We start from the raw sequence: 72,089 nt of genomic DNA, 5'->3' as shown, positions 1-72,089 counted from the left end.
CAGCATCCTTCTAAAGAATGAATGGGTCAACCAGGAAATTAAAGAAGAATTGAAAAAAATCATGGAAACAAATGATAATGAAAATACAACAGTTCAAAATCTGTGGAACACAACAAAGCCAGTCCTGAGAGGAAAATATATAGTGGTACAAGCCTTTCTCAAGAAACAATAAAGGTCTCAGGTACACAACCTAACCCTACACCTAAAGGAGCTGGAGAAAGAACAAGAAAGAAACCCTAAACCCAGCAGGAGAAGAGAAATCATAAAGATCAGAGCAGAAATCAATGAAATAGAAACCAAAAAAACAATAGAACAAATCAACGAAACTAGGAGCTGGTTCTTTGAAAGAATTAATAAGATTGAGAAGCCCCTGACCAGACTTATCAAAAAGAAAAGAGAAAGGACCCAAATCAATAAAATCAGGAATGAAAGAGGAGAGATCACAACTAACACCCAAGAAATACAGACAATTATAAGAACATATTATGAGCAACTCTATGCCAACAAATTTGACAATCTGGAAGAAATGGATGCATTCCTAGAGACATATAAACAACCACAACTGAACCAGGAAGAAATAGAAAGCCTGAACAGACCCATATCCAGTAAGGAGATTGAAACAGTCATCAAAAATCTCCAAACAAACAAAAGCCCAGGGCCAGATGGCTTCCCAGGTGAATTCTACCAAACATTTAAAGAAGAACTAATTCCTATTCTCCTGAAACTGTTCCAAAAAATGGAAATGGAAGGAAAACTTCCAAACTCATTTTATGAGGCCAGCATCACCTTGATCCCAAAACCAGACAAGGATCCCATCAAAAAAGAGAACTACAGACCAATATCCTTGATGAACACAGATGCAAAAATTCTCACCAAAATACTAGCCAATAGGATTCAACAGTACATTAAAAGGATTATTCACCACGACCAAGTGGGATTTATTCCAGGGCTGCAAGGTTGGTTCAACATCCGCAAATCAATGTGATACAACACATTAATAAAAGAAAGAACAGGAACCATATGATACTCTCAATAGATGCTGAAAAAGCATTTGACAAAGGACAGCATCCCTTCCTGATCAAAACTCTTCAAAGTGTAGGGATAGAGGGCACATACCTCAATATTATCAAAGCCATCTATGAAAAACCCATCGCAAATATCATTCTCAATGGAGAAAAACTGAAAGCTTTTCCGCTAAGGTCAGGAACACGGCAGGGATGTCCGTTATCACCACTGCTATTCAACATAGTACTAGAAGTCCTAGCCTCAGCAATCAGACAACAAAAAGAAATTAAAGGCATCCAAATCGGCAAAGAAGAAGTCAAACTATCACTCTTCGCAGATGATATGATACTATATGTGGAAAACCCAAAGGACTCCACTCCAAAACTGCTAGAACTTGTACAGGAATTCAGTAAAGTGTCAGGATATAAAATCAATGCACAGAAATCAGTCGCATTTCTCTACACCAACAACAAGACAGAAGAAAGAGAAATTAAGGAGTCCATCCCATTTACAATTGCACCCACAACTATAAGATACCTAGGAATAAACCTAACCAAAGAGACTAAGAATCTATACACAGAAAACTATAAAGTACTCATGAAAGAAATTGAGGAAGACACAAAGAAATGGAAAAATGTTCCATGCTCCTGGATTGGAAGAATAAATATTGTGAAAATGTCTGTGCTACCTAAAGCAATCTACACATTTAATGCAATTCCTATCAAAGTACCATCCATCTTTTTCAAAGAAATGGAACAAATAATCCTAAAATTTATATGGAACCAGAAAAGACCGCGAATAGCCAAAGGAATATTGAAAAAGAAAGCCAAAGTTGGTGGCATCACAATTCCGGACTTCAAGCTCTATTACAAAGCAGTCATCATCAGGACAGCATGGTACTGGCACAAAAACAGACACATAGATCAATGGAACAGAATAGAGAGCCCAGAAATAGACCCTCAACTCTATGGTCAACTAATCTTTGACAAAGCAGGAAAGAATGTCCAATGGAAAAAAGACAGACTCTTCAATAAATGGTGTTGGGAAAATAGGACAGCCACATGCAGAAAAATGAAATTGGATCATTTCCTTACACCACACACGAAAATAGACTCAAAATGGATGAAGGACCTCAATGTGAGAAAGGAATCCATCAACATCCTTGAGGAGAACACAGGCAGCAACCTCTTCGACCTCAGCCGCAGCAACATCTTCCTAGGAACATCGCCAAAGGCAAGGGAAGCAAGGGCAAAAATGAACTATTGGGATTTTATCAAGATCAAAAGCTTTTGCACAGCAAAGGAAACAGTTAACAAAACCAAAAGACAACTGACAGAATGGGAGAAGATATTTGCAAACGACATATCAGATAAAGGGCTAGTGTCCAAAATCTATAAAGAACTTAGCAAACTCAACACCCAAAGAACAAATAATCCAATCAAGAAATGGGCAGAAGACATGAACAGACATTTCTGCAAAGAAGACATCCAGATGGCCAACAGACACATGAAAAAGTGCTCCATATCACTCGGCATCAGGGAAATACAAATCAAAACCACAATGAGATACCACCTCACACCAGTCAGAATGGCTAAAATTAACAAGTCCGGAAATGCCAGATGCTGGCGAGGATGCGGAGAAAGGGGAACCCTCCTACACTGTTGGTGGGAATGCAAGCTGGTGCAACCACTCTGGAAAACAGCATGGAGGTTCCTCAAAATGTTGAAAATAGAACTACCCTATGACCCAGCAATTGCACTGCTGGCTATTTACCCTAAAGATACAACCGTAGTGATCCGAAGGGGCACGTGCACCCGAATGTTTATAGCAGCAATGTCTACAATAGCCAAACTATGGAAAGAACCTAGATGTCCATCAACAGACGAATGGATAAAGAAGATGTGGTATATATATACAATGGAATACTATGCAGCCATCAAAAGAAATGAAATCTTGCCATTTGCGACAACGTGGATGGAACTAGAGGCTATCATGCTTAGCGAAATAAGTCAAGCGGAGAAAGACAACTATCATATGATCTCCCTGATATGAGGGAGAGGAGATGCAACATGGGGGGTTAATGGGGTAGGAGAAGAGTAAATGAAACAAGTTGGGATTGGGAGGGAGACAAACCATAAGTGACTCTTAATCTCACAAAACAAACTGAGGGTTGCTGGGGGGAGGGGGGTTGGGAGAGGGAGGGTGGGGTTATGGACATTGGGTAGGGTATGTGCTATGGTGAGTGCTGTGAAGTGTGTAAACCTGGAGATTCACAGACTTGTACCCCTGGGGGGAAAAAATATATATATGTTTATAAAAAATAAAATTAAAAAAAAAAAGACAGTCTTCTTTAATAGAAATAAAGTTACTGTTACTTTTATAATTATGCCCCTTGGTCTTTAGGTAGACAAGTAAAATGATTTCTAGATTACATTAATGGGCAAAACTAGGTGTAATTGAAAAAAATTAGGTTTGTTTTTTTTTTTTTTTAAATCTGAGAACTTATATAAGCTTCATGAATTTTAGCCATCTAAATGGACGAAAGGATTCTTGAACCGTTTATGATTTTTCAATTTGGGATCTTTACAGGTTTCTTAACTTTTTTGTTAAGTACTAAAAACCTGTGCTTTTTAAGCATTATGAGTAAGACCAATTTTCAAGCTAATAGTTCCAGGTATTTCAGGCTGAATATATGAAAGATAATTTCAGTTTAAGGTTAATAATATGCTAATACCTTGGGAGCTTGTGCTCAGAAAATTTAGAACCTATATTAATTATAATACTATATTTAAAATAGATATATTGATTATAATAATTGGGTAGATTTTATCTATCCAAAAAAAAGCAGTATTGGTTATTTACTGCTGCTCTTGCACTTTTCTCTATTTTTGTATGCATGACCAAAAGCCACAAAGTAGAAATTAGTCACAGAAAACAGAAACCACTAACCAAAAACATTAAAAATAAGCGGAATTATTTATTTTGCCTAATGAATTGCCTATCTGTGATGTAGATACCCAGGCAATCAACAATAGGATAAAAATACAATATCAAAATTTTTTATGTCTGTACTCGACTATAGCTTTATTTTGAACAGGATTTTAAAAAAAACAGCTCTTAATCTTATTGAAAAAAGAAAATATTATATAAATTTTATATTCACTTTCTAAATAATCAAATGTTAAAACATACTTGAAAATAGCCATTGATTTCCTTTAACAATTATCTTAACCTGTAGATACGAAAATAATGGCTTCTCAGTCCAAATTCATGTGATTTTTAGTGAGCTTTGTACATTAATCTTTGTTGATGATTTCAAAGCTCATAGTTTCATATACATCAGAAATTAGTAAAGTATATGTTTATAGACTATTTTGTGATCTCATCTGGTAAAAAAACGGAGTCTTTTTTTCTAATAGTCAAGTATTCAGCAGCAAGAACATAGTTTATGAATCCATTAATAAACATTTCAAGATACTTCCAAATATCTGAGATTGCCGTGGGCCTTTTATAAATCATCCCATAAAATACAGTCTAAAAGCATCTTTAGGATATTATGACCATTTAAAGAAGTCATTTAAAAAAAAAGGAAACAATAAAATTTAAATACATTTCTGTGATAAATATGAATAAATATACATATATAAAAATAAGAAAGGAAGGAATTCCAACTGCTTTTCCTAATCCTATCCATTGGATATACTAGTTATCCTTTAAAGTAAGGTAATACATATAATGTTCCATTTATATAATCGAACATTTTTAAAATAAGCTTTGGGTTTCCTTTGATAAGTGTGAATCCATGTTTCACTGGCACGGCTATTCTTTTCAACTACACTTTACTAACATCCATAGCTTTTTTTGACTTTTATTTTATATCAGAAAAATTCAGTTCTGACTGGTATTGACAAACATTCCATTAAAATCGGTAAGCCAGGTAAAGGTTTTTTTTTTTTTTAATGAAAATTACACAATATAAATCTCCTTAAAATCCTCCAATAGCTTTCTATTGTCTAATGGACAAAACGCCAAATTACTTAGGTTAGCCCTTAAGTATATCTGAACCTTGCCTGCCTTTCAACCTTCTCCTTTTCCTCTACCCACCTTGGCCCTCTTTCGGTGGCTTTTCAGAACCTTCCGCATACATATTTTCCCCTTTCTGCCATACTTCCTCAGGAATGTTAAGGTTAGACTGTCACGATGCCTTCCAATACTGTCTCCCTCCTCCCATTTAGCCATTGCCATCAACTAAAAGGGTCAGGATCATGAAGACAAATATTGTACCTCCTTTGTTCACCATAATATAGCCAGCGCTTAGCACAATACTAGGAGGTAAGCATACACTTATTAAATGAATGAATGTACTAATTAGTAATGCTGACAGTACACTTAACCTGGTAGTGGCAACAGCGAATTGTATTAGCACCTTCACTGCTCTCTATGAGAGCAAAAGAGATCTATGTCTCTTTTGTGGCCATTTGGTAAAGTTCACAAAACTCTTTTGCCTGTGTTACCCTGTTCTGACCCTGGCAATAGCCTTTATGAGTCAGCAGCGTTTTCCTTAGTTTTTCAGCATTGGAGTTGAGATCTGAGGGTAGAAGGGAGGTAAAATGAAACCCAACAAGAAAAGCTAACATCCATATATTCTGAGTTGAAATACAGCCATTGTTTCTGCAAACCAACAGAAAATGTGTTTCTTATTAATTTCCTGTATTTGTTCCACATCTGAGACAGAGGTCAATAGACAGTGACAACTATTTTTAGATTTTGGATTAAATAAGTATTTCATACACTCAAAGTAGTCAGTTTTCTCTATACATTACTACATCTATCCTTTATTATCTTTTTCTATAACTTGCCTGAGCTTCCTCTCCTCTTACTTGTGTTACTCCTTTCCTCTAATCAGTGCTAATGGCTTGTTAAATTTAATACTGATAAAAATTATTTTCAAATGATAAGGAGATACTAAAATGAAATTTTGCTTTATCATTTAAAAACTAGGTCTTGTTCATTGGTTGACTGAATTGACTGCTACTATTTAGATGTACATATAACTTTCTTAACTTCACATTTCTGTAAATAAAATGGAAGACAGATATTGAGAAATTAGCTAAACTGCTCCAAATTATTGCTGCCTTGACATCCGTTTCTGTGGCCAAGTTGCTTACTGGGGAGACTAAACTAATACTATCCCCTCATGCAAGTACAGGCCCTATATAATATCTTGCGGTCACAAGTAAATGTACGTTCCAGATAGAACTCCCCAAGTGCCCTTGTGATAAGCACTTTCCCTCACAAGCAGAGGTTTTCCCCTCAATGTATCCCTTAGATAAGACCTTCACCCAAGCTTAAAAAAAGCCCACACTCTTTTTGGTTTGAATTGAACCACCAACCTTAGCTTGGAAACCCAAACTTCTCCACCCTCAGACCCTGATAAAGGAATATGCTCCTGGGTCCTGAACCTCTTTTTGCCTGCACCCTGCCTTGACTTCCCTGTGGGTGGCCCCTTGAGAGGACTGTGTGGTTCCTCCAGGGTCTGTGAGTAATAACCTCCTCTATTTCAATTTCCTTGTGGTCTTTTGTTGAACATGACCTACAGTCTGACAGCCTGGCTTCTGGTTAACAAATGCCAATTGTTAAAAGTCAAAACAACAGGTTATATTAAATTTCTATTATACATACCCTAATTTATTTTATGTCTGTATACATGGTTAAAATTCTTTTCTTTTACAGAGTATGATTAGATATGGTATTTCATTTTAAAAATAATGATTTGGGGTACAGACAAAGTTAAATAGAATCTAAAGAGAGAACACTGAATCAATGTTGGGTGGACAAACTTATTATGCCAAAAGTATTCATAAGATGAAAACAAAAAAATGAAAGCACCTATGGAGAGCCTGGGTGGTTCAATTGGTTAAGTGATTGCCTTTGGCTCAGGTCATGATTCCAGGGTCCTGGGATTGAGCCCTGCATTGGGCTCGCTGCTCAGCGGCAAGCCTGCTTCTCTCTCTCCCTCTGCCTGCTGCTCTGCTTACTTGGGCTGTCTCTCTCTCTCTCTGTGTCAAATAAATAAATAAATAAATATTTAAAAAAAAAATGGAACCACTTAGGAATGCAATATATAATGACACACTTGTTCAGATCTAAGATACCCTCAATTTAAAAATGCATCATTCTCACATGTAGGACTACAAAAATAATAATAATAGTAATAGTAATAATAATAATAATAATAACGGTACTGTCAATTAAGCAATGACAAATGCCTTAATGATGTACTCTCGAGGTGTTTCACACTAGCCTAATACTGAGTTGAAATTTTGTTCAAGCGTTTTCAAGAAGTTTGTCAATATTTTCACTTTTGGTTTTATGGTCTAGCAGGTTCTATTCAATTTCCTTGGAAGGATGTCAGTAACAAAACATACTATGATTTCAACTACTCTTTCCTATTTTCCTTTGTAAGTCCTGTAAACCACATTGCTGTCTTGCAAATAAATATGCAATTGTAATAGTTATCCATTAATATGCATTTTTCTTTAGTGACACATCAAATTACATTCTACTGTTTTCTCATACCTTTATGTATACCTAATAATCATTATCTTGAATACCCCATGCCACTTTTTGTAAGACAGTTGAAGAGCAATTAAATCTAAAATCATTTTATAAAAGTTGCATATAAATTGAAGTGAAAAGTGTATGAAAATATTATGGCTAATATCATATATGTAAAGAAAATTTCAACAACTACAAAATGGCTGTCAGCAAAAAGCAATTATTAGGTATCTTCAATTGTACATGTCCCAAATTCAGAAAATTCAGAATTATGATGTGTATGTATTGGGAGATGGGTGCAGGGATGGGGAGAGAGAAGTGGAACTTGAAAAAAATAAACATTATATGAAGCAGGTGAGTGGACATAAAACCCAGGGAAATATCATTATATTCATATCCTATGTTGTTTTTTTTCCCCTCTATGCACTAATGCTTTTAATTGAAATGTGAATAAAAAAATGATAAAAGTAAATATTTCAAATATTTTGTTTGTTTTTCACAAATACATAGAATGAAAATTATTTGAATTGTTGAATACTTATATATAACCACAGATGTATAAAAATACATGTAAATTTTACAATAAACAGTTGCATCAAATTTAGCTTTCTAAATGAACTGTCTGCATTACAGGTGCAAACACTTGCATAAAATTCAAATTTTCATTAGGAAAGATTAGGCAAAAATGTACAATACAACATACTAACATACATTTTTTTTTTCCTGAGGGGCAAATATGGTCTTCAAATATGCAAATGCGCATTGCTCTGATTACTCTGTTACATGTTCATTGAAAGAATTTATGAAGCAATTAGGGTAACTTGTTTTCATTATTCAAAACTCAACACATATGACTAAACTTGATCATCTCTTTGATTCTAAACAGATTATTGCCTATTGATGGTGAATGATTGTAGAGTTCTATTTCATGAAGAAGAGTGAATGTTGCATACTATACTTGCTGATTACTTGTGTAAATATGTATTTTTTTAACTTACAAAATCAAGACTTTCAAAAGAGATCACTTCTTTCATCCTTAACTCTGTCTCATTAAGTCACACCTATGCTTGTCTTTCTGAGAACTACTGACCTAAGCTTTCTCTTCCACTAAGTCTTAAGTGACATAGAGTGACTCAAACTTAACATTTAATATCTCTGTCAAATAAGTTCATATCTTATTGCTTATTCTGAACATGTTAAGTATATTCCATTGCCAAGAAAGTGAACAAAGTCCTGTCTATTAATACACCAGGCAAAATTGCTTTTCTAAGTACTTCATAAAAAATATAACAAAACTTAACAAATGCTTTATTTTTTTTTTAACTTATTTTTTTTAAAGATTTTATTTTTATTTATTTATTTGACAGAGATCACAAGTAGGCAGAGAAAGAGAGAGAGAGAGAGGAGGAAGCAGGCTCTCCACTGAGCAGAGAGCCCGATGTGGGACTTGATCCCAGGACCCTGAGATCATGACCTGAGCCGAAGGCAGAGGCTTAACCACTGAGCCAACCAGGCACCCCTTAACAAATACTTTAAAAAATAAACCCTTTAATTCCAAATGTTTTTTATTATTTTCTTTTACAATATTACATTTACACTCTTGCAAAAAAAAATTTACTCAGATTTGTATTCACCTTCTACAACTATTATTTTGGGGGAAAATTATTCAAACTGTTCTACCCAGTAAAAGAGAAATATTAGCAATCATTGAAAAATGATCCAATAGCAAATAATTTTTTAAAAATATTTATTAATGACAACAAATGGATTTTTTAAAAAGATTTTGCTTATTTACCTGAGAGAGAGAGAGAGAGAGAGAGCACAGGCAATGGCGGGGGAGGAGCAGAGGGAGAGGAAAAAACAGATTCTCTGCTGAACAGAAGGCAGGACATAGGGCTCCATCCCAGGACCCCAAGATCATGAACTTAGCCGAAGGCAGACACCTAACCAACTGAGCCATCCATAAACTCCACAACAAATGGCTCTTTACTGAAATTCTTTTCACATTTAGTACTATAATATCAATTGTGAATATCTATAATGGGGATATAATGGTGTAACATTTCTGAAAAACTTTTGCCCATAAGATCACTTTTTCATTGATAAATCTCATACACAATTTTCTCTGTGATGTGCCAGGAAAATGTTAACATACAAATTGTTTCTGAAATATTGAACACATTTAAACATAGATTATACCATTGATCATCTGTGAAATCTAACCTAAAGTTTGCAAAGACCTTTATAAGTGCACTCAGAAGGAAGTGGTTTTTTGTATTGTTTTCAATAAGGTATTTCAAGAGTTCAGTTTAAATTTTATTCATCAGTTGATTAATAAATCATAGTAAGTTTCATAAGTATTTAACAATTTAAAAGTGTATATATATAATAATAAAAATAGCAGGAGAAAGCCCAAGAAATTAAGTATACTTCCAAGAATGTTGAGCAAATAGAAAAGTAAATGGCACCATAGAAAAAATCTAAAAGGATTAGAGAACATAGCTATAATATCTAACAGGCAATAAAGAATACTTTCCAAGTTATAGAAAAACTTGCATCATTAGAACAAAAGACAGGCTGATAACAAACAGGATGAATTGAACAAAATCACGATTTTCCACACATTACTGAATTTTCAGAAAATCCTTACATCTATCAAAGATGGGAAAATATAAATATACAAAAGGAATAAGAATTGGAGTGGCATGAGACCTGTTATCAGACAAACCAAACATTAGGAAAACAATGAACTAAAGATCTTAAAAAAAATTTTGAACTTAAAAGTCAATATCCACCCACAAAAACCCAAATATGTGAGAACGAATCAAGATACCCTAACATGTAAGTCTCATGTAATTAACTTCTAAAGATGTTCAGAGATATTGAATTATTATGTTGTACACCTGAAAGTAATGTAACAGTATTTGTCTAACTATACTCAAATAAGAAAGAAATTCAATATTTTGCCAACTTTAAATCATATAAAAAGTAAACAAAAGATACTTTTCAAAAGGAGAGAAAACTAGAAAGCAGAATACGTTGGCTACAAAAAAACAGAAAATATAAAAGAGAAATGAAAAGAAATCCCACAATGATGGCTTTGAAATAAACCCTATAGTAATCATTCTATGTTAGAACAAGAAGATAACTCGTGCACAGTTAACCTCAGAGGGTGATGACTGTATCAGGGATGTCACTATAATGTTTTGACACTAGTGGTGGGGAAGGAAACACCACCAGGAATTCAGATGTGAATAAAGACAAATATACAGCTTTCTTTTCAGTAATACCTTCTTGTTTTATTTCATGAGAAAATATGTGTTTTTATGTGAAATGAAGTCATTTTTTATGCACTTATTGAAACAGAGCTGATGTAATCACTAATTAAAATATGAAGGATCTAATAACTCATTAGGGATCAAATATATAATATTGACACTTTTAACAAATTAAATGTGAATAGTTAAATCGTATTAAAAAAAGAGGTTTAGGAAATGAGAATGAATGTGTAAGGGAGGAATAATTTTACCCTGTCCTTCAAGATGTTTCTACTAGACTAAGAATTAAATTGACATGAGACAGAGTAACATGAAAAAATAATATTTAATTTTGTACATACTAGGAATCCACCTATACAGGAAATTCCAAAGACAATCACTCAAAATGAGGAATATATGTCATCATGAACTAAGGAAAAGGGGTAGGGGTAGGTAATTCAAAGGGAAGGAATGCAACTCACAGAAAAATATAAAAGAGGACATGTTTAGTAAACAAATGATTGCTGAGCCATTCAAAAACAATGAGACAGAGAGGACTTTGATCAAATAGGCTCTGCTAGTTTCTTCCCTATCATATCTAGTTCATATTATAACAAGTTATTTATGGTGATGGCTTTCTTCAGTGAGCAATTCCTTTGTTTAAATTTTTATTTCATAAGAACACCTGGGTGACTCATTCAAAGTTTCAGAATCTTGATTTTAGCTGAGGTCATGATCTCAGGGTTGTGAGATCAAGTCCCACATAGGGCTGCACACTGAGCATGGATACTTCTTAAGATTTTCTTTCTCTCTCTCTCCCTCTGCCCCTCCCCCCAAGCAATCATTCTCTCTCTCAAAAATAAATAAATAAATTCTCTCTTTTTTTTTTTTTGTAAAAGTGTCTTCAGGAACAAATATTTCACAATAGGGTCTTATATATTATACCAAAGCATGAGTAGAAAAAGAAAAAAAAAAGTAGAATTCTATCAGAATTAAAAATGTCTATGAACCAAAGGACATTAACCAGAGATAGAGAAGACAACTGTAAAAGAGTTTTTAAATTTTTTTAAGTTTTTATTTAAATTCCAGTTAACATACTGTATAATATTAGTTTCAGGTAATGACTCAATACTTCCACAGATCACCCAATACTTACCACTAACACATGCACTCCTTAATTCCCATCACCTTTTAAACCATCCCTTCACCACCTTCCCTCTGGTAAACACCAGTTTATTCTCTATAGTTAAGAGTCTGTTTCTTGGTTTGCCTCTTTCTCTCTGTCTTTTTTTTTTTTTTTTAACCTCCTTTGCTCTTTTGTTTTGTTTCTTAAATTCTTTAAGGTAGTTGTTGGGGGAGGAGGAGCTGTCAAAATTTCTTTCTGTGTCTTTCTTTTTCTAGCCTTGACTATTTTTAGCTAAACATAATCTGCATGTCATTGTGGCCCATCTTGGGCTGCCAACCCTTGGCCCCTACAAATGGATTCAAGATTTCCTGATTTCTATGCCACACAAGCACAAATGCACACAAAACACTGATTTTTCTTTCCTTTTCTGATGGAGAAAATAATTTTTACAAAGAATAAATAGTTATTGTTAAAAACATTATCTGAAATACCACTCCAAAATACTTACTAATTATATACAAAAAAAAAAAAAAAAAAAAGTCAAACTACATCAAGACAAACTATCCCCTGAAAGTGTACCTAATGTCAGAATCTGGAAAGAATTTGCACTAATATGAGACTGGTATGCCAAAAATGATAGTTAAATTAAAGGATTTACATATACTTCTGCATAAAACAAAATATGACTTGAAGTCTAGAAAAAGATAAGCAAAGGTTTTGTCATTTTAGCTGGTAAAATACAATAGGAGAGGCCAAAGGGACATGATTTTAAGAAATGGTGGATGGGCAAATTCAAAGCTGTATTGAGACAACAATAATTTGAATGGACAGAGTGCTAAAAAGTATAAATCTTAGAATCTCAGAATACGACGAAATATTATAAAGACTACTTTTAAGATATTTCTTGGGAAGTTGATGTCATCCAAAATTTTGCACCTAAATTTCTCTTATTGTTTGAAGGCCACCAAATTACACATTCAGATATTTCAGGCCAAGAGAAAAGTACAATATATATAACATCTAAAAAAAAAAAAAAAAAGTTAAAATCCTAGAGATTGAGAGAAAATTGCAAGTTTATAGTCAGCAGTCTCTAAGAAGGTCCCCAATATTACTTTCTTCCTGGTATTCATGTCTTGGTGTAATCCCTTCTCATTGAGTGTACACAGGTCTTACTGACATACTTCTAATGAAAAGAATATGACAGATGTAACATTATGTCATTTACCAAGATTAAGTTAAAAAAGACTGTGACTTCCATACTGGCAATGATGTGGGAAACAAAGGCAGAAGAAAAATAGTTAAATTTCCTTACCCACTGACAAGCCCTTAAAACAGGCAGAGTGACCTTCCTCTAGGGACTCAATTGCCTCCACCTTAACACTTAGCTAAGGGCAAAGCGCAATCCTAGCCTGACCCACCACTACCCCCAACAAACAATTTCTTTGGAAACTTTATCTCTACACCCTCCAAGCTAGGGCTGACTTCCCAAGCAGAAGGCCCACTGATATACAGCTAAAGGGTCTCAAGACAAAGGTTTTATTACCATTAATGAATAACCTTTTTCCCAACAATAGCTAGCTCCTCAAGGTCCTGGAAACCTTGCTTCCAAAATCCTCAGAGACTTATGCCATCCTTAACCCCTTCCCCAACTTGCAAGTATGTAATGGACCACTCCTCACAGCCCCAAGGCAGCAGCTCTTTCTGCCCACAGGTCCTTTCTCTGTGCTTTAAAAAACCACCATTTTGCACCAAAGATGTCTCAAGAATTCTTTCTTGGTCATAGGCTCCAGACCTCACCCCACAAAACTTCACTTATAGTCTAAGACTTCATCAGCAATGCTCTAAATCTCCCTTGGATTGTTGATGCTGGAGAAATAAGTTGTCCTTTGCAAGGAGATCTCTACCTATAGAGACCCAGGTAGCATAGTAAATAAGTGAGGTCCTGAGTCTACAACCCTCAAAGGAACAAGTACATGCCAACAGCCATGTGAGTGACTTTGGAAGCCAGTTCTTTGGTTACTGCCAAACTTCCAAAGGCTGCAGCATTGGCCAATAGCTTGATTGCAAAATTATAAGAACTCTTGAGCTAAAAGTACCCAGCTAAACTACACCCAGATTCCTTGTCCACACACAGTAGGGAAAATAAATACTTGCTTTAAGCTGTCAAATTTTGGAATAATTTGCCACTCAGCAATAAATAACTGATACAGGATCTGTAAATGACTCATAATTGTGATTGTTTTTTACTAAATTATCTGTTATTAAATATTATAACAGTTATATAACAGTAAATCTGATTTGCAGGTACAATTGTAATTAAAGAGTTAAATTTAAATATTTCTCTTAATGCACATACTATAATCTTGCCTTGTACTCTATGCTTACAGATTATATGTGGAGATACAAGTTTTAATTACTTAAAACTGGTCCTCTTTATCTTATGATTATATAATAATTGAATTATTTCTACTTAAATGAGCAGTTTTCATCTTTATACATGTATTTTGTTCTTGAGAGATTTACTACTTTACTACTGTTTTTGGACATTATATAGATACATGGGCATATTTATATAACAAACATATTTATAATGGGACAATAGTTCCTGAATTTGATTAAATAATCTGAAATTCAAATTTGAGGTTAGCAATAATGACCATTTGGAAAAGTGGTCCCCATATCTTTTTTAAATTAAGTTATGTTGTAATCATTTAGTATTTTACATGGAAGATATTAAGTATATTGAATTGCTGCTGTCCTATTAATATTTTTAAATAACTCAGTATAATAGCAAGTTTATTCAAAATTCTAAAATATACACTATAAAACCCCAGTGGATTTAAGAATTTGTGTGCCAGTTTTCTCCCATAAAAATAATAAACCAAATTCAAGAAAATATAGGACTGCCACAAAACATGTATGATACTAATTCAGCATTACATGGAGTTTCATGTAATAGCTCTATTCTAGCTTTTTAGTAATGTGAATTAAGAACTATCACACAGCACATAGTTATAAGCCTGCATTGCATCAAATTGTTTGCTATTTTATAGCAGATAATCACTTGTTTAACTTGAATTTTTATTATTATCTTCTATGTTTACTATTCTGTTTAACATTAAAGGAATTAGGAAAATATTTACTCTTATATGCCTTCTTTGTTGTTAAATAATCATATCTTATTTAAATATCCTTAAGATATTTTAATATTTAATGATTAAATAGTTTTATGACCAAACTTCCATTTCATTTAAACACTAATTTAAAAAAGCACAAAGAAAAAGTTACATAATGGAAGATCAGGTTGACTTTTTTGTTAGAAAATTATTTAAACTCATCCATAATTACTTCAAACTCTCTGTCCTAATGTATTTCTGATATCATACTTGACAATGGATATTAAAAATCTACAATAAAGCAAAGTTCACATAGTGAATTTTCTCCTATGACCAGTTAAAGCATTTGAATCAATCTGCAATACTCCATTACATATCTTGTAAATAAAGCCAAGTCCATTGTAATAAAATTTTGTAAAAAACATGTTTACTATTCATATTTTAACCATAGTTAAATGTTGACATATACATTATTTTAATATATTTTCTAACAAGATCCTTTACAAATAAATTGCATATCGGATACTAAATAATTTTCTAATGAAAGAAACAGGTAGCCAGTTAATAGATTTTGATTTAAACTTTAGATGCAATAAATAATCTGTAGTTAGTAATGGGGAACATTACCAACAACTTTTCAAATTTGTTTTATATTGCAACCTTAAAATAATCCAGAGCCACCCAGTTGATCCCAAGTAAGCCAATTCAAATACTGAGACAAATGGCAACTACTTTAAGAAACCCATGCTTTAAAATCTTAATAACTTTCCTTATTATATATATATATTACTTTTAACCTAAAGGAAAATAAAGTGTTTGGTATAAGTTGAAGATATTTCACTTATTCAAATGTATAATCAAATTTGAATTTCAAGTAACTATGTAGAATAAAATTTAATTATAGTAATCAGTTAATTAAATATTTTTCATTTATTTAAAAAGAACTGCTTTAATTTAGAGCACCTAGACCAAAATACATGTTCTAAAAAATTATTAAGAACACTAAATCCTGAAATAGCTCAGTAGACATGAAGTTTTAAGAACTAAAGTGATAACAATTTAATAGAGTATATAATTTATTAATTTAATGTGTCCTTAATTCTTATAGTCAGAACCATGGGAATAGAGTTGAAATTTAAAATCTAAAGGAGTCAACCAGGAATTCTGGGTTTAACATTATTTGCTTATCAACCTGTGTATTAGACTTTTTGATGCAACTAAGTAGCAAAAGTTGAGAACTTTGTTTCTATGTATTTCAATAATGACACTTAAAGATATATTAGTAAGAAAAAATATAGCTTTAAAAGTGTTGCAGTCTCTATCTTTTCCATTTTCATCTGTTGAACATAAGTTTTCAAGGTTATAATAATTGCAGCAGAAACAATGGAAGTCACATCTCTTATTAGAGTCACATCTCTTATTAGATGTGGCTTTGAAAAAAGGCAAACAAGAATGTCTCTTTTCTCTGGTATCAGATGAGCCCAAAATGCATTGATGATAATTATTTTATAACCAGTGAATATCCAGTACCACTGAGAACTTACTCTGGGCATTCAATTATGCTTTCCACTATTTCTTTTTAGAGATAAATCTAGTTAACAATTGTCTTTATATTAAGTACTCTCAGCCCTTTAATTCACAAGCAATTATTTGGTTCTATTGAATATCTACCCCAGTTCCTTTTATTTATTTATTTTTTCTTTTTAAAATTTTATTTACTTATTTGAGAGAAAGAGAGAGAGAGGAGGGAAAATTGACTCCTCACTGAGCAGGGATCCCAACATGGGGTTTGATTTATCCCAGGACCCTGAGATCACAACTGGAGCAGAAGGCAGATGCTTAACAGACTGAGCCACCCCGGTGCCTCCCTCAGTCCCTTTTCAATATACAAGTTATAAATTAAAAGTTTCATAAAAGATTAGATATATTTTAAAAATCAAAAGCCTAAAATAAATTCAAAGCACAAAAAAGTATATTCTTCCTTCATCTTTATTTGCACTCAATTCCTCAGAAATAGACTTAACATTTTTATTATGCCTCTTTTTAGTAATTACTACTATATTTATTCACATTTATATGTGCAAATACAAAACTCTCTTTTATTCAAAATAGATTTTTTATATATTTGTATGTCATTATCAGCAAAATTTCTTGGTGACTTTCATAAAATGTGCCTTATTTCATCTTAAAGTTTGCATGGTGTTCCATGGCCACTTTTAATGAACTTTCTTAGTTGAGTACAATATATATATAGAAAATGAAACAATGTTAAATATACAGCTCAATGAACATATACTAAGTGAATATATTTATGTAATCACCGAATAGGGATAAAACAGAGAAAAATGCCAGCTTTCCAGAATCCACCCTCCTTTCCCCTCATACTTATTATACTACCACCTACCCCACCCAATCACAGTCCTCCATAGAAAAATTATTTTTGACAACCGTTATGTTTGTAAGATTTATTATTATTGAATTTATCAGAATTTAATTCATTTTAATTGCTGAAATATATTCTATTAATTAAACATACACCTATTTATTTTTTTCCATTTTATCATTGATGGGCATTTCAGGTTTTCCTAGTTTTAAATATTATGAATAATGCTGCTTTGAAAAATCTTGTACATAAATTTTGGTACCCCTTTATAAGCATTGTGTTGTTTGTAAGACTAGGAGTAAAACTGCTAAGTTATAAGATCAGCTTAAGTAGATATTGCCAAAAAGATTTCCAAAGCCATTGTATTAATTTATTCTCCCACTAGCATTATATGACATCATTTGTTTCTAACCTTGTCTACATTTGGTGTTGTCAGTCTTATTAAATTGTAGTCATTCTTGTGAGTATATAGTGATATCTCATTTTGGTTTTAATTTATATTTATTTCATTATTAATGAGGTTGAAACACTTTTGCATAATTTGTGACTTATTGGGCATTTAACCAAGCATATAATTTATTGGGCACTAGGCATTGTGTATTTATAAATCTATGGTGGGGAGAAGGAGATAGTGTTATCTTTCTCTTCCCAATTTATTTATAGAATTCTTTATGTAATCTTGTTATATCTTCTTTCTTTTATATGTATTATTAATGCTTTCTTTGATTTTGTAGCTAACATAATCACTCAATGGGTTTTTTTGAGGAACAGATTTTTAAATTCAATGTACTACAGTTTAACAATCTTTCTCATTAACGTTTTTTACCCAAATAAAATGTTCCCTACTATAAAGTACATTAATATAGGAAATTACTATTAAGAGTAATTTCCCTGAGCGCCTCGGTGGCTCAGTGGGTTAAAGCCTCTGCCTTTGGCTCCGGTCATGATCCCAGGATCCTGAGATTGAGCCCCGCATCGGGCTGTCTGCTCTGCAGGGAGCCTGCTTCCTCTTCTCTCTTTCTGCCTACTTGTGATCTCTGTCTGTCAAATAAATAAAATCTTTTAAAAAATAAAATAAAATCTATTAATGTAATTAATTGCACTATTGTATATAATTAAACAGTATTTCTGGACAAAATTAAACTTTCACATGGTATATTATCTTTTTATATATAACAGATTTCTTTGTTCCTTTTAAAAGTGTTTGTGAATCTGTGTACAGAAATATCTTTTTTTTTTTTTTAAAAGATTTTATTTATTTATTTGACAGAGCTCACAAGCAGCCAGAGAGACAGGCAGAGAGAGAGGGGGAAGCAGGCTCTCCACTGAGCAGAGAGCCCGATGCAGGGCTCGATCCCAGGATGCTGGGATCATGACCCGAGCGGAAAGCAGAGGCTTTAACCCACTGAGCCACCCAGGTGCCTCAGAAATATATTTTCTGTTAATGTCACATTTGCTACTAGAGATTATGCTAGTATGACAGAATGAATTAGAAAATATTTCCTTTTGTCTTTTTGTTGTTGTTGTTTTCTTTTCTTTTTTATGGTAGGGTTTATGTATAACTGATCTTATTGTTTCTTAATATTTGTTTGAAATCGTAAGTGAAATTATTTGATCCTTGAGCTGTCTTTATGAGAAGATTTTTTAACAGTTTCACTTTCTTTAATAGGTATTGTATTAACCGTACTATTTTTTTTCTTCGTTAGTCTTGTTTTTCTAATAATTAACAGTTTTATCTAAATTTTCAGATTTATTACTATAAAAATGTTCAAAATATCCACTATCATTTTTAATGACTATAGTATCTGTAATGATTATCCTCTTTAATATTAATCACTTTTGTCAGGAGTTTATCATTTTTTATCTATCTTTAAAAAAAAAACTTTAGTAGAAATTACCCTCTATTGTATATTTATCTTTATTATTTTCTTTCTTCTTTTTTTTTATTTTATGCATCTTTTGTATTTTAACTTATTTGGAGAGATGCTTAAATTGGGTTTTTATACTTTCTTCTTATACATATTTAAGGATATAAATTTCTTCTTAAGTACAGTTTAGCCACATTTACTAATTGTGATTGTTATTTTTTTTTTCTTTCTTTTTTTCTAAATTCTATTTACTTGTTTATTTGAGAAAGAGAGAGAGGAAGCAGGGGGAGAGGCAGAGAGAGAGAGAATCTCAGGCAGACTCCATGCGGAGCACAGAGCCTGACATAAGGCTTGAAACCCCCATTAAGTTGGATGCTTAATTGACTTAACCACCCAGGCACCCCTTGTTATTTCTTTGATTCAAGATTTTAGAAACATATAGCTTAATTTACAAACTTAAAAAATTATCACTTTGCACTTTGTTTTCTAGCTCGATTCCACCATGATCAATGGGCATATTCTCAAACAATTTTTTTTTTTTAAGATTTATTTATTTGACAGAGAAAGACACAGAAAGAGAGGGGACACAAGCAGGGGGAGTGGGAAAGGAAGAAGCAGGCTTTCCACTGAGCAAGGAGCCCGATGTGGGACCCGATCCCAGGACCCTGGGATCATGACTTGTGCTGAAGGCAGACACTTAACAATTAAGCCACCCAGGTGCCCCAATCAATGGGCATATTCCATAAGATTTCAATATAAAATTTTTTGAAGTTTCCTTTATACATTTGGGGAAAACAGAATATGCATTTAATGTCAGGCTTTGAAAGCCAAGAAGAAAAATCTAATTATAACTCTGTCATTAAAATTGATAATACTCCACACCAACATTTGAAGTGATGAGTACCATGCATGGTTTCTGTCATAACTAACCAATTCTGTGATTGTAGTGTGAAAGCTGGCATAGATGGTATGTAAATAAATGACCATGACTATGTTCCATAAAACTTTATAGAAGGTGCTGTTTGATATTCATATAATTTTCATTTTTATAAAATATTATTCTTTTGATTTATTCCAACCTTTAAAAATATTAATACCATTCTTAACTTGTGGGTCATACAAAAATAGCTACTGGCCAGATATGACCAATAGTTGTAGTTTGCTAATCCCCAATCTATATCCTTACCTACTTATGTCTGTCTGTAAGATTTAAAGAATGCTTATTTAAAACTTCTATTATGATTTTTAACTTACCTATTTCTCCTCTAATTTTATCAGATTTTGCTTCATAAATTTAAAGGATATATTTTGGTTACATAAAAATTTAGACTAATTATATCTTCTTCCTTGGTTAATCATTTTACCATTAGTTTATCTTTATTAATGCTTTTTGTCTGCTCTGATTTTAAACTGCTCTGATAGCTAAACCACTTTCCTTTTGGTTCATATTTGCATGCAATGTTTTTTCTACCCTTTTTAGTCTTTCTGTATTCATATTTTTATATATTATTTTGTAAACAACATATAGTTGGACTTTGTTTAGTGAAATACATTTTGATAGTTACTTGTTTATTCCTACTATATTGTAGCTGAGCACTTGTTTTACATTTAATGTAAATAATGATATGTTTAAGTCTGAATTTGAATTTACTACCTTACTAATGTTTTGCTATTTGCACCAGTCCTTTTCTCTTCTCTTTTCATTGGATTATTTTATTCTTCCTTTAGAATCCTAGAAATTATAACAAAAATCTTTGCATTAGAGCAGTCAAATATAAAGCAGTATAGCTATTATTTCCCAGACAATGCAAATTCATTAGAAGCTTTAGCTCTTATTTTTTAAAGATATTTATTTCTTCGAATGTTTCTGTTGAACTAATACCTCTCAGTCTTACTGTTGTTCTGTTAAATATGTCTTTTTCTTTTTTTCTTTTAAGCCAGCTGCTTAGTTTCCCTTTTTTTGTATTTTTCTATGATATGTTTACACATGTTTTCTTTGTATTCATTTCACTTAGGGTTTATAAAGCTTTTGAATCTGTGACTTAATGTCTTTCATCACTTTCAGAAAATTTGGTCTAATTTCTTTTCTCATATTGCCACTGCCCATATACTTGCTTCTATCCTTCTGGGTTTCCAAACAAATGTTAATACTATGTTTCTTATAGTCAACTTCTTCTTTTCTGTATTTTACATCCATGTCTCCATCTAAAAATTGTCTATCATCATATATACTGATACTATAATCCTCTTTTTTTGCTGTTTCTAATTTGTTGTTAAGCTTTTCCTTTAGCTTTTAATTTTATATAATTTTTTTTCCAGTTTTAGAATTATCACTTGACTTTTTTTTTTTAAGCTCAGTCATGAACATTATACCTTGATCCCATTTTCTTCACATATTAAGTATTTTAATAATTCCAATAATGGGTTACCTGCAAGTCTATTTTTTCTTTTATATTTTATAAATTTGGCCCCATCCCCTACCATTCCTGAAAATCATTTTGTTTTATGCTGAGCACTGTGTATATTAAATTGTATAGTTAATTTGAAGCTTAACTGAATTGTCATCTTTCAGAGAATATTTGTTTTTACTTATGGCAAGCAATTAGAGTAGGGATATATCTCTTTTCAGACTGAAGTAAAATTGTTTTGAAAGTTGGTTTATTTCTTATTTGTATTTGCTCCTACTGTGTTCCTCTAGGGCTTAACTTGGGATTTTTAATAAGATTTTGTCTCCTTGGTTTAACCTCTAATTTTTATCTAACTAGACCCATGTGCTATCTTAGTTGTTGTTTCTTGATTGCTTCTTACTTCCTTGTATGTGTATGAATTGGATAATGCCTTGAGGAAAAGGTAGTAAAGAAATTTGGAACCATGTCAATGTACATTCTTACTGTCAAAAATCAAGTGCAACCAACACTTGAATGTAATCATGAACACTAAGTTTGTCTTTGTCCTAAGAGGTTGTTGAAAGCTCAACTAAGTTCCTCAATCGCTGTGTATTACTTCCTGATCAACTTTTTATCCACTTAGCACCATGCCACATTTAATTGACAAATACCTTGAGGGAAATTGTCATAGGATTCTGGGCTCACCTCAGTCTGTTTCCTTACTATTTGGGACTCCCGTTCCTCAAGTCTTGACTTGTCTTCTTTCTTCATGCCTAAAATACATCTACTTTAGAAAAGTATATTTTTCTATGTTTTTATATTTGTACTTGGGGAGAAGAAATGATAATTGCTCCTGGAAGCTAATTCAGTGGTTTTGCCATGTAAGACTACTACATATAAGTCTACTATACTATTCAACCAACAGATCGAACAGATTTTACAAATCTCAATTTCTTTTCCTGGCATAAAAGGAAAATGCCCATAAGAGAACTAAAGACAACTTATGGGCAAGGTTTTGAAACCCATTCTCTAAATGTATCTTTTTACCTCCCAGAAAAATTCTATAAATAGGAAAACTAAACTTCTATCAATCCTGAGACCAAAGAAATAAAAACTGACCATAAAGACAATTTGAGATAATTTAATAATAAGCCAATACTGATAGCACTAGCTAAGGAAACTGTCAATAGCCAAAATCTGTTCTGTTGGGTTTATAGGCAGGTTTTCTGGAAAGCAAGCTACTGATCTATGAATACATACTAGAATTCTTTTGGCACTAATACTGACTATAATTGAGCTGGAGAATCTCGATATCATGATTGTTCTCTATTACCAGATAAACATCTTTTTATTCAAGTATGAAAAAACAAAAATATGTCTTATGGATCATGTGTTAAAGTTTGATATGCATGTATTATGGGATGTAAAAATAACCCAACAAATATTTACACTTTATTTCACCATCACAGAATATAACTGTGATGAGAAATATCAGCTAATAATATAATCAATGTTGTCAGAGACCATAAAAAACAGATGTGAGTCTTTGTAATATTGCTTCAGTATGTAAAAATATAAAACTTAAAAAGCTTTAGAAATAGCAACACATAGAAAAAATTGTAAAGTGACAGAATGATAAAAAAATATTAAAATATAATGAAAGCAATTGATAAATATCAAACAAACGAAAAAACCTGGTGTTCCCAAAATAAAAAAGAGCAAACACAGTAGTAACAAGCCACAAGTTAGCTGTGAAGAATTTTTTGTCAATATTCAGATTTTAAAAAGTAAATTAATTTTTACTTTAAAAAACTTATGTTAAAAGATTCATATATGTTATATTTACATATAACTTTATAAGCACCAATTCAAAAGTAGAAGCATTTTTAAAAAAACAGAAAAAGTAGAAGTACCTTTGTGGTTAAATTTCTCATCTGTACAATTAATAATTATAATAATATACATGGTATGGTATTATGATATATTATTTTGTTTTGGCTTGCCTGCCATGATTTCTATTTCTTCCTTAAAGCAGACTCTATTTACCTAGTCATAATGTCATATAATTAAGATATTTACAATGATCACTCACATTTCTGTCCTCAGTGATAGGTTTGAGAGTATTCCTGACCCGAGCTAAACCACTGCTTTTCACTTTCAACAACTTCAATCATGAGTGGACACTCTGAATTATAAAGTTCTGAATTCATAGTATACCACAAAGAGGAATTTTGGAGACTCTGGCTGCAGAGTCTCTTTGGAGATTCCAAAACTGCCTGATCTTTGTCTTTCGCAGTATTTGTCTTAGATAATCAGTTCTTTAAATCTTTGAGCTGCTCCAGGACATTGTTCAATAAACTCTATACAATCATTTACATATATATAGTTTTAAATATATATGTATAAATTATAAATATATATATTAAAATATAGGTATATAAAGCTATATATAAAAATATATATGTAGGTTATTTGTTTTGTTTTTTCATTAAAAGTTTTATGTATTTATTTGAGAGAGAGAGAGACAGTGAGAGAGAGCATGAGAGGGGAGAAGGTCAGAGGGAGAAGCAGACTCCCTGTGGAGCTGGAAGCCCAATATGGGATTCGATTCTGGGACTCCGGGATCATGACCTGAGCCAAAGGCAGTTGCTTAACCAAATGAGCCACATAGGGGCCCTATATAAACCGTTTTAAATAAGTTCATCTTACATTTATATTCAATTAAGTTGGATTGTGTGGCTAATCCAAAAAATTAAAAAGTCTTAGCTCTCTCAATGCTGGATTACAGGCAAAAACCTCTTATTCTCTTTCTCTCCACAATCTATTCTACACACAACAGTCCATTTGATCGATTAAAATATGTTTGATTATGCCAAACCTATTTTCAAAACCATTGTCTGGCTTCTCCTGAACGTCAGAAAAAAAAAAAAAAAGTACAAGGCTATAAGAAGGTTTATAAAACCTTACGCAGCCTAATCTCTGATTTCATCTCTTATAATTTCTGCTTATTCACCCACTAAAGCCATCTTGGTCTTGCTGCTGTTCCTTGGAACATGCCTCAGGACTTTGCATAAGATGTCTATTCTATGCAGACATTTCTATTCACAGTTATCCATACGGTTTACTCATTTACCTCCTTCAGATTTGTGCTCAAATATCAAAAAGGCCTAATTTGAGTATCATAATAATCACTGTCACAGTATCTTTAGATTCTAACATTTCATTAGCTGAAAATGTACCAAATATAAAGAGTCAAAAATGCTTTGAAAAAGACAAATAAATAAACAAAACAATGAGAATTTAAAAAAAGAATATCTTAAGAAAACATGAATGGAAAAAAAAGAAATATATATATATCTATACTCTTTGCCATCCTGTAGTCTTTCTTGTACCCTTCTCCAACAAACTGGGACTCTATTATCTCATGTACTTATAAGAAGAAAGCTTTAATGGCAATTGGATCTAAGCTTCAGGCTGGTACTAATTCCTGGGAAACCAGATTTTAATTGAAGTTCACTGTACAGAATGGGTACTGTGAAGTGGAAAGTGATAATTTAAATTCTAACAAAATTTGTCTTACATTAATTGCAGTGAGTTTCTGAATCCAATGTGATCATTTTATCAAATCCTGAGTATAAAAGTAGTATGGGATATTTGGTACATAGTAGCACTCCCACATTGACTACTTAACTTTTGGAGTCTACTCGATTTATGACAGGAAGGATATACTCATGCACATAATAATAAAAACAATAAAATATTATTTTCCATCCCTGAGGGAATTAGATTTATCAATCTTCAAAAACTTGAAAGATGCCAATCCTGTGATTCATAGCATATCCCTATTCTTTCAACTACTTTAATTATTGCAAAATACTAATAAATCTTTAATAATCAATTACTGTGAACTTATTTAATAAGTCCAACTGTGCCTGCTCTCCAGATATATTCTACTTATTAAAGCATGCAAATATATGTCCTGGCAACTACTATGCTTTTATTGATCTAGCAATTACATTTTCAGTGGAACACAAATTTAAATAGAGTAGGTTGCTTTCACCTGGCAGGAACTGCCTCTGAGATATTCTGCTTCTGGGACATTTCAGCCCTCTAGTTCTGTGCCATAATAGAGTTTTCAGCAACATTATTTGATTCACCATCTTGTAAGATGTCATATTATTCCACTATATTATTGATATCATGTTCATAGAACCTGAAGCTATAATAACAACAATAGCACTAACAAATATTCATTTGCATGTTTAATATACTCAGTTAATTCTTAGTATAAACCTTATGAAAAAGTTAATATTTTTACATTTTAATTGAGAATAAAGTATCACAGGGCTATTAAGTAAGATGTCCCCTGTCACAGCTGAGAAGGAGCTGAGTGGGATTCAGCCCCAGGCAGTCTGATGTCAAGCTGGACATTTATTCACTATAAATAACTAATAGTGACCGCAGGATTAACAAATTCCCATTATGCCCTAATAAAAACATACCTAAAAAATAAAGGAAAATATATTTCTTGAAAATGTAAGAACTCTCAATGGTCTTGAGCATGTTTTCTAGTTTTCTGTTGTTGTGTGACAAAATAACAAAAACCTAAAAGCTTAAAAAAACACAAACTTATTATCTGACAATTTCCATGAGTGAGGAGTCTAGGAACAGCTTCTCTGGATCTCCTGCTTAGGACCTTACCAGGCTGAAATGAAAGAGTCCAAACTGTTCTGTGATTCTCATCTTAAGTCATCTTATGGTCATCTTCTGAACAGCACAGTTTTTCAGTAGAAGTCATCTCTTCTAGCTGTATGATTGCTGTCCTTGTTTTCTTGCTAGGTGTCAGTCAGTTACAATATCCAGAGGCCACTGACAATGCTTTGCCACATGGCTTCCCAACCTGGATATTGTTTTCCTTCAGGCCAGCACATGAATATCTGTCAGATATCCTTCTTTACATTAAGCTGGGAAAGTACTCTATTTTTATTTTATAATTTTTTTTTCATTTTACTTTTTGACCCTAGTTTTAAATGACTCTCCTGATTAGGTTAGGCCTACCCTTTTGCCAAATAATAGTAGTGTGATCTCCTATTCACAAGTTCAATCCACACTAAGGGAGGTAGATCATACAGGGCATTTATCTAACGTGTGGGAATTCTGCAGACCTCTGCATGTTTGCATTTTTCCTCTAAAGTGAAAGTGGTGTTGTTTCTTAAACCCACATCCAAAAAAGTTGTTCTACTGTTACCATGTACACTGTTATTTGAAAAACCTTCACTGTTTACTAAAGTTCAAAGAAAAAGAAAACAAATGAGCTGGTCAAGACTATAGCGTCAGCAGCTCTATCACTCTTTCTTCATGACCTAACGATCTAATGTTTATAGAAGTGTTGATGACAGAACAATATCAAGGAGGACACATTGATAAGAATATGACAGCAGCTAACCCTGAGATCTGGGTTTTTTAAAAAAATGCTCATCTTTAACAATCCTAAGTATTCTAATTTCAAAAAAAACAGAACAAACAAGTAAAAAATATAAAAATAATACTTGGTCCTTCAGGGGAAAATTGAATATGTTGACTGGGGACACCCAAGTCCATCATGTTCTCAGTGCTTTTCAATCTGTCTAACCATACATTTGGGTATGACCAGAAGTATTCCATCATTATGTGTCAATGTATATATGAAAGTCTTTACTCCTTCTCTGAAGGTACCAAGTGAGTTATATGAATAGGTTTATCACAGTCTCAGTACACCATCTCCTATCAGAGGACCACCCCTGTCATCAAACTCAAACTATAAGGGATAACTAATAACTGTATGAACAAAAATGTAAAATTATAAATATAAAAAATAAGATATACATGTTCTATTCTGTAAGTTGTCATTACTCAGAAATAGACAACTTTGACTTTCTGTTTTAGGAGTGGCCTAGACCATAAGTGGAAAAGGAAAATTCTCATAAGAAGTAGAATTTTGAATGGACATTTACTAAGTTTAAAATGAGTGGTGCCTGGAACAAGACACCATGTTGATTTCTGGGCATTGCGTAATGGTTTAGTTGGATAATTTGAAGAGAAAAGGGTTAAATTGTTGGTCACTAAACACAATATAGATAAATCTCACAAATATAATATTGAGCTAAAGAATCCAGGCATGTGAGCACATGTGCGTGCACACACACACACACACACACAGAACAAAACAAAAATAGCCAAATCACAGAAACAGCCCAAGGGCCCATAGAATGAGGAATGGATTACTCAGCCATAAAAGAATGAAATCTTGCAATTTGCAACAACATGGATGGAGCTAGAGAGTAGTATATTAAGATAAGTCAGAGAAGGTCATTTCTATATATCTCACTCACATGTGGAATTTAAGAAACAAAACAAATGAATAAATGAGCGGGCATGGAGAGAGGGAGGCAAACCAAGAAACAGACTTTTAACTATAAGGAACAAACTGATGGTTACCAGAGGGGAGGTGGGTAGAGGGATGGGTAAACTAGGTAAAGAGAATTAAGGCATGCACTTGCTGTGATGAGCACTGGGTGATGTATGGAAGTGTTGAATCACTACACTGTACACATGAAATTAATCTTATACTCTATGTTAACTAACTGGATTTTAAATAAAATCTTTAAAAAACGAAGTTAAAAAAAAGACATTAATTATAGAAAGTTCAAAACCAAACAAAATTAATCTATGGTAATAAAAATCAGAAGGGTCGGTATTCTTGTGAGTATTGAAACCAGAAAAAAAGTATATTGGGGCCTTCGGAAGTATGTGAAATATTTTATTTTATGATCTCAGTGCTGCTTGTACAGATGTGCCCAGTTTGTGAAAATTCATTGAGCTGTGCCCAGATGGTTTATGTACTTTTATGAATGTATGTTATTATCAAATAAAAAAACAAATTATTTCAGTAAATAATTAATCTCAAGAAATTTTTTGGAAGAGCCCTGTAGTAGAACCTCTAGGAGTAGGCCCAGAACATGAAAACACATTTGTTCCTACTGTAGAAAAATACTTTCATAATCAGGTGTACAGACTTTTTAAATATCAGCTATCTTCTTTCCAAAAGAGACCAAAATTTGTGGACTGAGCTTATGATTAAAATGTGTGTGGTGCCAAGAAGGAACTTTAAAAAGTAACTTTCCTCTTCATAAGGTGACCTAGCCATAGACACTTATGAATGTGCAGTTACCACCAAAAATAATTGTTTTATTTCTCAATATGTCTTCACATTTCAGGTGAACAGCAGCTACATGGTGGCCTCAAGTTTCTTACCTTAGAACGCTTTCATGGCTGGGGGTTGTGGTAAAGATTTCTTTTTTCTTTTATCAGACAAAAACTTATTGTAGATATGGATTTTATTTTCAGACTATAAGCATGCTTGCTCAGGAACCTCCAACCTTGGACTAACTAAATTCTTCAAAAATTATCATTCTTTTCCACAAGAACTATCTCCAGTTGAAATAAAATAAGCAATGTTTTGAAACTGATCATCCTACTACTCCAATAACATAAATAACTGGTTTTATTAAAAAAAATTAATGCAGATTCAGCTATAGTTCCAGGAGAGACAATACCTTATGAACTTAAGTTGGCTTTTCTGCATTATCATGTTTATAATCTAAATCCATGACAAATATATGTTGCTCTCTTTTCCTTAAGCAGAATGCTAAATCTATGAATAGATGAATCCAGAAAATAAAGTTAGAAGAAGGTTTTGGTACTTCTTACTCTTACCCATAATATCACATCTCGAAATCTTGTTTCTTGCACTGTAGGGTGATGGCCTATAGTGTTTTTTATATCTATATATCTATATATATAGATATATATAAATATATTATATACTATATATTATATAATTATATGTAAATTATACATATATATATAAAATATACATATACATAAATTATACATATACGTATAATTATATATAAATTATACATATTTGTTTATTTTTAATCCACCAAAATGATACTTCTACAAGCATATCTTCTAAATTTTCCTAGACAGGGTTACATATTTTACTAGAATGACTGACCTGATAATCAAAGAGAAATAGAGATTTTGCTACAGAAATATGGGTAGAATTGAAGTAGTACGCTGGAATGTTTCCACGTAATAATAGGCCTAGTAATAAATATTAAATAAGAAAATGTAATAGGATCCACAGAGACTCCAATTAACAAGGGATAGAAAACTTAGTTCTACTGACAAGGTAAAAAGCTAAATGTGACCTGAGAATATTCTCGCCAAAGATAAAAATATATGAAATAGAAATTAAAAAAAAAAAATCAGCGACAAGTTTACTTCCCATGATCATTTGCAGCATTGCTTACTCTTTTACGTATACTTCCTTTTTCTTGCTTTTGTCCACTATTAACCACAGAGTGTCTTGGTTGATTTGGTCCATAGATCAAAGAATACTGAGATGCTATAATGACAGAGCAACCCAAAAAACAAACATAACCCAGAGAACACAAGTGTCATCTTTGGAAGCATTAGCCAAAAATCACTTTTGGTTTTCTCCTACTGTAAATGGAATGAGATTATTTTTTAATTATGAGCACACTATGTAAAACAGGAACATTTTAAGAATCGTATATATAGAAAAAAGAGTGAGTAAGTACTTGCCTAAGACTTTGGACAGGTAAGGTATGTAAAAAAATTTCTGTTGTTTTTGACTTCTCATCACCCCTTCTTCTAGGAAGAGATCCCAATCTCTACGACAACAGGCAGAGGCAGTACACAATGCAAACTGGCTCAATCAAAATATCTCCTACCCCTGACACTCAGATAATATGCACTTCTGTGAATATTAATCTATAATACAGAGGCTGAAGATTTATTAAATCACATTATTTTAAGGCTTTACCTTAGTGAGACAGCCCGAACTCCTGCTGGCATTCCCAGTGTTGCCCTGAGCTATCATCTTTGCTAAGACCTGAATGTTAAGCTTTAGGTATTTCACTATCCTTTATATAAATCCTCTTTCCTTTGTTTATTTAAGTTAGCTGAATCTGAGTCTTTCTTTGGTTATTGTTAATCTCAAAAACCAAAAAGCCTAAGCGTTACTAAATTAGAGAAATATCTACAGCAATTTGACTTGAATATTTTAATCAAGACTCTTACCAGCAATTAGTTTGTCAAACATTTAAGAAGGCAAAAGAATTCTCAGATACACAGCACTCCTTGAAAGTTCTTTTCCTTTTCTGTTTCACAGGGAGATAAATCACAACTTGATGTCACTTTCAATTGTGTTCGCAGCCGCTGCCGCGCCGCCATCGCTCGCCAACGCCAGCGCCGCCTCTCGCTCGCGGAGCTCCAGCCGAAGGAGAAGGGGGGTAAGTAAGGAGGTTTCTGTACCATGGCTCGTACAAAGCCGACTGCCCGCAAATCGACCGGGGGTAAAGCTCCAAGGAAACAACTGGCTACAAAAGCCGCTCGCAAGAGTGCGCCCTCTACCGGAGGGGTGAAGAAACCTCACCGTTACAGGCCTGGTACTGTGGCACTCCGTGAAATTAGACGTTATCAGAAGTCCACTGAACTTCTGATCCGCAAACTTCCTTTCCAGCGTCCGGTGCGAGAAATTGCTCAGGACTTCAAAACAGACCTGCGCTTCCAGAGTGCGGCTATTGGTGCTTTGCAGGAGGCAAGCGAGGCCTATCTGGTGGGCCTCTTTGAAGACACCAACCTGTGTGCTATCCATGCCAAACGTGTCACAATTATGCCAAAAGACATCCAGCTAGCGCGCCGCATACGTGGAGAACGTGCTTAAGAATCCACTATGATGGAAAACATTTCATTCTTTAAAAAAAAAAAAAAATTCTCTTCTTCCTGTTATTGGTAGTTCTGAATGTTAGATATTTTTTTTCCATGGGGTCAGAAGGTACCTAAGTATATGATTGCAAGTGGAAAAATAGGGGACAGAAATCAGGTATTGGCAGTTTTTCCATTTTCATTTGTGTGTGAATTTTTAATATAAATGCGGGGACATATAAAGCATTAATGCAAGTCAAAATGTTTCAGTGAACACGTTTCAGCAGTTCAACTTTATAACAATTATAAATAAACCTGTTAAATTTTTCTGGACAATGCCAGCATTTGGATTTTTTTAAAACAAGTAAATTTCTTATTGACGGCAACTAAATGGTGTTTGTAGCATTTTTATCATACAGTAGATCCATCCATTCGCTATACTTTTCTAACTGAGTTGTCCTACATGCAAGTACATGTTTTTAATGTTGTCTGTCTTCTGTGCTGTTCCTGTAAGTTTGCTATTAAAATACATTAAACTAAAAAAAAAAAAAAAAAACTTGATGTCACTGATACTGAGCATTATGCTTCAGAAGGTTTGGTCATTAACATCAGAAACTATTTAAAAGACTGAAATAAGAACATATGGTTTAAATATGAACTACAGTTCTAGTAGAGTAACTAAAGTTACTGAGTAAAAGCTATTTTACTACTAGCTTTCCATGAGCCTGGAGTAGTGGTTAGAAAAAGTAGTGATGACTTTAATTAAATGCATTAAATGTCAAGACAAAAGTATTTTTAATATTGCCATGATAGGAAAAATATGGGTTACTCTGTGCATAAATTCTTATTTAGGAGTAAAAAAAAGTCTTTCTAAAGACCCAACACAGTTACAGGTACATAATGGGTGCTTAATATATATTTCTCTAATTTTTTGAATGAAATAGTTAATATAAATTGAAACTTGGGGGATTTTTTTCAGTTAGATATGATTTTAAAAATCTGAAATTAAAGATTACTTAGATTGTCTAAGGAAAATTAGATAAAAAAGAAAATATAAATTTAGAATAATGGTATTGGGAAAACAGTCCCAGGTAATTAAATAAAAAATAGATATCTTTAAATATATGATTAGATCATCCTTTCCCCTCTCCAGACATTCACTGATAAACAGGGGAGGATTTCATGTTATGAAATAATAAAAACAACTGATAGACATTTTGGAAAATGTTCTATCTCTATGTTCTTTGATGTTCTATTAATGTCAGAACAAGAAAATGCAAATTAAGCCAACGATGAGATGCCATTTTAAGCTCATTTTAAAATAAATGGCCCAAATGATAGTAATGAAAAGAGGCCATTCTTTTGGAATGGACCTTAGATTTTTAAGAATCTTTTTTCATTCCCTTCCCCTAGATCTCTTCTTCTAAGCAGTAGCTAAGTGCAATTCATTGTTTTCTAAAGTTTCTCTCCAAACTCTATTCCTCTCTACTGCCCACAGCAAATACTACAGCTTAGTTTGACATTATAACTACCTAAATTCCACAATTACTTTCTATTTTGTCCTGCAGCCTCCAGTCTTACTTCCCTTGATATATTCTCCTCCTTCCGCCACAAAGCAAATTTGCTCATGGTGTTCCTCTGATACTGGAATAGCATCTCTTTTTTTCTTAATTAAAATCAAACTGATCAATATGTTTTTGAGATACTTCATTTACTTTTGTGTTCCTGTTCAATTACTTATCCAACTTCATTTTCCCTGTTCAACACCATCTCCCATTCTGTAATTCCCAAATCTAAGTTCTAGGCAGCTCTACATCCATTCCCCATGTTCTCACTTACTTCTTGACCTCAGCTCAGATTTCTTTTTCCAAAACATGTTTCCTTTAACCTGATGACCTCTAGGCATCCTAGACATAGAATCAGTTTTGATATCAATCACTTACCCATCATTACAACTAGTTTCTTTCCAGTAAACTCCTAAGGAGTTTTACCCTATTACTGCAACATTTATTTGGCTTCATTTAACCCAATTCAAATAAGGAATTTAAAACTGCATTAAAGCTTACTTGTCTTAAGTCCATTTAAAAAATGATTCAAAAACTCTCTTTACAGTTTTTATTATTTTTGTTTTCCTTTAATGATTTCTCTACAAATTTAATTCTATCTGTACAATTTAAGTTACCATCTCTACTCTATTTATTGCCTTCTTAGGATTTTTCTTTAATTGAAGACATACTTTTTTGAAATTTAAATCATTTCTTCTAGTGTGTAAGCAATTTTATCAGGTCATACCTTAAAAATGTCAAATGTTTATATTTTTTACCATATAATATTTACAACAGAAACATCTTAGTAACAAAAGCTTTGTGTCCTTTTCAATGGTACATGTTGAAAAGACACATTTCATGAACATCAACCTTTTTTCCTAAATATACTGAAAAGATCAAGAACATAATGACATTATATTTTACTGGAATTTACAGAAATAGTATGACATAATATAACAATGTAAAATTTGATCTAGCTTATTATTTTCCCATTGGATAATATCATCACTAGTTTTGCCCTACTATTATTCAGAATAACCATTCATGATAAGTATCCACAAAAAACACTTCAGTGGAAGACTATCCATATCTAATTGAGCATACATAATTTTCTCCCCCTCTTTATTTAGCACAAAAGATTTAATTTAAAGGAGAATGAAATATGTACTTTGTCCACTAAATACATCAAACTCATATTCTGAGGAACATGAGCTTTTAAAGAACATAAAGTTTCTTCTGAAATGTTCTATAAGCAATACTAAAAGTTAGATTTTCTCCAGAGAGACACTTATAATGTACTTTCATTGAGAGGAATTTTAAATACTGAAAAAAAAAAGTTTAAATAAAAAATAAAGGGAGATGCATAAGATTCCATTCAGATTTAAAATGTTAGGTATCACATAGTAAACTTCTGGTGTAGGATCCACTAGGAAACATAGTTGTTGGGGATGAAGAAAGGGGTGTTTAAGATTATCTCCATTTCATAAATGAAGCAATAGAATCTTAGAGGGCTTCCATCACCTTAGACTTAGCTAAGTATAGAAGCAATATTCAAAACTATATTTGTCTAGTTCTATAGCTTGTAATTTGAAACAACACATACTTCCCGCCACTGACTGTACATGTAGCAATTTTACTGTAATAATTGATTTAAAAATCTTATGCATCATATTTTATAACTATATTATTATATTACTAAGAGATATTAAATGGTTAGCTAATAACTTCATGTAACATTTAATACATCAGAATGACTAACAGGAATTCAAAATAAATAATCAAAAATCTTTATAGCACTTCATAGTCTAACCAGTGTGTCAGGACACAATGCTGGGTCATAGGCAGAGGATGAACAAGGAAACAGTCCTGGAAGCATGCTACTGCCTAGGATTTACCTTTTGTTTCTGCATGATAGAGCAATGTAGAGATCTGGAATTGGAAAGACCAGTTTAGCAGGAGGGGCACTCAGGGGATTTGGGAAACAGACTACCAACTGGAGTAGAAGAATATTAATATTTTAGTAAACCATGTACCCATACAAAAAGCATGTTGGCTCTTTATCAGCCGGGTTATAGGTGTGCTAAGATATTGATCCTCTCAGCCATTGGTGTGGCCAAGTACAGCCTGGGTAGCCAGTTGCTTCATTTACCTTCAAACCCATCTGTGGTGGGTATGTGGAGAAGAGGAGTAGTATCTCCACACAGGTAGCCTAGGTCAAGTTACTTCACTGAGCCACAGGAACATTTTTCTATGTCTCTCCTAATGTCATAATCTGTAAAGAACCTTTCTAAGTCAAAGTTGAGATGGGTCACCCACTATTTTATACAATCATTACTTTTTAGTTAAATGAAGTAATATGCTTTATTATACTTACCTGTGTTTGTAGTATCTTTGTTACTGCTGTTATTAACCAGAATACAGGCAATTGAGGCAAGAAACTTAGGTTCTAAGTTTGGTTTCCATAAGATACTATGTGAATATAGAATATAATTTTAATTTCTTTAAAGTTACATGTTGCCTAGAGGCACCTGGCTGGTTAGGTTGGTTGAGCAACCCATTCTTGGTTTAGGTTCAGGTCCTGATCTTGGAGTGGAGAGACTGAACTCTGAGGCAGGCTCTGCCTCAGTGGGAGTCTGCCAGAGGTTCTCCCCCTCCCTCTACCGACCCTGCCCCCTCATGCACACACTCTCTCTCTCTGTCTCAAATAAATAAATAAATGTTTAAAAAAAAAAAGCTACATATTGCCTCATCAGAAAGAATGAGGTTATAAGGGATTTTTTATCCAAGTAACAATTATGTGTGCTTTTGTTAATCTTTATACCTGAAATCAGACTTACACATTTGGAAAACAGGGCTAATTATAAAAGAAGAATTTGAAGCAAGTTTTGAAAATCTTAAAATCTCTTCAGGTGAGGTGGGCTGTTATTTGAGAAACAGATTAATCAAGGAATCCAGGTGCTGGAGTCAAGCATATCTCAGGTTTGTATTTAAGGTTTTTTTGTTTTTTTTGTTTTTGTTTTTGTTTTTTCTAAAGATTAATTAATTATTTATTTAAGAGAGAGACAGAGATAGCCGAGAGAGAACATGAGTGGGAGGGAGGGACAGAGGGAGAAGCACACTCCCAGCTGATCAGAGACTCCACGATGAGGGTGGAGGGGTCTTGATCCCAGGACTCTGGGATCATGACCTGAGCCAAAAGCAGACTGTTAACCCACGGAGCCACCAAGATGCCCCAATTTTAAGTTTTAACATGTTCCCAGAGCAAATCATTTTATCTATCTAAGCTTCAATTTCCTTAGAAATGAATTGGATGAAAACAGTTCATAGGGGCCATTGGCCATTGACTGAGCAAACCACCGTGGCCTCTTCTGGCACAGTACTGCAAGACAACCTGTTTCATGCTCCCCAGCAAGGCAGCTCCATTATCTGTGGCCCAGAGTTGGGAAGCCAGGCAGGTCATCAGGACTGCACAAACCGCAAGAATGCCAGCTGGGACAGCCTCTGTTAGCCTGTGAGGTTGGTGGTGTGAGTGTCATAGGCCAGCCCTTGCACCCGCTCCCATAATGCAGTGCATGGTGCGTCATTGAGGAAAGAAAATTATGGCTGCAGCATAGCTCTAAAATTCACTTCTCAGCAGGAGAACGCATCCACTGTTCTGATGGCCCGACCTTTCTGGGTCAGTAATGGACAATGTCAGGGTACACAGCACATATTCCTGTCGTTTAGGAAATCAGAGTCTAGATTAACAGTTTGCAAGCGTATTTTCGTACTTCATGCTTTGGGAGTTAACAGTTGAAGAGAGGGAGGAAATTTTTTGAAAATTATAATAGGTGATTAGCTGCCACTTGTCTGAGGTCTGTTTTGAGACAAACTAACCTCTTTGTAATGCTAAAGCAAGGTCACTAGATTAAAAAACAAAAACAAACACACACACACACACACACACAAAAAACAGAAAGCAAAATGGGCTGTGTTCTCTTTTAAGCTGCCCCAGCCATGCTGGAAGCAGTTGTTTGAGAGTGGATTCTTTTGTAAAAAGGTAGCATCAAGTCACTGTGAACATTTCTTTTAACCTATGCCTTTGCAAAGGCCTAACCTCCGAAAGTACATTTGAGAACAAATTCTATCTGCAGTGGCATTAATTATAAAATGAGGATCATTAGATAAATCAGTTAACTGAAAAAGCATTTTTCCTGAAGTTGCCCAGTGGATAAGTAGTGGCAATCCCACTATGCAAACTATCGGCTGTTTTATTTTAATTGCACTATTGAGTGAATCCTCATGTTCAAGTACCATGAGCAACACTGGACTGAGTATGGGATTCCAGGACAACTACAGAAGAGTATTTCAGGAAAAAGACCTTTGTCACATCTACATGTTAACTACTGAAGTTCTGCAGGAGTTGATCGGGAGAAGCAACCTCAATACTCAGACATCTTGAATATTTCGGCAGTTACCTTGTACTTGGCAATCAGGCATTTAGCTGGATCTCTTTTCCTCCAAATTTGGGCAGACACTATATAGCTATATTTGAATCCTCCCAAATGTGTTGGCAAAGCCAACAGAGCCCAGGCAGAAGACTCTTCTGGGCAATAGACTTATAAAGCTTTACCTCACAGTACATGGAAAATCAAAGATTTTTTTCAGCTATAACACAAGATTCTCTGCAATGGTGTGCACAGTTAGCATCTCTTCATGGACCTTTATTCCCCATGTAAGATCACAAATTGATTATTGAAGGATTACTGAATACTATCAATGAAATTGAAATACAAGATTTGGAAGTTGTGGAATTCTCCAGCATTAATCGGCAACTTCATAAATGTATTCCCTCCAGATGTTTTAAATGTCATTCCAAATGAACTTCTCTTCTTTGTTAACTGCCTCACACACCTCACTTATTCTTCAGGTGAAGTGCTGCTTTGGAAGAAGTTTTGATAAAGATGACATGGTATACAAGGAGATATATGGCAAATTGCTAGAGTCCTCCTAACTTGGATCCAAGATGACAAACATTTTTATCCAACATGCAGCTCAAGTTTTCAATTCCTATATTCAGTGTCACCTAGCTGCTCCAGATGGCACACGAAATTTGACTCTAAATGGTGTGGCTTCTTGTGAGGAAGAAGAAATAAATAAACATCAGGAGGATGATGAAGACCAACTTTCAGATCAGCTGTGTGGGAATCCTAGGAAGAATTGCTGCAGGACACTGTACACTCCTACTGGCAATGTAGACACGGTCCAAAGAAACCCCAAATATAATCTATTGACAGTTCCCAGGGAATGCATAAATTGTTTAAATATTTTAAGCACCACACGGCACCCACACCCCGCAATCCCAGCACACTGAAACAAACAGACAGAAACATACTCATAATTGTATTTCTTGGCTTATACATTTGGACCTCAGGCACCACAGCATAGAGAAATTATGGAAAACATAATATGAGACATTATTTGACCCAAATCAATAAAAACTTGGAACAACCACTTTTCAAATGACTTTTGTTAGCCTTGATTGCTCACAAAGCAATGTTTCAGTGTTTAATGTGTCAAATAATAAGTCACAACTCCTATTAAAAAAAAATACCTAAAAGTTTATGTAAATATTAAAGCAGTGTATTTAGCACAACTGTTACAGTTCCTGGCACATAACTCTCACCAGATACTGCTGTATTGTAAAAGTCATGACCTTTATTGGGAGTGGATCACTCATATCCATGCTGGAATCCCCCTGTCACTTTTGTTAGTTAAGAAAAGAACTAAATGTAAGAATGGTAAATGAAAACATCTCAACTAAATGGTGGACCTAGAGATATAGGGGTTTTACTGTGCCTCATTTCACAAAGCCTTCGTAAATAGCCTTGAGTCTGCAAGTGGAGGCTGATTTAGCCTTCAAATGTGAATAGTTACATAAAAAAAATTAAACTAGCTAAACCAGACTATATAAACTCTTAAGAGAAGATGTAATAGCTTAGAATTATCACTTGACATATTTTATTACCTCTTTCCATTCCCGGTAAGTAATTACTCCATTGTAATGTTAAAATTCAGGCTTATAAATGCTGTTTATAAGACTATAGTTTTTTTTTTTTCTTTTTTCCTTTCTGTAATCTCTCTTCTTTGTCTTGGCAGCCAGTTCAGTCTCTCACCATGAAAAAGAGACAGACGTCAGCAATATGTGGTGAAACAAGATTTAAGAAATAGAATACTCTCTAAAATAAGATAATTCTAATGTTAATTACTCATAATTACTCAAACTTTTCATTGAAATTCATCCAGTGAACTAAAGAATAGTTGGCTCGAAATTAGACAGTGTTTGAAAGTGTTCTGTCTTGCAAAATATATGGTTACGTGTATGTACTGTATAGATTAGATAGGCTATCCCTAAATTTTACCAATACAATTTAGCTAAAAAGTGCTAAACTGATTTTCTCATGATAAATGCATACCTAGGTTGTCAGAAGATTATGTCATGCCACTCTGCTGCCCTTCTTTGCTGGGTTACATGAAATTAGCAAAATTGATTTGTTGAAACATTGTACAGATATTCTTCAAAGTCTTCAAGTTGGAGGGGGATGGTTTCAGAGATATGAACACAATTATTACATGGATTTTAAGCTCCAACACTTACTAGGTATGTGAACTTGGATAAGATAAACTCCCTGAAACTCAATTTCCACATTTTAAAAATAGAGAATAAATTTACTGTATAAAGATATTATGTAGATTACATTAGGTGATATCAGTCCCTCTTACACAGAACCTAGTAATTAGTAGACACTGGATATTTCCTTCTCCTATTCTATTGTTGAGGAGACTAGTGAGTAAATCTGTGTCTAAGAGTGGAGAGATTCAGGGGCTTGTAAGGGTGGATTTTATTACTATTACAGTGTTGATTATATTCTTGATGGCAATTGAAGATATTAACCACAGGTATCAGCCACTCCTGAGGTGTAAAATGGGTGGGGTACTTAGTTTACATGTTCAGTTACATTTTCAGTTTAATTTTATAGACTGAATTAAAATTTGGTACCCATGTGCATCACCCAAATAAATAAGAGATTGATTTAAATTGGAATGCTAATTATTCCTTTAATTGAGAAATATTTTTAGCTTAGATTTATTTAAGTTTCAAAAACTCATATGAATTTGCTAGTTGAGTTAGCTCCTTCTAAGAACCTATAGTCCAATATGTAAGGAAGCAGCATTCCCTGTTCTGGATAATTCTAAAAAATTCAGTATATATTTCTATTTATTTTAAATCAGGGATTTAAAAAATTATTACCTTCCCAAAGAGTTAGATCGTGTCCAGTAGTATCATGACCTTTTATATTCATTGAAGTTATACAATTCCATTTCCAAATCAGTATCTTAGAAGATGGGATTTGAAAGTCACTTTTATCTTTTCTGAAAAAAAAACAGTAATCTATGACTATGGATAATTTATGTTGTCTATCAATAGTTTGCTCCTTCCTGTTGCTGAGTAACATTTCATTATGATGTACCCCCATTTGTTTACCCATTTTCCAGGTGGCGAAAATTTGGGGAGTTTCCAGCTATTAGTAAATTGAATAAACCTGTTCGATACACACAGCTGGAATGCATACATAATTATATGTTTAACTTCATAAGAAACTACACATTATTTTTCATAACGGTTGTATCCTTTTGTATATTGACCAATTATATATGAGATTTCAAGTACAAATTCTTTTCCAGTACTTCATACTTGGTATTGTCAGTTTTCCCCCTCCTTCTTCTAATGGCTATGTAGGAGCATCTTAGTATTGTAATTTATTTCCCTAATGACTAATCACATTGAGCATCTTTTTATATGCTTATTTGTAATGTTTATCTTCCCTGGTGAAGCTTCTTTTCAGAACTTCTGGCAATTAAAAAATATATATATTGTTGAGTTTTGAGTTCTCTATATGTTCTAGATACAAGTTAGTTAGTTATAAGATATATGCTTTGCAAATATAGATACTTTCCAATATGGTGGTTCATCTTATAATTTTTCAACCATACAATGGTGTGAAAATGATTTGCATTCAGTGGAATCTGTACCTCAAGTTTTGAAATTCAGTATTTTACAGGGCCAGCTTTCTATGGTAAAATACTCTCTTGTGATGTTGGATAGCAGCTTCGAACCACAGCTTCCAGTCAGACATGTAATCATGAGGGTAAATAAGGATACACTTAAGGTATTCTGTACCCATACGACCATTCTGTTTTTCACTTTCAGTACAGTATTCACTGAATTACTTGAGATATTCAACACTTTATTTTAAAATAGGCTGTGTGATAAATGATTTTGTCATATAAGATAGGCTAGGCTTAAACTGTGATGTTCAGTAGATTATTGTATTAAATGCATTTCCAATGTCATAGTCAAAGAAGATCTGTATTTCTTCCTAGTCTGTGTTTTAATATTTTAAATCTCAGAATCTTTAACAGGAGTTTCTCAATTTTTATTTTTATCATTCTTTAGCTGTTGTACTAAAAACACTTTGCCTAGTCCAGTGTACAAAGATTTCCAGTTTGTTTTTTGCTAAAAGTTTTATAAGTTTATATTCTACATTTATGTTTACAATCTTATTTGAATTAATTTTGTATAAAGTTTGAGGTGTAAGTTTGAGATATAGGTTGAGTTTCTTTTTTATTTTCTTTTTTCCTTCTTCTTCTTCTTTTTTTTTTTTTTTTTTTTTTTTTTTTTTTTGCATAAGAAAGTTCAGCTGTTCCAGGATTGCTTGTTTAAAAGACCATCTTTTTTCTGTAGAATTTCTTTTGTTTTATCAGAAATCAATTGACCATTTTCATGCAGATCAAATGAAAGGAAGAGGGATAAGAGTGGGTGAGGGAGAGAAAAAGAGAGAGATAGAAAGGAAAGATGGGAAAGAGGGAGTGTGGGAGGAAGGAAGGAAGGAATCAGTGTTCAGAATATATATGTGATTAAATTAACTGTCTGCATTAGGACTTTTGAAATCAATTCTAGTGTACATTATTTTATACTCTTGAGAAGGTTTACAAAACAATGAAAACAAATAAGTTGGAGTAGGATTACAAATTTAAGCAGGTAATTTGACAAATGCAACCTGTCTTGCACATGTAGATAACTAAAGGTAAATTGGGCAATTCAATTGTGTTGTCTCTTGTGCAACTCTCTATCTTAAATAAAAGATAAATTATACTTTCAAGTTTATAAAAATGTTCTAGGTTTCAATTTTACTTAAAGGTAGACTTTAGTGCATTACTTCAAATATATTACACTTTGTAAAATCTCTTTTCTAAATATGTAAAATGGCAAATGTGTTACATACTTTATATACTATTTCAGGTCTCCCTGCATGATTTTTTTTTTTTTTCCTGATCTCTGGCTCCTTAACTGAAAACTAAGGTAAATAAGGCTTAAATATTGTTCTTAGACCAAGTCTGGTTAGCATAATTCACAAGTAACTATTAAGTGCCTACCACTCTTATCTTAGGTTCCTAAGATACATCAGTGAACAATATAGAGCAAAAATATGTACCTTTATGGCACTTTTATTATAGCAAGGAAAATAGACAATAAAACATTAACACAATAAAAGAAAAATGATATTGTACATAAGTTGATAAGCATAACAGAAAGAAATAAGGCAGAATAAGAGTGTCCAGAATGTAAAGGTGGAAATTTAAACTATGAAGTTTACTTGACAAGCATGGTTTTAGCACAGATTTGAAGAGCATCTTATAGTTAGCTATAATAGCTATCTCAAGGGAATGTCCCAGGACAAAGAAAAAACCAGTGTGGAATCTGAAACACAAGAGCCCACCACATGAATACACTGAAATATAAGAAGGCCAGGATAACATGTAGAATGAACAAGGGGGAGGACATAAAAAAGGAGACGAGATCATAAAAAAAAAAAAAAACTTGAGGGCAAGTATAAGGCCTTTGGTACTTACTTGAGTTAAAATGGAAGCTATCACAGTTTTGACTAGAGATGTGACATTCTGACTTCTGTTTTAAATGGCTGCAGTGTTGAAAGCAGACTGAACAACAATACAAGTAGAAGCAGGGGACAGTTATATAAGCCCATATGGCTACAGAACCATACAGGGTCATGGTTCTGGAGAAGTCAAGGAAAGCTTCCTGATGAAAGTTACATTTGAATTATCATAATAATATTAATTGAATTTTGGTGTTTATTTGCTAGAAAATAATTCTCAGATGACTGTGTTCAATAAGACAATGAGGTTATTAAGCCTTTAGTGGGCTTACAAAAATAGAGAGCTTGAGTTATCTTGATCCTGAGAGTAATAAAAGAAATTAATACCAGGAGCCTATAGTTTGATCCCTTCAGAGAAGTCAGACACCATGGTCAAGAACTTTGTGTGAGTTTGTGCACTTTGTAATTTGTTTATTTACTTTCCACCATTATTATTCAGAATCCTAGAATCAGCTAATTTCAGCCATATTTCTTATCCTTGGATACTGAAAAAAAAATTACAGTGAAAAAAAAAAAAAAGTGGTCCATTTATGCTTCTTTCCACACCTCCAGTTATTCCACCTGTCTTTCACCCAAAGTCCATCACATTATACCTTTTGAAACTTCCTATTACAAATAACTTAATAAAACATATAGAATAAAAAAGTCTTCATTTTTTTTTCTCCTAATAAGCCTAGAAATTTCCTCAAGATGTTACTTACATTAAAGTCCCTCTTTATTAAAGAGTCCTTATTTACCCATACCATCAGAATAACCAATTCAGGTATGTGTTGAGGTGAAGCAGTCAGTACTACCTTTCTCAATGCCACCTCTGAATCTTTACTTCTCTAGTCTTACGTTTAAAAAAAAAAAAAAAAAACAGTGGGGGGACACCTGGGTGGCTCAGTGGGTTGAGCCTATGCCTTCAGCTCAGGTCATCATCTCAGGGTCCTGGGATGAGCCCCACATTGGGCTCTCTGCTCGGCGGGGAGCCTGCTTCCCCCTCTCTCTCTTCTCTCTGCCTGCCTCTCTGCCTGCCTCTCTGCCTACTTGTGATCTCTCTCTCTGTCAAATAAATTAAAAAATAAATCTTTAAAAAAAAATGTGATTTTTTTTTTTAAGATTTTATTTATTTATTTATTTGACACAGAGAGAGATCACAAGTAGGCAGAGAGGCAGGCAGAGAGAGAGAGAGGCGGAAGCAGGCTCCCTGCCGAGAAGAAAGCCTGATGCGGGGCTCGATCCCAGGACCATGAGATCATGACCTGAGCCGAAAGCAGAGGCTTAACCCACTGAGCCACTCAGGTGCCCTCAAAAATCACATTTTTAAAGCTCATCTCTATTACTCTATTTCACTCATATCCATCCTCCCAATCATTTTCCCATAATAATTCCATTTATCTTTTAGATTCCTTTTCTTTCCTCGATTCTACTACCATAACTTCCATGATTGTCATTAATGTTAATCGCCAAGTAATCTCTGTTTCTCCTCCTTCTTGACACATGTTAACATTGCATGCAAGGCCCCCTGATGTAACAGAAGAGTTGTGAGCAGCAGTGATCTCTGTCACTTCCTAGTCAGAGAATTTAATTGCTAATTTGTGATTCTCCAGAGTATTCCTTCCTACTGGTATGGCAATAGCAATAATTGAGATGATGGTTACTGCTTCAGCCTAGATTCCTAAATGGTTATGAAAGATTTAACACAGAAGCAGATTTGTCAAGGACTAGTAGTATGAGTGAAATGTCAGCCTTTGTTGTTAAAGCCACTGAGATACAGGTCTCTTGATAACGCACAGTAAGTGAGCTTGTTCAGCCACTGAGTAATGTAGAAATTGTTGTATAATGTACAAAAAGAAGAATTAGCATATGTAGTAGTAGTTTATGAGCTGGCTACAGGTGATAAGAAACTGTTATGCTAAGCTGAAAGGATGGCAATCCATACTACATAGTGGCAAAACAGTTAAAGTTTTACCTGCTGTAATTCTATGATAGGAAATGTATTTTGTGAACGCATAGATCTAAGAGTTTGGTAAACAAAGTGCTAATGCATGCTGGCTATAGCTGACAAATGACTACAAGAAAGAGATGATCTCAGAAAATTTTTGTATAGTAGCAAGCAACCACCTGCTAAACCATTCTAGATATAACATGAGGAGGAAATAAACTTTTATTATTTTAATTCACTGAGATACCGAGGTTGTTGGCTACCTCAGTTTATCTTAGCCTCTTCTGACAGGCATACTTGACAAATTTAACATCTAATTAGATAATCCATTCAGCACACTTGTCTTCATTCTCATGGCCATACACTGCTCTTTTTTTTTATAAACTCTATTTGTATTATGTAGGAAATCTTAAATTTTATCTTTGTTTTCCTGTTAAACACAGCATTACTGTTTGTAAGGGTTACTTTTCTAAACAATCTTTTTTTTTTCCTCATTTTGTAGAATCTTTCTTTTTTTTTTTTTTTTTTAAGTGTTGTAGAATCCTGTGCTATCAATAAATTTGTCCTTTGATTCTGCTGAGTTACTTAGTCTGTTATTTCCCTGAGATTCACAGCTGGTCTATCTCTGAAGCATAAAACCTTCCAATTTTGGCCCTTGTAAAAGTCTTTATTGTTTTAATCATTCACATTTGTCTGTCTCCTGTTCCCTATCCCCACCAACATGACAGTGACAAAGGTGAAAGCCCTATGATCCTGGAAAATATTAAAATTAAAGAACTCCCTCCCACATACACCTTTGTTTTCCAGAAATGAATTACAGCAAGATCTCATTCTTTCCCATGGGATTTAAGTAAGACTCAAGAATACTTCACTGGTTAACCTATGAGAAGGCTGGAGACAGGCCCTACAAATTCCCATTCTTTGCCTCATATATGACCAGTTAAATTGTTTGAACTCACTAACTAATCTGAATAAAATACCTGCTGTCTTGACTTGACCAAACTTCAGTTAAGATTCTTTCCTTCTTCCTGGTTCCTGAGCTTTGACCCCTGGCTTCCCACCCTGAGCCAGCATACAACCCCTTCTCAACAGCCCCTCCAGAACGCAAGTTTACCTCAGGGAAAAAACATTCCTTAATCAATTATATGATTGTATTACCTTTTTATCTCACTTACCTATACCCATTTTTTTCTAATCTTGTTCAACAACTCCCCTCCCCCATTTAAAAAAGCTCTTTTTGCCTTCCCTTTGAGATAACTTGAAAATCTCATTGTCAGTGTGTTCTCCCTATTGCAATGGTTTTCCTCTCCCTTGCACTAATCCTTTCAAATAATCTTTTTTTATTTATATGCAAATTAATTTTCTGACACAAAATACCCTTTTTGACAAACAAAATTATCAGTCTCTTAAGTGTTAGTTCACATATCAAGGTAATGTAAACGTCACCAAAAATAAAATTAAAGGAATTCTAATGAGAAATTTAGATTCTCAAATTTAGCATGCCCTGTCCTTGCAGAGATTCTCTGATATTAGCTTAGCTTGGCATCTGCAACTTTTGATAACGCTTTTTTAAATTCTTTGATCCAGGGGATTCCTGGGTGGCTCAGTAGGTTAAGCCTTTGCCTTTGGCTTAAGTCATGATCTCAGAGTCCTGGGATCAAGCCCCACGTCAGGCTCTCCACTCAGTGAAGAGCCTGCTTCCCTGTTTCTCTGCCTACTTGTGATCTCTCTGTCAAATAAATAAATAAAAATCTTTTAAAAAAATAAATAAATTATTTGATCCAGATTCATTGCCTTTCCCTTTCCTCAGTTGCACAGCCCTATAAATCGTATTTGCCTATAGAATTTTATAAGTACTATTGTCTATGCTAGAAATGTTTCCCCACGTTCTTCACCCATTTATTTTTCCTTGTCAGACTAAACACTCAGTTTGGAAGTCAGTTCTTCTGAGAACCCTTCCTCAACCCCCTAAATCTGTTTGCAGTCCCTTTTTTATGCCACCTTGTTACAAAATACTTCTCCCATCAGCCCCTGTATTGAAATTGTAGCTTACTTGATGGGTAGAATGGTTATTTCTTTCAGGGGGAAAATCACTAAAAGAGAATGGTGATAATAGTGCATTTTGCAAAGCCTTAGTTATTCAATCTGGAGTACCCTTATAAGGAATACAGTAGAAAAGTCCAGAGTGGTTTGACATTATCAGTCTGGTCAACTTCTATGTGCCCCAATAATAAGTGTTCAAGATAGGCCCCATTTCCTATGGATTTCCTCCTAATCTCCTGGGGAGAATACAATTGATTCTAATAACATTTTACACAGGCAACAAAGTACAAATCTATATCAAGGGGAAAAAAGCTTCTAACGGCAATCACATTTGAAAGATGTTACCTATTACCAGGCAGACAATAAAGAAATCTTTTTATATTATTATGCAGAGTAGTTAGAACCCTATTGAATGTTCCTGAATAGGATCTTGATTTTAACTTTGAACAGAGACGTCCCATTGAAATATTTGATTCAAACAAGAGATCCCTTTACTTCAAAGGTGAATTCAAGCAATACAAAAGGTTACAGTGCCTTTTCACCAACCTCTTCTCTCTTTTTAAATGAATCTTTTTCTCAACAAAACTTCATCATGTTGACAAACTTCAAATCTTGGTCCTAAGCTCTGTTCTATCTGCATTATTTCCTAATGAGATCTAATTCAAAACCATGTATTTTAGTAGATAGTCAGACTTTTACATTTAAAAAAGTCCCTGATATTTCTGTTTAAGTTTAATAAATTTAATAAATATTGAGGGATGAATGTGTTTAAATCAAAATAGTATTCATATCCTCAATACCGCTCTTTTCCAGTCATTTACATAAAGAAAAATAGCACTAATAGCTCCATTGCACAAATAAAAAATCTTTAAGCAGAAAAATACTCAAAAATTTGGATTTGAGGCTTTTATATCTGGGGGTTAGTCTTCTTAGGAAATATGTAAAATTATTACATAAAAGTTAAATAAGAAAGATAGCATTTGCTTGTAATAATAAAGTAATTACCACAAATCCAAATTTATATAAGTTGATGGATAGTATAAACATCATTCCAAAATGTCATGTCATCAGGGCAAGATGTATCAGATACAGATATATTCAAATAACTTTGGGTCCCCAAAACAAGGGATTTTGGACTCAGATGTAAACATTCTGTATAGTACTGAGAAATTAGATATACAAAAGGATAATTGTCAGACTATATATAAAAAACATACACATATACATATATGTATACATGTATATATGCTTATATATATGTATATGTGTATATATATATACATATATATATAAAACTCTAACCCATAATCTGCAATAATGAACCTAGAAGTCAACCTACTATCTATAATAATCAGAATGGGAAGTCAGACTACTATCCCTAGCAACCAGTCCAAGAAGCTGACCAATAACTCTTATATTATTTGGCCCCAAACAACTGGGTCTTGATTTATAACTGACAGCTCCTCTAATTTTTGCAGACAACTATGCATAACTAATCACATAGAATCACATAAAATGCCCTAATTCTATTTTGTTTCTCCATGCTAACGGACTTCAATCAGACCATACCTGAAGTCTTCTCTTTATCTCACTGTAAAGCTTTCCCACCCCATGCCTTCAAGTCTCTGTTACCATAAGCACACTATGAAGGCACACACACATACACTGTCAGTTTTAGTCATAAAACAAGATTAGCATAATTATAAAGCAGGTTCACGATTCCAAACTCAGTGACATTTAACATGTTTTTAAATTTGGCTTCTTACATGTCACACAAAGCAAAGCACAAGAGACATTCTACAACACAAACAAGATAGAATAAGGGGTAGTAAGTCAATGAACTAAACGTGAAGTCAATCTATGAGAGCACATAGTTGAAATAAGGCCTCGGACTGGTCCAGGTCAGCTCTTGGCATTTACTGCTTATTATGTTCAAACGATGGAGGATCTCTGTTCTGTTCAGAGGTCAAGTGGGCAAAGCCTTCAGTGGCAGCTGCATCTTTAAGATGTGGTCAGACATGAAAGTGTCTGTGTCAAGATAGTTTGTTCTAAAAATCCTCCTCTTATAAAGGGAGGACTTGCAGATCTGTTGCCGCTGTTTATCAGTTGTGAGTACGTCATCAGCTGGTGCTGATTTCAGAGATATCTGGTCTTATCTTCTTGGTTGCTTGCATTCCTGCTTTTGACATAAATTACTACTTGACACGAGTGACTTCATCTTACTTTCCATAGTGGCTGACTCCCATGTTACAGCAACCTCTGAATAAACAGCCCACGCTTGTTCTCATTTAAGTGGTCTGTGTTTATTTCTATAGTACTGCTATGTGTTTGTTCCCTGAAATCACAGGAATTCTTTTAAAAAGCCCAATTTCACATGATTCTAATATAAAATATGTTAAATTTTTAGAATCATTCATTGCAATACCATGATTATTTCTGTTAGGTGAAAATTTCACCTTGAGTAATTCATATAGATCTTCATATTTTTCTTTTGATTGGGAGACTTTTCCATTGACTACCTTCTGACTCTGCTCATCTCAAAACTGTTTTTCTTTCACAAGTTAATACCTCCTAGGCACAACATGGCACAATACTAGGTGACTTAGGACAGTGGAGATAGAACATTCCTAGAAGTTTTTTCTACCTGAGGACAACCAGTGATAAATGTATTGATAAGTAAGCATTAGGCTATCTCCAAACTAAATATATTTTCATTAATTTTTCTCCAAGCTGGATTGCCTACCATAAAAATGGCCTATCATCATTCTAGTATCATTAAACACAAGAGAAAATTTGATAGCGAAAAAATAAACTAGAGAGGGGAAATTGATGGTAGATTTAACATGTTATTGTTAAAATATCTTATTTTTTTGCAAATGTTATTCAACTTATAGACACATTCCTCCCCAAACCTTGGAACATGCCCATGAAGAAGAGACCCAAGGTTTAAACTTCATTACATTCACAGTAAATACATCTCTGATATGCCATAATCATCTTTAACTTTTGCCTTTCTTTCCTCTATTCCCACACAATCATGAAGGTTTATCTGTCAAAGAAGATCCACATATATCAAAATAGAAAGTTCAGACTAACATACCTTTGGGCAGAAAACTGGAGATAGTTTTCCGGGAAGAGTGAGAAGGCAAAACCTGAAGTAGTGCATTAGCCTAGAATTGAACTGAGAATTAGAAGTAAGGAATTTCTGTAGCAGATTTTGCCCCTAAACTCAGATGGTTTATATATCCATCTTACAGATTAAATGTTGGGTTTTCTCTTTGTGGTGTTCTTTTCACCTTTTAATACCAAGTGTTCAATGAAGCCATGATAACTATGTAACTTGTGCCTTGGAGAATTAAGGGATAGCTCTATATCCTCCCTGAGGAGAGGTTAATGAAAGGCATTATGATATTTCTTGCCACACTCTTATAAAGCCAGCACATTGGGGCACTCTTTCTACATCTTGAAGAATTAACTAAAACCAATGGAAGGGTGTTCTGTGGTATTGACGCAAAAAAGAACAGGAGATGCAGAGGAAAAAAAAAAAAAAAACAGATAATGAAACAGAAAATGACAGGAGAGACACAGAACATAGCAGGAGAGGAGTTGAGAAAATGTTTTCCCTGATGGAATATTTTATGGAGTTTTCTAGAGAAACAAGAAATCGATACCAAAGGGAAATACCAATTCATAATTACAGAATTAGCTAAGATTATTATTGATAAAAGAAATCACTGTACATGTATGTAGGTAGTCCTTATGTAACTAAAAATTCATAATGGATTTTCAGTACTGTTTATCTGGAACTATACCTAGTATCAGACTTTAACAAGCAGTCAGAAGTTATTCAATTTGCATCATCAGACACATTAAGCTTGCTTTGATATCCTGTTTCATATAACTCTTTATCAGTACCTCCTATGGTTGCCTCTACAGAAAATTTACTTGACTGTATATATGATTAGTCATATTCTTCAACATTCCTCAGTGAGGTTAGGTTAAGATTAATTTCCCACACATTACTATATTCTACCATGATGACCAGCAGTGCTTGGGAACTTATTAAAAATGCAATTTTGGGGGTCCTATCTCAGATCTACTATATCAAAATTCTGGGAGTGGGGCCCAGCAATCAGAGATTTGCCAAGACTTGAGTGATTGTCGCACTCTTAAGTCTTGTTTACCATAACTGGTCAGCCAGAGGTATTCAACTATCTTTATTACTATATCATTTAAATAAATATCACAGAATTGAACTGCAACCAACATGGTTTTTCCAACATGACAATCTAATCATGTCACTAACCCAAGAGCTCAAAGCATAAATTACAATCTTCACATGAGGTTACACTCCATTGTCATTAATGCAATAATTTGTGGAAACAAAGATAGGTTTTTGAAATAAAGAGACAATTTATCTTTTTTGTTTTAAATTAACTGAAAAAAAAACACATTTGGCAAAAGATTTTCTGTATTATTCTTGGTTTATATTTAATATTATAAAACAAATATATATTCATTATAGCCCCATATTCACTTAGGGACTACCTACATTCATACTTTAAATATTTTGAAATAAAAGTTGTTCTTGGTTCTCAAATGAACTAAAATATCAAATTATGTGGCATTATAAACCAGTATATATCTAAGTGTAATCATCCAATCATGAAGCAGAAAACATGGGAGGGGCACCTGGGTGGCTCAGTGGGTTAAACCTCTGCCTTTGGCTCAGGTCACAATCCCAGCAGCCTGGGATTGACCCCCGCATTGGGTGCTCTGCTTGGCAGAGAGCCTGCTTCCCTCTCTCTCTCTGCCTGCTTCTCTGCCTACTTGTGATCTCTCTCTCTCTGTGTCAAATATATAAATATAATCTTAAAAAAAAAAAAAAGAAAGAAAAGAAAACATATGGGCATACGTTATGGAGAGAAAGGAAGACCTTTCTGAGATAAATTACTGTTGCATATCTCACAAGAGTTAGTAGCTTCAATTTACATTATCACTATCTAGTGGAAGGTTTACTATAATATGTTTAACAATAATGGTTCCTCTGCACAAATTTCCTTTTGAAAAGCAAACCTTTGTCCCAGGCATCAAATAATTTAAACAGGTAAGTTGTTTTTAAAAAAGAACAGAAAACTGTCCAATATATATTTAATTTGATATTCAGAAGGAAAATGAGAGAATGTAACAGTGACAATATATGAAGATATATTGACTAAACATAACCCAAAGCTGAAGACACCAATCCACAAATTCCAGAATTTCATCAGAATTCTAGGAAGGATTAAAAAAAAAAAATCTAGGCATGGATACAATATGATAAGAATGCAGATCATCAGACAAACAAAAGCAAAAACAGTCAATAGCAATAATTAGAGAAAGTGAATTGCCTTTAAAGGAGCAACCACCAAACCAGCAGTTACCTACTCAATAACAGCTGAAGCCAGAAGACCCCTTCTAAAGGGGTGAGAAATAAAGATGTTAACCTACAAATCTATAGCAAGGAAAATACAGTTTCAGAAAAGAAACGACTGTTTGCCATTGGCAGAATCTCACAAAAGGGATATGATACTGGCTGAAAAGTCTGATACGCAGAAAGAAATAAAGACCTGTCTTAAACTGTTCAGGCTACTATAACAAACTATCATAGACTTGGTAGCTTAAACAGCAAACATTTATTTCTTACAGTTCTGGAGGCTGGAAAGTCCTAGATCGAGTTCCTGGTAGATTTGGGATCTAGTGAGAACATGCTGCCTGGTTTATCGATGTCTCTTCTTCCTGTGCCCTCACATAGAGGAGGAAACAAGAAGGTCTCTTTTGTAAGGACAATAATCCCATTCTTGAAGGGTCCACCCTATGACTTAATCACTTCTCAAAGGCACCACTTCTTAATACTATCAACCTGGGGGTTAGAATTTTAACATGACTGTTGGGGGACACAAACATTTAGTCCATAATATTCAGCCTTTATTCTTAGAATTCAAGCAATGTATTGGAACTCCTGCAAAAGCTTCCAGCATCAGATTTATATAAAAAAATGGTAGTTATCCTCCAAAGAACCTGAATTTTTCATTCCGAGACTAGCTCAACAGCCTAAACTCCCATTGCCTTTGTGTAAATGACATCAGCACTCTTGATGCATTTTTTAGCTCTGAGCCAACATGCCCAACAATTTATGACTCCTAACTTTGACTTCCAATGATCAGGTACAGAATGCTGTTTACCTTTAGGAAAGTACTTAGATTCTTTTGTATAGTGTATATTCCTTCCTCTCTTATAATTTATTTCCTGATCACCTAATCACCTCCCAAATATCCTTAACTCCTTATACCATCATACCAAGGGTTAAGATTTCAACATATGGATTAGGGGAAAGGCACAAACATTTCGTTTATAACAAAGCTAAAGAAAGTTACATGTGTACAGTTAAGTCTCTCAAGCACTGATTTTATAAAACAATATAAAATAAATTTCATGGGGCATAGTAAAAGAAGTTGGAATTCATATATTAAAAAATAATAGTATATAATTTCAAAGAAATCTTGGCTTGTGTGGAAATACTCTGAGATATTTGTGTTCAAAGAACACTTTATTAACCATAAGTGAAAACATAAGTATACATGCTAAATTTATAGAACCACAAATTGATAAAGAAATACAAGAGGATAAAAAATTAAGATAATATAAAAGATAAGTGGGGTAAATAGGGAAGGCAGAATAACATTACATGCTTAAATCCAAATGTATGTCAATATAATAAATATACATGGAATGTTATCATTCAAAAATTTTTCAAAGGAGAAAATAAAAACCAACAAAAATTTACTACTATTAAGAAATACATAAGATCAGAAAATACTAAAAGTGTGAAAGTAAAATTATAGAAAATATATACCAAGCAAATATCAACCATAGCATACTGAGGCATTAACATGAGACAAAAATAAACATATGATGACATAATTACTATAAATAAAGAGAATTATTACAAAATAAAAAAGAGCAATACAACATAAACAAGATAATTCTAAACTTGTGTGGGCTAATAACATAGATTAAGATGTAGAGAGCATATATTAGAAATATAAGATTTAGACAAAGTCTCAAATCTTATTAAATAGGTAGATGTACACTTCATGTTATTGTTCAAGCAGATAAAATAAGTCATTAACTATGTATAACTCTATGCCCACTAATCTCTTAATTTAGTTAAAATGGACCAATTCCTTAAAAGGCACAATCTATCAAAAGGCATACAAGAAGAAATAGATTAAGTTAAATAAGCCTGTATCTATTGAAAAATAGTACAATAATTAATGACCTTCAAAAACAGAAAATATCAGTCCTATGTGGGTTCACTAGTGAATTCTTCCAAACACTTAAGGAGGAAATTATACCTATTCTCTATAATCTTTTTCAAAAGATAGAAGGATAGGGAATACTTCCTAAACTTATTCTATGAAGTGAGAATTATCCTAATGTCAAAACTAGACAATACCTCTCATGAACATACCTGCAAATCTCCTCAATAAATATTAACAAGTCAAATCAAACAATGTATAAATATTATACACCAAGGAACAAAAAGACAAACCATAGACTGGGACAGACTATTTGCAAAAGATACATCTTCTAACAGATTATTATCCAAAGTTTACTACGTAGTATTAAAAATCAACAATTAGGAAACAAACAACCAGATTTAAAAACGGGTAAAAGATCTTAACAGACACCTCACCAAACATATGGAGTTGACAAATAGGCATAAGAAATGTCCAACATCATATGTCATCAGGGAAGTACAAATGAAAACAACAAGATACCACCATACACCCATTAGAGTGACAAAAATCTGGAACACTGACAACACCAAACACTGGAGAAGATGTGGAGCAACAGGTACTCTCATTCATTGCTGGTGGAAATGACAAATGGTACAGCCACTTTGGAAGACAGTTTGGTGGTTTCTTAGAAAAATAAGCGTATGCTTACCATAGGATCAGCCATCATGCTCCTTGGCATTTACCCAAAGAAACTGAAAGCTTATTTCCATATAACAGCCTGTACATGGATGTTTAGAGTAGCTTTATTCATAATTGCCAAAACTTGGAAACAACAAGATTCCCTTTAGTCAGTGAATGGATAAAGTGTGATATACCCTCAAAATTGAATATCATTCAGTACTAAAAAGAAATCAGCTATCAAGTCATGAAAGACGTAGAGGAAAATAAAATGTATATTACTAAGTGAAATAAACCACTTAGAAAAGACTACATAATACTCTATGATTCCAATTCTGTGACAATGGAAAAGAAAAAAAAATTATAGTGATGATAAAAACATATATAGTAGTCAGAGGTTGAGGGGAAGGAGGGTTGAAAATGCGTAACACAAGACTTTTAGGGCAGTGAAACTACTCTGTATGATATTTTAAAGATGAACACATGATGTTATAAATTTGTCCAAATACACAGAATGAAAAATACCAAGAGTGAACCCTAATATAAACTATGATGTGTCAATGTGGGTTAGCAATTTTAACAAATTTTTCTGGTGGGGGATATTGATAATGAGGGAGGCTAGGCATATGTGGGAGTAGGGGGTATGTGGGAAATCTCTGTACTTCTGTTCAGTTTTGCTGTGAACCTAAATTACTCTTTAAAAGAAAAAAAAGGTATATTAAAAAAATCAGTAAGGATATAAACAGTATAAATAACAGAAATAACAAGCTCAATCTAAAGTACAAGCATAAAATAGTGAATAGCTTAAGAAGACTGTTACAAAGAGAGCATTTTAGAATATTGACATTTAAGATCATGAAACAAACTCAGAAAATGTCAAAGGGTTGAAATTAGAGATTTCATTCTCACATTCATTCTCACTTTCAATATAATTATGCAAAATATTGGTTCCCTCTACACCCCATCCCTAAGAAACACACACAATGCTTGGAGGTTTAAGATCAGCATGTGTGGAATTCAACTAAGCACATTCCCCATTTTCTCATTTCAATTTAAAATATATGCACAAATGGATCAGAAATACAAAAGTATAATTTGTGTTGCTAATGATATCTATGGTTTTTGTTCTTTTTTCTTTGTTTTTATAATTTCATTTTTAAGTTTTGTTTTGTTTTGTTTTTTTTAGTTTACCCCAAGTATAGATGTGCACGTGCTTGTCTCATTTTGTCTTTAATTCAATTTTATTAATAAAAATATATTCTTTGAGTTAAAGATTAGAGGCTTGCAAATAAAACACAAGATATTTGAGATTTTTATAAAAATATTTGAATTGTATGCAGTCAGCAATCTTTCTGAACTGATAAAAAATTACAGTATCTTTATATTTTGTTTTTCTCCTTAAAAAAAAAAAAAGAAAAGAAAACCTGAGTTATCTTCTTTGAATGTGCATTTTTTAAAAGTAACATTAACCTTTTTTTTTTTTTTTCCTTAAGCTTTAACCATATGCCGTTAATTCTTAGTGAGGCAAGTTTTTAGCCAGGATCATATTAAAGTATTGATTTTAGATGTTATCTTATTATCTTGCCAGATGGCATGAGAGTGAAATCTCATCTTGGGATCCTAAGAAATGAAATAACCTACTTTCCAGAAATAGAAGGCTGTTGCATGAGAATACTCTTTATAGATGTTTAATTTCTAATGATGTGAAAACATATAAAAACTAAATGTAGTTGAACTCTACTGAAAGTAAAGTATTTTAAACTTGTTCCTGTCAAAAGCTATATGATAAGGTTGGAATGACATTGCTACTACTCATTATATCATCAGAAGTTTTAAAAAATATAAGTAAGATTATTTTACCATAAAACAATAAAGTTAATTAGACATTTGCCTTGAAATCCCTGCTGTAATATATTAAAAAAAAAATTGTCTCACTACATAAAAATAAAGGTACAAATATGACCCAGACTAGACCAGATGGTTTGCCAGAATTTATAAAGAATTTTTATTTACTAGAAGGAAGGAGCTGACCATTCACTAAAAGAGCAGCAAACTGACCTTTTGATGGGGAATTAAAAAGGGCATTTTTCTTTGTGGGTTGGCAATCACAGATTAATGTATCAAGGGCTAAGGCCAACTGAAAATTCGGTTATTCACCTAAAGGAATGCACCCTCCTGTATTTTAAATTTCTGAATGGTAAAGGGTAGGAAGAAGGAGTAACCCATAATGGATGTTTACATTCTTGGAAATAGTGTCTCAAAGTAAAATGATAAAGATGGTTAGTAGCATGTTTGGCATAGTCATTTCTAATTTTTAATTTTTATTTACTTGTATTTTTGAGTATAGTTGACATGCAATATTTTGTTAGTTTCAGGTGTACAACATGATTTAACAATTTTATATTATGCTATGCTCACCACAATTGTAGCTACCATCTGTAACCATACAATGCTATCATAATGCCAGTGACTATATTCCCTATGCTGTATCTTTTATTCCTATGACTTATCCATTTCAAAACTGGCAGCCTGTTTCTCCTACCCCACCTCATCCATCTTGCCCATCTCCCAACCTTCTTCCCTTCGGTAACCATCAATCTGTGCTCTGTTGATAGGTCTGATTATGGTTTTTGGGTGATCATTTTTAACGGTTTCAATAGTGAGAAAATAAAAAAAAAAATCCACTTCTGTAAGACAGAGACACTTTAATAGCTTATATTCACCCAGAAAGTGCTTATCAGATGCCAGGTTCTGCCCTGCTTTTGATTAAATTAATACATTTATACCTCACAAAAAAATGTATGAGTTAGATGCCATTGTTATCACTGGTTTACAGATAGGAAACCATAAGTAGAGATTACATAATTTGCCCAAGGTCTCACAAGTAATATGGGTTCTTGTTAAATATTGAAGATTAAATGTTTTTGTGCAGATCAAACTGTTCTTCAGTAATAGATCTGATATAGAAATTTAGCCAGCATCTAAGTGGACAGAGCATAGAACTATGAAAAAACAAATAGATCAGCTATTTGCAAAAGTGTGTCTGGATAGCAACATAAATACTTATTAAGAGGAAAATATTGTTATTCTGAATATGCCTAAGTAGAGAGTCCTTCTGGAAATGTATATAACAGAAAAACAGTTTTAAAAAAATTGAGAGTCTCTCTATAATACATAAAGAACTTTTACAGCTCAACACCAAAAATAAATGAATAATGTTATTAAAGAACGGGTGGAGGACCTGAATAGACATTTTTCCAAAGACATACAGATGGGCAGTAGACGCATGAAATGGTGATCAACATCACTAATCATCAGGGAAATGCAAATTAAAACCACAAGGAGCTATCACATTTTACCTGTCAAAATGGTTATAATCAAAAAGACAAGAAATAACAAGTGTTAGCAAGGATGTGGGGAAAAAAATAACCTTTGTGTCCTGTTGGTGGGAATTCAAACTGGTGCAGCCACTGTGGAAAACAGTTCCTCAAAAATTAAAAATAGAATTACCATATGTCCAGTAATTCCAATACTGGGTATTTATCCAAAGAATATTAAAACACCAGTTCAAAAAGATATGTGCACCACTATGTTTATTGCACCATTATTTAACAATAGTGAAGATATGGAATCAACCCAGTGTCGACTGATAGTTGAATAGGTAAAGAAGATGTGGTGTATTTATACGATGGAATATTATTCAGCCACAAAAAAGAATGAAATCTTGCCATTTGTAACAACATGGGTGAATCTAGAGGGTAAGTGAAATAAGTCAGTCAGAGAAAGACAAACACCACATAATTTCACTCTTATGTGGAACATAAGAAACAAAATAAATGAACAAACAAACAAATAAAAAAATAAAACACACAAAAAACAGACTCTTAAATACTGAGAACAAACTGGTGGTTGCCAGAGCACATGAATAGGAGGATGGGTGAAATAGATAAAGGGAATTAAGAGTATACTTATCCTGATGAGCACTGAGAAATGTACAGAATCATTGAATCGTTATATTATACACTTGAAAATAACATAATACTACATGTTAATTATACTTGAATAAGTAAATTAGTGGCATCTATATGAGGGTAAAAGAGAATACAGCCTTTTTGAAACAGCATAAATATTATGAAAAAACACAAAAACCTATATATGCAAATTTGTAATTGTTTACTATAAAATGCTCTAACTTAATAACAATTTAAAATTTATTATTGCACTTAATTGTGACAATTTAAATAACTTTCCAATGCGATTCCAATATTAAGATTTTCATTATTTTCTTGCAGCTTACAATCATTCACAACACTGATGTTTTTGGCTGATTCTCTTTAATATATAACACCCCACACTGTTATAAAGAAAACTCGGGTTAATTGTTTTTAAGTTGATGAATTTTGGTATTCTATTTTTTGATAATTACTTCAAAAGATTATTATTAATTAATGTAAAAGACACATAAATCTTAAATAACCAATCTTTTAAAAATGTTAATAACTTGGAATGTAATGCCCAGTCATCTGTTAATAAGACTATTCTATATAGATATCAGTAGATAAACAAGTAAAAATGTTCACTTCTAGTTTTCCTTCCATTAAGCTCCCTTATCGTATACTCTTGGATTTAATAACCAGAAAGACCTACTCACTCACCTGTATAATTTTCCATACATTTTAAATCATTCTTAGCTTCAGCTTTCTCATATCTAAAATATGTCTACTTCTTAAATTACTGGTCTGTAATGATCATTAAGTGATATAATTGAAATTATATGATCATAACTCTAGAGAACCTTGGCTTAGCTCTAGCCGAGGAAGCCCTTAGCAGGCTCTGTGTGAGGAGAGTTTTGGATTCCTCAAATGGAGCTTCTATAAAGACTTGTTATATGTGTAAAAAATGAGTACTTCTCATAGGATTTTATTTGGCTTAAGGAAGAGCCTTCCTACCAGAGCTAAGAATTGGCAAAGTTGACAGAGAATTCTAACTTGTTATAATACAAAATATAAACTAAAGGATAAAACAGGCTTTAGAATTCATATAGGTTGGAATCTGTTATTTATATCAGAAGAAGAGGAGCTGATGAAAACAATAATGTTAGTGAGCACTTATATGTCAGCTAATATATGATCTCATTTCATCTTCAAGCAAATAGAAAGCACAAAGAGATATGATTATTAACCCATTTTTGCACATGATAAAATTGAGGCACAAGGAAGTAAAGAATTTGCCCAAAAAACACAACTAGTAAATAGTAGAGTATAATTTAAATGCTTTTATTCAGTCTGCACTTCCATAATTGACTGACTAATCAACGATGAAATATATATATATTTTAAAAAAGAAAATATCCAGGAAGTTTTAGATTATAACACCATCAACAACAAAAGTGTGATACCAATTTATTCAAGAATGAGAGTATGATCCTCTCAATGAATAGAGTGAAATACTATCTAGGAGTTCTGGAGATGGAGTTAAGGTAATTTAAATTATTTTTTTCCTGTTGATCAAGAAAATAAAAAAGTATTCTTGTTGATAAAATATAAGATAATAAAAGAGGGATGAGATCAAAGCTGAACTGCAAGGAAATTGAGAATAATGGACTAATAAAATAACAATGATGACCTACAGTTTTAGCAAGAAAGAATATGTTTATTTAAAAAAAAAAAAAAAAAGGACTAAGCAAATTCAAACAAGGAAAATTTGGGACCAAAAAGGGAAATCTAAATATTTTTCCCTCTTATAAATTCTCTATCCCCTAAAGCTCGATTCCTTAAAGCTCTATCCCCTAAAGCAAGAATTATCTTGTTCATGCTTTAGATCTCAGGTAAAATGTCACATTTCTAGTTTAGATTCCCTTGTAACTGGTTATATTGAATATTTTTCTTTAACAAGCTTATCCCAGCTGTAATTAAATAAGCCATTCTGTAATTAGACAAATCTTTTTGTAATTATATATTGTTAAAAGCCTTATCTTTTCCAGGCTAGACTGCATGTTCACTGGGGACAGTTATCAATCACATACTGTGGTATCATGGTTTCTTAATTCCAGGTCCTGGCACATTGGATATCTCAAAGACTTATTTTTGAATAAAAATAGAAAGATCATGTAAGAAAGATAAGGGATAAAAAAATACTTCAATAACTGACAGATAATAACATCTACTATGTATTGAGTGTGTTCTCTGAATTTGGCATTGTTTTCATAAGTCTATGGAGCAGGTGCTATTGTTATTCTCACCATGCTCACTAGGAAACAAGTGAAGCAGCAATTCACCACAGGCAGTCTGTCCTCAGAGAATACACTTTGAACTACTGTGTAGTACTGTTTCTGAGACATGCAACTCTCAAGAAGAATGATCACGCCTTCTAGGCTCTGTATGCCAATGTGAAGAGTTAGATTTTATTCTGTGTCCAGTGCCAATCAGTCTATATAGGGGAATGGCATTATTCAACTTGTGTAATAGTAATGCATTATTCTAGTTAACATTTTGTGGAGAATATGTTGGAGTAATTAGATGTTTGTGCAATGGTAGTGGTTGCAGCTATCTTGAAAAGTGTTTGAATATACAAATACTGATAAATAGATCAGGACTGGCAATTTCCTGTGCAGGCATACCTCAGAGATGTTGTGGGTTCAGTTCCAGAGCACCACAATAAAGTGAATATCACAGTAAAGAGAGTCAAATGCATTTTTCTGCTTCTCAGTTCATATAAAAGTTATGTTTATACAATATCATTTTCTATGAAGTGTGCAATAGCAATATGTCTATAAAAATGTGCATACTTTTATTAATATATATTATTGCTAAAAAATGTAAGCCATAGCCTGAGCTTTCAGCTTTTTCTGGTGGAGGGTCTTGTCTTGATGTTGATGGCTGCTGACTGATCAGGGTGGTGGTTGCTGAAGGTGGGCGTGTCTGCGGCAATTTCTCAAAAAAAAAAAAAGACTATAGGGTGCCTGAGTGGCTCAGTGGGTTAAAGCCTCTGCCTTTGGCTCAGGTCATGATCCCAGAGAACTGGGATCCAGCCCCCCCTGGCTCTCTGCTCATCGGGGAGCCTGCTTCCCCCCGCTCCCTCTCTGCCTGCTTCTCACCTACTTGTGATCTCTCTCTCTCTGTCAAATAAATAAATAAAATCTTAAAAAAAAAAAAAAAGGAAAGACTACAATGAAGTTTGCCTCACTGACTGATCCTTCCTTTTGAAGGGTTTTTCTGTAGCATGTGATGCTGTTTGCTAGCATTTTACCTACAGCTGAATTTCTTTCAAAATTGGAGTCAATCCTCTCAAACCCTGCAGTTACTTTATCAACTAAGTGTATGCAATAATCTAAATCCTTTGTTGTCGTTTCAATAATCTTTGTAGAAGGAGTAGATCCTACCTCAGGACACCATTATTTTACTCATCCATAGGAAGCAACTCCTCATCTATCACAGTTTTACCATTCAATTTTACCAGCAATTCAAATAAAATAAAATTAAAACCCTTGAATTGAAAAACTTGAAATGAACAAAGGTTGGAAAAATGGTGCTAGTAGACTTGCTTGAATAGAGTTGCCACAAATTCAATGTAAAAAATGCATTATTTACAAAGCACAATAGAAGAAAGCACAATAAAACAAAATATATCTGTAGATGCTGCTGCAAGTCAGTTATATGTCTGAAATCATGAAAATATTTCTGGATTAGGATAACACTTATGAATCCTCAGCAATATGGTAAAGCTGAGCCTTGAGGGTAAAGAAGCGTATGCAAAGTTAGTCTGTGAAGAGGTAAGAAAAGAGAAGCATCCTTATCGAATACTAAAAATCAAATGAAAAAAAAAGTGGAGCACCTGGATGGCTCAGTCGGTTAAGTGGTTGCCTTTGGTGGCTCGAGTCATAATCCCAGGGTCCTGGAATCCAGCCCTGCATAGGACTCCCTGCTCAGCAGAGCCTGCTTCTCCTTCTGCCTCTGCCTGCACTCTGACTACTTGTGCTCTCTCTCTATCTCTCTGTCAAATAAACAAATGAAAAGAAGTGAAATGAAATAACAGAGTAAAAATAAAATAGAAGAGCAGAAGGAGTTTAGTCTGGACAGGAGACTGAACAGGTCAAAAGAATCTTTAAATAAATAAATAAATAAATAAATAAATAAGTAAAAGAAGAACATGCGTTTTCTTGGAAGCAAAGACAAAAGGGTTGTTCAAGGAAAAACTGAACATATATCTGTGCAAAAACACTGTGATGAGAATAAAGTGAAAACATCCATCTATCAAGGCAAAGGGAAGTAGTAAAACTCTTGGAAATTATTTAAACCTTTTAGGTCAAAATAGTTGTAAAAATATGGAAAGAGAAGTAAATATAAATTGTTTTTTTTTATTTTTTTTTTTAGTTAGAAACACTTAGATAATATATTTACCCCATTGAGAATTAAAAATAGAAAGGCCAAGAAATGGACTCAAAAAGTAATTGGACTTGAAAGCAAGAGCTAATTTTTTGTTAACCTTGGTGATGGCAATTTGAGTACTGTAGCTGGAGTAGAAGGCAGGACTCAGTGAGTAGAGGAGTGATGGGAAGTGAGGTATGAGACCTCACTAGTGGAGATAACTTTCAAGAAGTTAGATATGAAGTGGGGAAAATTACAGAAAGTTGAATATAAAGTTTCCTAAATTCAGTGAGATATTTGGGTTTCTATTTATATATACAGATTACAAGTATGGAGAAAAAAGTCCATTTGTTTTGAAAACACACCTTTCAAAAACTAATCAATCAATCAATCAATTTTACTTAATTGTCAAAGAACTTTTTTTAGGAAGAAGAAACTTTCTTTTGCTGTTGCTACAAAATATGCTCTTCAGTGTAAAATGAGAATCAATGCATATTACTTGTAAGAATGGATGAAGAAACATACGTTTACTATTTCATTTCCTTCAATTTGACATTGGGAAAAATTAAAAAGCTTTCCATCTACCAACTTAGTTCAGTGATTGGGGGACTGTGAATTAACTGTCTAGGCCATGAGATCATTATGTAAGGGTTCAAATCCTGGTTCTAATTTAATGTTGTAAATTTTGATAAATGATTTTCACACTGTATGCTCTAGTATTCTTATCTGTAAAATCAGGACCATAATAGAACCTACATCATCACATTGTTATGAGGATTAAGTGAGACAATTTATATAAAATAGGATAGTTCTTGGCAATGTAAACAATTAATATTAAACCTTATCATTAAACATTAGACATGATTAATAAACATGACACATTATTATATCATGTAAATTATTAACTCTTAAAGACTAAATACCTCATTTTCTTCTGTTTTCATTTATCCTCTTGGACAATCATATAAAGCCAACAGAAATTGTTAAAAGCATACTCATAATCTACCAACGGACTTATTCACATAAGAAACTTATAAAATTCTTAACTTTGAAGACATATTGCAATTATAAAAAAGTTTGAAAATCATAAAAAATATAAAATTATAAGCTTAAATTTTTAAACATTTAGAAATAAAATATATCAATTTTATGTTTTTAAAAAATGTTTCCCAAATGATTATAGAAATCATGTAAATCCCCACTATGTCAAAAACATAATAATATGGTATAATAGGACAATAAAATATAGTATGAATTACGTTTTGATTCTGCTAATTTAACTCCACTATTTATTTATAGCATCACTATAAAGAAATGTGGAATTATATTGACAAAGGGAAGATTTAAAAGAGATAGTTTTCAAAGTAAATTAAGGCTTTAAAAATATTCTCCAAGTATCTGCCTAAAACAATTAGAAAATAAATATCTTTCAGATATCATTGATTAATTTTGAAGTATGTGCTTTCTTATAAAAATGTTGAAGTAATAACAAATTATTTGTATTTCTTTGTTTCTCCTAAGACTTTGTTGTAGTAACATATCTTAAAATAATAAAATAATATTTTTATAAGAAATGTGTAACTCAGATGGTATTTTCTGAAACTAGTTAAATATTTTATTACACAGAAATATACACAGAGTTGTCTAAAATAATGATGCAATACATTTAAATAGCATTTATTAATTATTTCCTGGTAATGAAATATTGAATAAGGTTTATTTTTTTTAATTTTGATAGTTTCAATAGTATTAAAACATTTTAATACAGAGACTTAAAATTTAAAAAGTTGGAAACATTTTTGTAAATTATAATGAAAAATGACCTTTCAATAATTAAGAACTAATAATTTAGTGCTAAAAAGTGAAATCTACAAAACCACATAGAATCTGTATAATGTTTTCCTGAGAGTTTGCTAATATATAGAAGAAATTGTGGCTATTAAAATGAACAGAAAGATTGTGGAAAGTTTTGGAAAATACCTGAAAAACTGGGGCTTTCATTCTTACTTTAAATTCTGTAAAATAATGGACTTTGTTTAGTATTTTTAAGTCTATGAGGGAAAGCTAAACTGTTTTCTTGTTATTTTTTTTTAAATGTGCTTAGTACATTTAACCTATAGAGAGAAAAGAGTAGACCGTGGTAACAGAATGCAATTGTAATCTTATGTCATTTTACTTTATAGCAGTAGCTTTTTGATGTTTATGTTTTCCAGGAGAAGTTGTTCTTTGCAGAGATTTGTAGGATAATTTTTTTAAAAAAAATCCTACTGGAGTAACATTAAAATCTTATTGGAATAACATTAGCATGAAACTTTAATAAGACTTGGTATAACTCTATTAGCAAAAGGAATCTTAGCTTGAGCACATACAGCTAAATACTTCAGCTGCTTTGAAACAATAAATCATGTCTATTTATGAAAAACATGAAAGATAATATATCTTAAATTTCATACATATATATGTGCTAAATTTCTGTAATCAATCATCTTAAATAAAGGGTGTTTTTAGAACATATCTTAAAGCAGACAAGCTAAAAAATGAGCTTTTATTTTTAAAAAGTAGCACATAGTTTTAGGAATCTTTTTATTAGGATTATTTGTCTTACAAATTAAATCAAAAATAGTAAATACTACAAAGCTCTCCAGAGGTGAATATTCATATTTGCTAAGGACTTCCATGAAAGTTATTAATTTTTAGGCAAACAGTATGCCAGAATTCTTCCAAGTCATAAACACCCTCATCATAAAGTGCAATAATGAACATAACCAGACACAAAATCACATAGAAGTGCAACAATTTGTGAAACTTTTTATTAATATTTACATTCATGAATTGATGCAATTTAGAAGTATTATGAAATCTTAATGTATATAATACCGTTAATAATTATTTACATGACAATTAAAAATTATTAATGGGTAAACTAAGAAAAAACAGACTTTTACAGTTAATCAGAGGTTTATCTTCAAGTTTCAGGCCTTTAGGATATTGATATTGCCAAAGAAGCTTCGTAAAATATACCTCAAATTAATGAATTAAGTTAGAAAAAAAAGCCAAATAAATACATAGCAGGAGTTGGGTTTTTCATTCCAATGTAGGAAAAAATATATAATTAAACTTCTAACTGCAAAAAAAAAAAGACTGCTTTTGTTTAAATTTTTTCATAATAACATTGTAGAAAGAATAACACTATTTTTGTCATATGTTCCACGAATAGTTCCAAAAGTTTCCTGGGGAGACCAGACAGAATATGAAAGGAAGATGTGGTTGCTAAATTTCATTTAGGATGGTTACTACACTTGTCTTTAAAAAGATGTCTGGGTGTTGACAAACAATATTTTGGAGAATAGGAAATTTTGAAGTTAAAAAATAAAGTTAAACAACAAGATTATTCATCTGGAAGAATAAGTGCTTCTTTTGAATAAAATAAAAGGTAAAACAGGACAGAACAACCAACCAAACAGAAGCCTTGAGCTGGAAACAGACTCAAAAATCTCTGAAATTAAAAAATTAAAATACATATGGTCTTTAAGATGGTTTTCATTTAAAAAAAATTAACCTACAAAGACTTGTGGATATATTTTTTTCCTCAAAATAATGCCAGCCAGGAATACATTACGTAAATTTGCGAAAAGATCTTGAGAATCATTGTTGATAAAGTGTCTTAGAAATGGTGGCAAATGAAAATTTATCATATCATTAAATTTTAACACAGCAAAAACACGAAAACATTTAGGCAAATTTGACAGTTTTAATCATGAAAAGTGCAACCTATAATATACATTGATCTGAGTTAATTGGATGGCTAGTTTTTCCTTTCTTAGAAATTTAATTGTGGACATCAACATTAGGGTAAGGAAAAGGTTAACCAGATTGTCTTCTACATCACAGTTCTCCCATATTTTTTTCACCCACATGCAAAATATAAAACTCTTTCAAATAATATATACTTTCAAATAGGGTAAGAATAGTTTTATTGCATTTACAAGCAAACTACTTCGACTCTACTCACTCAAGAAATTATGTCAGTAAAAGTAGTCAAAGGTCCCTTCCAACCAGAACTATATTACTTTTTTTTTCCATTATAGTCAAACTTTCAAAGGGGATTTATTTTTCTCTTTCTTCTCTCTGATACTGACCATGCCATGGACAGTGTTCTGCTTATCAGTGATCACTATGTTGCTAAATCCAATGGGCATTTTCCAGTTACCAGGTTAGAAGTTATCTAATTTAACATCTCCATATTCCTGTTGTGTTTTGTTTTGTGTTGTGTTATTTTTGTGTTTTTGTTTTTACGAAAGGGGAAGAGGGAAGGAGCAGAGGGAGAGAAAGTCTTTGGTAGACTCCACTTCCAGTACAGAGCCCCAGGCAGGGTCCTATCTCACAACCTTGAGATCATGACTCAGCCAAAATCAAGAGTTGGATGCCTAACTGACGGAGTGACCCAGTTGCCCCTCACACTCCCTGTTTCTTAAAAAAGATTCCCTCTTTTTCTCCTTCCTTTACTTAATCATGAAAACTGCCAAGATGAATTCTTAAAATTTCTGCATTTAGAATAGATAAAAATAATGTACAGAAATATTTATGTAGGATATTCTGTGGTCATTTTGGGAAAAAAAAAAATGCAATGGTCAGAGGGTGGTCATGAGGAAAGTTCAACCACCTACCAAGACTGATTTTCATAGAGAATCTTGCCTTTTCTGAATTTACTACAAACAAAAACATTGTTCTAGCCTTATATCTCTGAAGCCTGATCACAGAGAACAGTTTCTCTTAGTGAGGTTTCGTGTTTAAACAATTTACTACTACACAGATTAGGAAGTGGAATATAACAGCTGAAGGGAAAAATCACTCAGACCTTCTTATCATTTGCTTTTTAATTTCCCAGAGTATGCTACATTAGAAATTGATTTTGTGGGTTTTTTTTCTTTTTTTTTTCATTTTTATTCTTTAAAGTTTTTATTTTAATTCTAGTGAGTTAACATACAATATAATACTAGCTCAGGGTGTACAATATAGCAATTTTACACTTCCACACATCACCTGTGCTCATCAGAACATGTGCACTCCTTAATCCCCAGGACCTTTCTAACCCGTCTCCTTAACCCCATCCCTTCGGGTAACCATCAGTTTGTCCTCTATTATTAAGAGTCCAGTTCTTGGTTTATCTCCCCCTCTTTTTTCCCCCACTTTGTAACTTTAATTAGAATACCAGGTTTTAATCTAAATAGAGAAAAATAGTTGCCATGATGCTTAAATATCCATGTCACCTCCTTCTATCTTATCAGTTAACTTCTTAGAGGGGGATCCTAGATATACAATAGGAGTTTCTCTCTGCTCTGGGCAAACAAACAAAAAACATAAAAGACATACTAAAAAATACTACCTGTCTGAATGAAGAAATAACATAGAGTTTGAATTAACAACCTAGTTTTTTTTTTTAATAAGTTATTTATTTATTTATTTATTTATTTATTTATTTGACAGAGGGAGAGAGATCACAAGTAGGCAGAGCAGCAGGCAGAGAGAGACAGAGAAGCAGGCTCCCCGCTGAGCAGAAAGCCCCATGTAGGGCTCGATCCCAGGACCCTGAGATTATGACCTGAGCCGAAGGCAGAGGCTTAACCCACTGAGCCACCCAGGTGCCCTGACTTAACAACCTAGTTTAAAGTCCTTCCTGAACTTTTGATTAATTCTGTTACAATGGCAGTCTCAAATTGTCAGAGTGACAATTTCATTATGTGTGGAATAATGATAAGTATATTCAACCTGAAAAATCCCAAAAAATAAATCTGAGGATCAAGAGTAGCAATGTATGGGAAGAACTCTATAACCTACAAAATGACATGCAAATATGACATTATAATTTTTTCCCAAAGGAGAAAACAATTGCTACTTTTACTAGTTGAAGAGGGCTGCTGTCTCAAAGTTCCACAAACTGGGTGTCTTTTTTTTTTTTTTTTAAGATTTTATTTATTTATTTGACAGAGATCATAAGTAGGCAGAGAGGCAGGCAGAGAGGAAGTGAAGAAGGCTCCCAGCCGAGCAGAGAGCCCAATGCTGGTCTCGATCACAGGACCCTGGGATCATGACCTGAGCTGAAGGCAGAGGCTTTAACCCACTGAGCCACCCAGGTACCCCCCAGGTATCTTTAATAAAATAAACATATTGACTCAGTGTCCAGGATGCTCAGAGCCCTAGATCAAAGTATTGGTAAGATTGTTTTTTTTCTGAGGACTGTGAGGGAGAATCTGTTCCAGGTCTCTCTCCTAGTTTCTTCTGGTTTGTTGACAGTCTTTGGCATTTCTTAGCTTGCTAAACACATCACATATTCTTCTGGTGTGCCTGTCTGTGTCCAAATTCCCCCTTTTAAGAAGGACATTGGATGTATTGGATTAGTTGCACACCTTACTCCAGTATGACTTCATCTTAACTTAAATAATTATATCTGCAATGACACTATTTCCAAATGAGGTCACATTCTTAGGTATTGAAAGTTAGGACTTCAACACAAGAACTTTGAAAGGACACAATTCAGCCGAGAACACCATCATATAAAAAATGGACTTAGAGTTCACTCTTAATCTTTTAGTCACTTCCAGTGACTCTCATCACCTTGCAATCACAGAGATTTTCTATCCATACTCTTTAAAATATTACCACTCACAGAAAAAGGATGAAAAAACTCACCTAACTCCTTACTTATTTGCTAAACTTCCTGCTTATTTAGGCCATTACAAATAACTATTAGTTAAAAGTTTATTCTCTGTAAATCTATTTCTGCAACAAATTTTGAAAGCCATACTATCAATGAAAGATGTTTATCATGCCTTCCAAAATAAAATTAAAGAAAAAAAAATACAGGCAACTGTATTTCCATATCAAAATCCCTAAATTTTAAGGAAATGGGAGATAATTAAGTTTTCCAACATTTTCAAAACTTGGGGTGCCTGGGTGGCTTAGTCGTTTAGGGTCTGCCTTCAGCTTAGGTCATGATCCCAGGGTCTTGGGATGGACCCCCCGCATCAGGCTCCTCCCCCACTCCCTCTGTGTTCCCTCTCTTGCTGTGTCTCTCTCTGTCAAATGGATAAAGAAAATCTTTTTTAAAAAATTTCAAATCTTCACATAGAAATAATACATTTTTTTCCCCCCTGGAGATATTTGCTGCCAGATATCCAGTTGGTCCATTCAATAAAATAACTTCTATGGTTCTATTTCTTCTTTAATATCACAAAAAGCCAAAAATAAATATTTATAAAATGTTATGTACCTCAAAATAGAGTTCAGTCAATACATGTAGAATAAACTATTTTTTTTCTCTTAGAGGCACAAACATTAATTCATAGGAGATAATTCTTTTGAGAGTCATTAAACATTTTTTATATATCCATCAGGTTCAATTTAGGTGAGGGAACAGGACTTGTTTTCTGTTGAAACTTCCCTTATAGTCTTTGTTATAGAACACATGTTCTTGCAGAACTAGGCACATTCTGATATAAAAGCAGTAGTAGAACAAGTAGGTATTACATAGCACAACTCCTCAAGGTAAACAGGGGTTGGTAATTTAATTTCCAAGGTGACAAATTGTCTTATCATGAGTGAGCAGGCAATTTCTTCCCTGAAATAAACTAAGTTGCCCAGGACAACTTTAACTAGATGAAATCATTATCCTTTTAAAGACACAAGTGTTGAATAAAGTTAATTTTCTCTGCTTTAGTGTCTTGGTAGAAAATGGCATATGAAAATAGTGCTGCCTTAAGGTAATGTTAAGCTCTTAAAATTCTTCAGTAAGAGCATAAAAATAGTATTACTTTAGGAAAAATATACATATGCGTGCACACACACACATTTCTAATGAATTCAACTGCAATAATAGACTATTAAAAAGACTAATGTCTTTACTCCTTCACCTTTCTAAAGGACAAACACATAAAAATACTTATTTATACCTCTGATTTTTATAACCATTTAAAAAAACTACTTAACAAGCTATAGCTTTAATCATCTTCTGACCGTGGCCTACAGTACTGAGTTAATATGTGCTAGTCACATTGGAAATATTTCTTTTCTTTGAGTTCAGAATGGTACCAACAAAGCTCTTCTTGATAGTAACCTCAAGCCTTCCTTAGTATTTTTCTCTACTAACTTCGGAAAAAAACTATGCCTAATTCTCAGTACCTCAATAATGGTGAATCATTAGGGGAATAGTTTGAATTCCTTATCCCTTTAAGTTTCTTAATCTTTTTCATGCAAGTTAAGACTCAAAGTTATCTTGAATTTCATGATCAGAAGAATTTATAGATTTTATACTTTATTAAATTCTAATAGAAATTAGTAAGGAAGGGTTCAAAGAGGAAACAGCCATGGACCTTGAGCATTTGTTCACATTTTTGCTGACATAGAAAGGATATAAGGATGTGACTACTTTTACTCAGAACAATTTTTATGGTTGTGTTTATTGTGAGTAAACTTGATAGATGAGGTAAGGCCCCACCTTCCAACTCTAACTCCAAGTGCAGCCTTGCTTTTACCTACTATAAAAAAAAGCTCAAGCTTCTTCAAATAGCCTAGTATATCTGTGAGGACCCTGAATGGGCCCTTTGTATCACCTCCATGGAACTTGGGGGACAGGTGGAACTGGCAGACACTATTATGAAGCTCCAGCTGCTGCTTCGCTGGGACCTCTAACTTTTACCTTCTTCCAATATCAATGAACAGTAACAAACTAACTTGTTAACTTGTAAGTAGGATAATTTCTCAGACTGGACAC

General features: G+C 33.2%; 1 protein-coding gene and 1 pseudogene across 1 annotated transcript; both read left to right on the top strand.

The window, feature by feature from the left end:
• The first annotated feature begins 30,986 nt into the window (after window positions 1-30,986).
• Window positions 30,987-31,810, top strand: LOC116867807 (histone H3.3A-like). Its single transcript, XM_032857643.1, has one exon. It carries the CDS (start codon window positions 31,086-31,088, stop codon window positions 31,494-31,496), a length of 411 nt encoding a protein of 136 aa, XP_032713534.1. The 5' UTR covers window positions 30,987-31,085; the 3' UTR covers window positions 31,497-31,810.
• Window positions 31,811-35,070: 3,260 nt separating this feature from the next.
• Window positions 35,071-38,476, top strand: LOC116865823 (annotated as a pseudogene).
• The last annotated feature ends 33,613 nt before the right edge of the window (window positions 38,477-72,089 follow it).

The sequence above is a fragment of the Lontra canadensis genome, unplaced genomic scaffold, assembly GCF_010015895.1.
Source record: "Lontra canadensis isolate GAN:19392208 unplaced genomic scaffold, GSC_riverotter_1.0 scaffold1, whole genome shotgun sequence".
NCBI lineage: Eukaryota > Metazoa > Chordata > Mammalia > Carnivora > Mustelidae > Lontra > Lontra canadensis.
Note: the sequence above shows the minus strand (reverse complement) of the source record. Positions and strands in the feature narration are given on the sequence as shown.

Excerpts from the sequence above, each read along its gene's own strand:
- LOC116867807 (XM_032857643.1), top strand. The coding sequence starts at position 31,086 with ATGGCTCGTACAAAGCCGACTGCCCGCAAATCGACCGGGGGTAAAGCT.